This window comes from Pteropus medius, unplaced genomic scaffold, assembly GCF_902729225.1.
Source record: "Pteropus medius unplaced genomic scaffold, Ma_sr-lr_union100, whole genome shotgun sequence".
In the NCBI taxonomy this organism is placed as follows: Eukaryota; Metazoa; Chordata; class Mammalia; order Chiroptera; family Pteropodidae; genus Pteropus; species Pteropus medius.
This window is the reverse complement of record NW_024344197.1, coordinates 295,792-367,374: the sequence shown is the minus strand read 5'-3', so window position 1 is coordinate 367,374 and position 71,583 is coordinate 295,792. Positions and strand designations below refer to the sequence as shown.

The following is a 71,583-nucleotide window of genomic DNA, read 5'->3' as shown; positions in this document are numbered from 1 at the left end:
TCTAGCATTCCCTCTCTCTCTGTCTCTCTGTCTCTGTCTCTCTTTCTCTGTGTCTCTCTGTCTCTCTCTCTTTCTCCCCACTTCCACCCCCAGGCAAACATCCAACTTCAGAACTATCTTAAAACCACTTTTTTTCCTTCACAGGGCCTGGCATAGCACTGATACAGGCTGGTGCTCAGGTCACATTAGTTGATCTGAGCTGAAGGTATTTCTCAAGGAAACCACTGCTCCTGACATCTCTCTGGTTCAGTCCAACAGAATACACTCCTACTGATAGTTTGAGACCCTGAATGGATGAAGAGCATGATTCTTTTTCTTAACATTTGAGTGCTTCTGGATAAGTTTTTCCATGGTATTGCTTGTTGACTACATGTACCTTAAGATTTAAGCTGACACTCAGCAAATCTTTCTCACATTTTGAGACAAAAAAAAAAACCTCTTATCAGGGCATCTGAAGTCAGTGGAGACTCTGGCTTGTCAAACACCAGAGACAAAAATTTCAAAGATGGAAACACAATCTCCATTATGTCACATGCACTTTTTATTATTTTTAAAGCACTGATCATCTCAGAAGATAATATAAGAAAATGGTGTTTTTATTTTAATCTTTGAGATAAAATTAAGTTAAAACTAAGCCTAGGGGAGGATAAATATTGGTTTGAAAAATGGATTTTAGGCATTCATAAAATCCAAATTAATATTTATCAGGCAGGACATATGGAACAAGGTTGGGAGAGACTTATCTCTGCATAAGTTTTTATACTTATTGGCATGTGAAACGTGTATATCTCAATTATGAAAAAATAAAATAAAAATAAATAATAAAATATAATCAACTATATTATATATAAATGAAAAAATGACATTATAAGATTAATGAATTGATTGCTTTGATCTATTAGTATTTATTTTGCTTTTCAAATTTAAAGCCATTAGAAACTAATCTCTTCCACATTGCTGAAAGAGCTCACTGAATCACAAATTCTATACCTTTTTCCTCTTGAACTAAGTAGGTTTTTTAAAAAATCCTATTTTCTACCAAGGCCTCTTTGCTGACTTCCTGGGACACTCCACTGAATGCAGAACTCAATGAGGCCTGATGCCCAAGAGATGGGCCAGAGAGATGGTAACAAGCCAGAAAAAAATAGGAAAAACTTCAGAGTCAGATGGAAGAAACTTAGGAGTGGACAAAGAAATATATTAGACTGGAAAAAGATCAGGCTGGCATTTTCCTACCAAACTGGCTTGCCTATGCAGCAGATCTGGCCCATTGGGCAGAACAATCTTTAAGAGAATCAGAGAAGCCAAAGCAAGTGGAGTACAATTGCTTGGAGGCAGCTAACATGAGCAGAGCATGGATCAGCCTCTCACAGACAAGTATAATTGCAGCCTCCAACCACCACCTGTCTCTTTTACCTGCTTCCTGAAACATCGTATTCCTTCACCTGGGAACTAAGCCTTCTCTACAGGATGAATGATAGAGAGGAAGCATGACCATGGACTGACCTTGGATGGCACCACACTACAGCTTGTGTGGCTGGTATCAGGCCCTTTTAGGAGCAGGACTGAGGGAGCAGAGAAACTAAAGGAGCTGTGGTGAAAGAAAGTCCAAACTGAGACCTGGGGAAAAGGTGAGCTGTGGCTTCCAGGGACCACTCTAGGAACGAAACTCTTGACCTGAGTATGCCCAAGGCTATCAGGAGATGGGACCAAAGGTACCACCTCTATGCTTCACTCAGAAGTTTAAACACATCAGGGATGGTAAGCACATAACTTGGAGACATGGAATCTCAGCTCTGAATGTACATCGATTGTAGAGAAGCAGTGGCTCTCAATCAACTCTTAGGGGGCCTTCTTTCCATCTTGAGGGTCCATGGAGGGAGCTCTGTGGCTGCTGCTGCCCATGGGCACAGTCTGAAGTGACAAGATCTGGAGCCAGCCTTCCTGGATCCAAATCCCTGTGCTTCTGCTTCCTAAACTATGATTATGTCAGTCAGAGCTCAACTGTTCACCAGTGACCAAGTCTGGCTAAGTTCAGCCCAAAGGAAAGGTATTCGATGGGTGTTGGGTCATGGCTAGGAAACCAGGACAAAAGCCAGAATGGCCCCGATATCTATGCCATCTTGTCCCAGAGCTGCTGCTGGAGAGAATCCACTCCCATATCTGCATGCTTTCCTCCACATGCTGTGAGAAAGAGAAGACTGAGACTGAGGGCTACCAAATCCCAAAGCATATTTACTTTAGTGACATTGAATAAGCTACTTTATCTTAGCCTCAGTTTACTGGTTCATAAAATGGGAATATCATTAGTACTTAGCACAAGAGGTTGTGCTGGGGAATCAATAAAATAAGGGAGGGCAGATGCTTAGGCCAGTGCTTGGCCCGTAGTTGGTGCTCAATACATCTCAGCTACTGTTCTCTCCCATTCTTGGGTGGCCCAAACCTTTGTTCAGAAGACACACTTTGTCCAGCCAGAGGTGCCATTTCCCTGCTGGCTCCAAAGGGTCTGCATTGTTACAGGGCAACCTGGCTCGTTCTGACCACTTCTGGGACATGAACAGAATCTGTAGCCACCACTCCCACTGGATCCCTTCCCAGTAGGGTTAGGGACCCCTGCTCTCAGGAAGCCACTCGTACCATCCCTGTCCTTTCCCTCAGGACACCACAAAGGAGACCACACGTTCCTAGGAAAACTTTCGGTTCATTTCATCCCAACAATTGTATTTTAAGTGTATTGATCCCCTGTTGTCAGCAGGAATAGAAAACATGATTTACATCTGCCACTCATAATCTGTCTCTTCACACACATAGGACTGTAAATATCCCCCAGCCTCTCCTCTGCTCCACCACCTGTGACTTCTGCTGACTCTAAGCAGAGTGAGCAAATCTCCTTAGCTGTTTCTCAGAGGTATCATTTCTTAACTTCATAATTCAGTTAGCAGCTTGAAAATCATTCATCCAAAGAGTATACAGTTTAACTTGTGCTCTGCCCCAACACACACACACACACACACACACACACACACACATATTGTCTCCACATTCTTAGCAATTTCCTTCATGTGTCAAACCATTGCCCTCTCTTTCATAGAAGCTGACTCTCAGAAAGCACCAGTCTTCAATGTGTCCTGTAGCTGCCTCGATCAAACTCTCACCACTCCTGCCTGTCTCTTCTCTAATCTCAAACAACAAATTCCAGTGTCTTGGAGATTATTCTACTTCCTTGCATAAGTGTGTGCACGCATGCACACACTTATGCGCACACACACACATACACACACACAATGTGAGGCGCCCACGACCCCCTTCACTCACTGCCTTGTGAAATATTGCTTGTCTTCAGAGTACTAACATATATAGTTTATTTAAGCAGTTTGTGGATTGAATCAGGGTTCATGCAGCGTTTTTTTCGGTAAAAAGAGTCTGTTAGAATTCTGACCACAGCAGTGAAGAGAGTGCTGAATTTTCAGGCTTTCTATAGAAGCAAATCCCATCTACCAAACTCTGACTTTATAAAACTTGTCCCCCAGCCTTTTCCCCTTCTGGACCATTCTTTCATTTTGCAGTGAAAATGAGCTGTCTACACTAAATCCAATAGCATCAACCTCTCACCTCCTTCCCACATACCCATAGCAACACCCCATGCCCTCTCTCCACTCTGGTTTCCCACATTGTCCCAGAATAAAGTTCGACTTTCCTGTCACGACTTACAAAGGCCATCGTTATCTGGCTCATCCCCAGCCCCTCTCACCTCCAGTTCATCCAACAGCACTCGATCCAGCCCTCCTCTGCTCAGGACTGCTACTCCAGCCCTTCAGGCCTGGGCTCGTGTCCCTCCAATGCGCTGGCCTCAATCAAAACACAACTTGAAGCAAGTACTGTGCCCTTCTTAGCTGTCTCTCCAGCTCAGTGCTGATCTAAACAGGATCTCAATAATTATGGATTGAATTAATGTCTGTGAATGAAATAAAAGGATAGGGAAGGGCCTCACTGAACTAAAAGATGTCTTGCTTAACCAAAGCCTGGAGGCTGGGTTCCCAGGAATAGCAGGGCAAGCCCATTTGAGAATTAGTTATTTACAGGACATGGATATTATGAGGAAGGAAGCCAGTAACAAGTGAAATGAATTTGTTATACTGAGAAAATAATGCAAATTGGAATCAGTTTAATCAATTCATTCATCCATTCAGCAAGCATTGACAGAGGGGCCACAGTGTGACTACCACCACACTAGGTCCTAGGGATAAAAGAAAATAAGAAACGGTCTTTGCCCTTGAGGAACTCAGAATTTAGTAGGAGTAGACACATGTTTACAAAAGTTAATAATAACAATAAAAATAAATAACACTAACGACAATAACGACTACCTGTGTTGGGCATCCCTGACATTCTGAATCCTGTTCTAGGCATTTTACAGATATTTGGTCTCATTTTCATCTTCCCAGCACATCACTGAGCTGAGTAGGTGGGGAAAAAGAAAAGGCCTTCAAGTGGGGGCTGCAGCGAGAGCCAAGACTGGGTGCTGGGCAAGGCCGGGTGCCTCTCAGCTTCAGTTGCACCCCCCTCAGGGAGCCTTGTGTCGGCCAGTGTGGCCTTCATGCAGCTGGACCTGGAGCCTAAGCCAATCAATCTTGCAGTGCAGGCAGTCGCACTGGGGCCTCTGCAGAGCCCATAATTAATCTGGCTGGAAACAGAACTTATTTTTACACCTCTTCACATCACTCCCCATAGACCAGGCTTGAGCACAAAGTGAGAAAACATGAGTTGATCACAGCTGTGAAACCATGGTAATTAGTACGAAGTACTAAAACCCTCATTTCTGTGGCTGGAACCCCTGGCTTCCTGACCACAAGTGATTAATAACACAAATACCTATGCCCCAGTCTTCCACCTTAGTGTCCGGGCCCTGCAGCAGATCCCCCGCTTTCCTCCTGCCTAGTGATCTGTCAGCTCAAGCACTGTAATGGCCTTTGGAGTCAGTAAATGGAAGGGCTCTGCTAAAAGCTTTCGCAGCCACGACCAGAGGCCAAATGATCATCAATGGAGTGAAGTACAGTATCTTAAGGCTCACAGCATGGTCCCTGAGACCATAGACTTGAAGTCAGGTCAATTGGGTTCAAATCCCAGCACCTACTTACTGTGTAACCTGGGGCAAGTGATTCATCTCCCTGAGCTTCTGTTTTCTCATCTATGACATGGAAATAACAATACTATGGAACTGTTTCTCAAACTTTCTGAAGTAAAGGACCAGCTTTCAGTTTTTGCTTTTTGTTTTTATCTTTCAAACTTAGACTGATATTTTTATAAAATACAATAAAAATAAAATGTTTGAACAATGATCTCATACTTAGAAGTTGCACCAATGTCGAATTGCTATAAAAATGTTTAAGTACTTATCGTCAATTTCTATACTTATTGTCATGGACAGATCATGGATCGGCCCTGATCTATAGATTACGCTCTGAGAATCACAGTGTCTAGCTCAGAGCAAAAGTGAGCAAGTCTTAGCTGCTACGATTATGAGCCCCCTATACACACCAAGTTTCAGATTCACCATCGCACACACAGTGTTGGTCAACTCCAGAGATACTTCTGGACTTTGTAAAGTTTCATCAAGCAAATACACTGGGAGAGAGAAAAATAGTCTTCTAAGTAATATTTTTATTTGTTTATTCATTTACTCTTCATTGGCAGGGTTCAGACTAAACGTAATTATTGAAATTTATTGGCATTTCTGTTTAGAATTGTTTAAGTTCTACATTTTTAGTAGTCATCTTAAGAGACTCATTTCCTTTCCTGAGGTCCCCTGCATAACAAGGCTGAGTCAGCTCTACGTGGGTTTCTATGGGCCTGTTATGTTGGCCTGATTCTCTCCAGGGATTAAAGCCCCCTGAGGGTTACAGAAATAAACCAGACAGCCTCTATATACGGGCCCCTGGTTTGTTTACTTTCTCAAAGCAGGCTGGGATCCATTAGTGCAAAACCCTGATGGCATCAAACTCAAATTTTTACACATCCTATTGTCTTAAACTTAGCCCAATTAAGCAAATTATGAGCCGTTTAGAGTCAGCCTGCTTTGCATACCTCGTGAAACTGCCCATTTACTAGCCATGGATCCTGAGGCAATAAAGAGCCCCAGCCACTGCAGCTCTTCTTCGTTCTCTGACCCAGAGACGCCTGGCCTTACTGCTGAGTGACATCACCTAGTCACATAAGCCCCCTCTTTGACCTCATCTTCCTAGGAATTTCCTTGCCCTCTTTCCCTCCTGAGTGGTGACCCCTGTACTGTAGCTCCTAGATAGTCTCATGCTGGGAGGGACTTTCCCCCCATGCAAACCTGTTAAAACAGAACCCAAATAAAGCTTGTGTGTGCTGCTGCCATCTCATGGACATTCCTTTTTCCTTGATGAGCTCCTAAATTCCTCAAACCCCACTCACGGAGGGGACTGTCAGGTTTTTTGTTCTTTGAACTTTGACATACAGTGCCCAAGGTAGTGGTATGTAAGGCTGGCCCTGTGCACAGCTGTGGCAGAAGGAAAAATCTGTTGGTTGCACTTTCCTATTGCAAAAGGCTAGAATATGAAGTCAGCAAATCTGCCTTCAAGTTCTTACTCTATCTTACCAGCTATGTCACCATGAGCAGGCTGTGTCCTTTCTGTGCTTTGGCTTCCTTGGAGAAAGGAGGGTTGTAACATCTACCTCACAGATTGTCATGAGAATTAAATGAATTAATGCATATGATGTGTATAACACTGTGGTGGATAAATAGCAAAGATTCGATAAATGGTCACCATCATCAATATTATAACTGTAATTTCTCCTTCTGTAGGCAATGCCTCAACCTCCAGACCTAGCCAGCTCTTCACACTGCCTCCATCCCTAATATACTTCTTCATTTATTTATTCACTCTTTCAACAAACAACTAAGCACATATATGTACCTGGCTGTGCTCTCTGCTAGGGACACAAAGATAAATTTGATTTGGTCAAATGAGAAGCTCACTACTGGTCAAGGAGACAGAGGCCAGCAAACCATGCCAGTGGGGTCTGAGTTGGACAGCACAGAGGAGGTCACTCAGAGAGAAGAGTGACAGCCACTGTTGGGGATAGAGGAATGAGAAGTAGGGAAAAGTAGAGTTGGACCATTCCTGGCCCAGCAACCATCTCAGGCAAAAACACAGAGGTGGGAGCAGATAGTAATTTGATCACCTGCACCATGACTTAAGGGCTGGGGAGAAAAGGGAACCAGTTCAGTTGAGGGAGGGAGGGCATGACAAAGTATCGTATGTCTTTTCCAGGAGCGTCCACTTTATCCTACAGGGCAGAGAGCCATTGATCAATTTTAGGAAGGGAAGAACTTAGAGGTGTATGTGTCGGTTCATGCTGCCATCGTACCTGATAATTGCCTCACAGCTGCTCATTTGTTTGATTGATACCTATAATTATCTTGCTAAACAGAAAATGGGTTTGGGTCAGCTCTGATAACTCCCTTGCCAGTCATTTCTTTTGGCCTTAATTAAGCAGAGAAGCAGGGTGATGAGGGGAGGCTGTATGAGCAGGGTTTTAAAGCCTGTGCTTTAGAGTTAGACTTCTTATCAGATAAATGTCCTTATCGACTTGTACTCATTAAATGCTAGATTTTTTCTTTCAAATATATTACTACATTGGGTTTATAAATTGGTACAGTCCCTTATTTGTCAAAATGAAGATTATGATATATCATGACCTCAATTAAAAGTTTATATATACCTCAGATAAAATAATTTATGCAGTGCCTGACACACAGTAAGTGTTCATTCAATATTAAATACATCTTATTTAAAAATAAATACACATTACTACTAATAAACAAATTCAGCAAAGTTGCAGTATAAAAAAACAAACAAAAGTCATTTACTATATGCTAGTAAAGGACAATGTGAAAGAAAATTAAGAAAACAATTCCATTTACAATAGCATTAAAAAGAAGAAAATACTTAGGAATTCATTTAACGAAGGAGGTAAAAAAAACCTGAACACTGAAAACTGCAAAACCTTGCTGAAAGAAACTAAAGACATAAATAAATAAGACATCTCGTCCAGTATTCATGGACTGGAAAGCTTAATATTGTTAAGAGTCAACACTATCCAAAGCGATCTACAATTCAATGTAATCCCTATCAAAATCGCAAAGATTTTTTTTTTTTGCAGAAAACTACATCCTAAAATTTATATGGAATCTCATGACCTCAAAGAGTCAAAATAATCTTGAAAGAGAAGAACAAGGTTGAAGGACTCACATTTCCTGGTTTCAAATGTTACTACAAACCTGCAGTAGTCAAAACAGTATGGCACTGGCATAAAGACAGACATATAGACCATTGAAGTAGATTTGAGAGGCCGGAGGCCACATATATAGTCAAATGATTTTTGACAGGAGTCCCAAGATTATTAAATGAAGAAAATACACTCTTTTCAACAAATGATACTGGAAATATTGGATATCCACATGCAAAAGAATAACGTTGGATCTTTACCTAACATCTTATACAAAAATTAATTCAAACTGGATAAAAAATCTAAAAGTAAGAGCATTAAAATTATGAAACTCTTAGAAGAAAATGTAGAGAAAAAGATTTATGACATTGGATTTGGCAATGGTTTCTTAGATGTGACATCAAAGGCACAGGTAGTAAAAGAAAAAAAAAACAGACAAACTGGACTATATCAAAATTAAAAATTTTATGCATCAAAGGACACTATCAACACAATGAAAAGGCAATCTACAGATTGTGAGAAAATATTTGCTAATTATATATCTGATAAAAGATTAATATTCATAATATATAAAGAACTCCTACATTTTGCATGGTAGGTATTTTTTCCATTATCTACTTTTAATCTAACTGTGTCTTTATGTTTAAAGTATACCATTTATGAATGACATATAGCGGTCTTGTTTTTTTAAAAAAAAATCCTGATAATCTCTGTCTTTTAATGAGAGTGTTTAATCCGTTCATAATTTTAGTGGGTCGAATAGTGTTCCTACAAAATTCATGTCCACTCAGAACCTCAGAATGAACATTAAGAATTGCTAGTAACCACTAGAAGCTAGGAGAGAGGCCTGGAACAGATTCTTTCTTTCTCAGAGTCCCCAGAAGGAACCAATGCTTTCCAGCACCTTGATTCTGCATTTCTGGCCAACTGGACTGTAAGAAAATAAATTTCTATTGTTTTTAGCCACATAAATTTTGGTAATTTGTTATGCTAGTGCTAGGAAACTAATACATTTATTGAAATCATTGTTACAGCGGAGTTTGTGTCTACAATTTTACTTTTTGCTTCTGTATTTCCTATTTGTTCTTTATTTCTGTTTTCTCTTTACCTGACATTTAGTTTTAATTAGTATAGTCTTTTTTAGTATCCCATTTTTTTCTCTGTTGGCTTTTTTTTTTTAATCTATGTGCCTTTGTTGTATATATTTAAGCAGCTGCTCTAGGGATTAAAATGTGGCTTCTTAATTTATCACAGTCTATCCAGAATTATTATATCACTTCATATATAATAACAATCTTACAACAATATTATTTCAGCAACTCCCCTCTTCTCTTTTGTGCCACCAGTTTCTGCATTTTCCTCTCCCCGAGCCTCCCATTTTCTCTCCCCATTCTTTTTTTTCCACCTTTCCCAGTGCAGATGATCTAATGGTAAGGCCAGGTTTTAGACTCATCTTACAGACTTGAGCATATCAGGTAATGTTGGATGTTTCTATGAAGTAACTTAGAATTTATTGAAGAATTAATCTGGAGGAAGAAAAAAAATGGCATAGATGATAGAGGCCCTGTTCATCCCTCTGGCAACCAAATCAAATTTGTGACAGAAACAAGGAGCAGTAGCAAGGAAAAATCGCCTGGGATCTAGAGGAACAAGCCATACAACTAGGGAGAAATCCAAGAAATCATCCTGCAACGGCAGAAAAGAGGGGCGAGGATGCGGGGCTGCCTGGTCCCAAGCAGCTGAGTGAGACGGAGGCTGTGGCAGTGGCAGCAGCAGAAGGCTCTTAAAGGGGCTGCGACCGCTAGTGGTTTTTTGCGGTGACAGACCTGCTCGCTCTGAGCACCAGTGCCGATTTGGCTGTGCGCAAGGGGAACCAGGGACTTACAGGGAGACATTGTCGGAGTGAGGGCGGAGGTGAGACTTGCTCTGTACAGAAGTGCCGGGCAGTATCCATTGTTCCCTGTTGAGCCCTTCCCACTCCCAGTGCATGGACACAGCACCACCATAGCCCGGATGTCATCAAAATGGATAACAGAGGTCGCTCTGCCCAGAGGATTTCCTGAAACCCTGCCTCCCCCAACTTGTGGCTCCACCCAAGCCACATCCTGGCATAGCCTCAGCGAGTCAGGTGCTCCTTGCTGAACAGCACCTAGACTCACACTGGAGGCAGCTGGCCCCAGTTTCTGGTGTGGCCTTTTGAGGCAACTATAAGCACAGCATCTATGGATTGGTTGCTGAATCTTATCAAGTGGCCCCGGAGAGGTAGAGGCTTGGGCTAAGGTTCGTCTGCAGCTGAACCCCTCTCTGGACTGTGCCACTGACACCTACTTCACAAATCCACACTAATAAGACCGGGAGACTTAGAAGCTTTGTTTAGTACATAAAAATAGACATGGAAAGGCAGCTAAAATGGGAAGACAAAGAAGCAGAAACCATATGCAAGAACAGAACAGAGATCCAGATATAATAGAGTCTAGTAATCTAACAGATGCAGAGTTCAAAACATTGGTTATAAAGATGCTCAATGAACTTTTGGGAAGTGTAGAGAACTTCAACAAAGAGATAAAAAACATAAAACTGGAAATAGAAATTATAAAAGGGAACCAGTCTGAAATGAAGAATATATTATCTGAAATGAGCAGTATATTAAATAGAATAAACAAAGAAATAAACAAAGTGAATAAAGAAGAGGATCGAATGCCCTATCTAAAGAACAGGAAAGCCAATCAGAACACTCAATCAGAATGGCAAGAAAAAAAGATGCCAAGGCTATAAAAATAATTTAAGAAGGATATGGAACACTATTAAGGCTCCACATATTCATCCAATCAGCGTAACTGAAAAAAATCAAGATGTTGAACAGCTGTTTGAAGAAATAATGATGGAAAACTTCACCTGGTGAAGGAAATGGACATAAAATCCCAGGAAGCTCAGAGAATTCCAAAAATCAGGGATCCAAAGAGGCCCACACCAAGACACATCATAATTAAAATGCCAAAGTTAAATACAAAGAAAGAATATTAAAAGCAACAAGAGAAAAACAGATAGTTTACTTATAAGAGAAAACCCGTACGACTGGCAGCTGATTTCTCAAAAGAAACTATGCAGGGCAGAAGGGCTTGGCAAAAAATATTCGACAAGATGAAGACCCAGGATCTACAACCAAGAATAATTTATCCAGCAAAGCTATCATTTAGAATTGAAGGACAGATAAAGAGTTTCCCAGACAAAAATAAGCTAAAGGAATTTATTACCACTAAGCCAGTATTACAGGAAATGATGCAGGAACTTCTTTAAGGGAAAAAAAAAAAACATAAAAACAGGAATAATCAAAAACAAGAATAAAGAATGGTAACAACTACATTCCTATCAATAAGTACGTCAAGTGGAAAAGAATTAAGTGCTCCAACCAAAAGATAGAGTGGCAGAAAGGATAAGAAAACAAGATCCCTACTATGAAAAGAGAGGGGATGGAAAAAGATGCTGCTTTGATGGACCTAGAAGGTATTTAAGTCAGACAGAGAAAGATAAACACTATATGATTTCACTTATATGCGGAATCTAAGAAGTAAAAAGAACTAATCAAAAACAGACTCACAAATACAGTGGACAATTTGGTGTCAGACTGAGGAGAGGGGATTAGGGGGCTGAAAGAATGGGATGAAGGGCTAAAGAAATACAAATTAGGAGCTGATGGATGGTCACGAGGAATGGGAAGCACAGCATAGGGAATGAAATTAGCATTAATACGTTGGCTAGGTGGAGGGGTAGGGGAGGGAGGGTGCATTTGGGGGGATCGTTTTATGAATGTACTGTATACTTGAAACTAAATAAAAAATAGTAATAAATAAATAAGTAAATAATATTTATTAAAAAATAAATAATAAATAAAAAATAGTAATAAAGAATATATATAATCCTAAAAAGAAAAGAATTAATCTGTTTAGAGAAAAATATGCTCATGGCGGCATCACCAGAACTCAAATTGATAGAACTTGGAAGTACTAGATGAAACAGTCATACCTGGAGCACAAGGACAGAAAAGAGTGTAAGTGTAGCCTACTGAGGGGTAAGTGCTGAGAGCTGGAGCTGGAGGCCGACTAGGCCTGATGTTACAGAGCCCCGTGGGCCTCCCCCATAAGAAGCTCGGATTTTATTATCATTGAGATTCTTAAACCCACTAATGGAAATTAAGAGATATGATATGATTACTGTTCAAAAAGATCACTCTGACTGAGCTGTGAGGAGTCTGGCTTGTAGCACAGTAAAAATGGAAGCAGAGAGGCCAGTTAAGAGGCTGTTGCCCTCATCCAGGAAGAGCTAATGGGAAAGACTGATTTCTCTGAATTTCCCTGAAAGTAAATTGTTTTAAAACTCTATTTCTCTGAATCGGTATGTGTTTTTAATAAGGGAGCAGTCTCAGACCATGAGATGAAAGAAATGGCCTGTTTGCACCACAGCTGCAGAGCCAGCTGTCAGATGTAATAAATTGCATTTACCTGAACAGCCAAAGGGAAGTGGCTGGATGGAAGCAGCGATTAGCTACTTAGAAAGGTTTATTCTCTCCACCTTGTGATCCCTCCAGTCGACTTGGGCATGGTTAAAGTGGATGAGAGTAAATATTATGCCTTCTATTGGTTGCCTTGGCAATAGCTCCTTTCAGCTTTTCTAAAGTTGAGTGACTCCCGTTTCAAGTTGGAAAAGCAATCCTTAAAGTGTTTGGCTAAGATGCAAGCTGTTACCAAAGCACTGGGAAAGCTTTAATGATTGTTTGAAGGAAAAACCTGCCTCTTTGAAGATTTGCTGACCTCTTTTTCGAACGGCAAAAAAAGTAGCCCCAGGCATTTTCCCTTCAGGAATACTTTTCAAGGGGGCCTCACTCCCAGGTAGAAGCTGAAGGGCAGAGGGAAGTGTGGAGTGAATGAGTCAGCCTGCCCACTCTGATTAGGGGAAGTAGTAATCTATCTGACAGAAACTGTCCTGCCATTCTCCACTTTCAGACTCTGCTCCCACAGTATACCTATCAACAGAAGCGATCTGTCAGTCTGGATGATCCCCCACCTTATCCCATAGCAGAGGCGTAGGCAATATGCTTCATACCTACCATCAGGAGCGGCCAGAGCTGGTTCCTTGTTGCTTGTAAACATAGGATGTGGTAAAACAGACCAGCACCAGGTACAAATAATTGAGAACCTAGTATTATGCAACACTTATTGTGGAATATGTTGAGATCAAGTGGTTAACAAAATTATGCCTGCTTTCCTAGAGCTTACTTTCCACTGGAGGACCTGTAAAAAGACAGTGACCCAGAAACAAATGATCTTGCACCAGCTCCTATTCTTCATATCACTCCTCCCTGCAGATGGAGTCACCATATCATGCTCTTCTCTGGCTCAGTTGGAGTGGGGTGGAGGTTTCACCTGACTTTCACGTGCCCAAACACTGATGGACCATTGCCTTGAGTAAACTGCCCAGAACCAGAAAGCCACTATCGACCTGATTTTCAGCCTCTCCCTTTACTGTGTCTCCCTGCTGAATTTATTCTCCAGAGTGCCAACAGTAGGCCAGCTTCCCTCCCAGTTTTTCAAGCCCTTTGACCCACCTGGTTGCCACGGGAACTAGTCCAGTGTGTCCACATCCATCCCATCATTACTGTTTCTCTCTGGTTGGGATGAAGTTCAGGCCTCAGCATGCTTCCTACTTGAGCCTACATTAAAATAGTTCTGGCTCTTCAATGTAGTTGATTCACACTAGGCCATCTATTTCTTTTCCCTTTCCCCTGGTTGTCAAAAAAAAATTAATTTGCCTAGGATTTTCTCTCTCAACAATATTTTCTCTCTAAATAAATCTAACCATCATCTCCCAGGCAGTGGATTTCAAATCTAACTGCACATTAGAATCACCTGAGAAATATAAAAAACACTGAAGCTTTTACCCTACCTCAGACTTGTTAATTCAGAAGCAGCCTTACTGAAAGCTCCCCAGGAAATCTAATGTGCAGCAAAGCTTGAGAACCACTTCCCAAGGAGACTGTGTCACAGTTGAGATAAGTGAGGATGAGGACTGGCAGGATACTGGGCCAAGGACAATCCCTGGATTACCAATGTAGATAAGGACAGTCAACGGGCCAAAAATTAGCAGCAAAATCAACTAGAGCCTGGTTTTCCTGACAGGAAACATACACAGCTTTGCTCTGCTACTCATTTCTTTTGGTAAAGATTTGCAGAAATCCAAGTCTGAGAAATAATTGAGTTCTATACTTGCAAGTCCTAGCAGAAAACAGAGCTGGGCCAGGGTCCGCATGGACCAGGAGCTCTAGAAGGAGCATACAGATGCAGAGAAGAGGGAAAGAAAATCTCTCCATCCCTCCCCATGTTCCCCAAACTCCACCAGCCTGGAGAGCAGTGGGTTCCCGGATGTTACAGTGGTTTCATTTTAAATCTGAACTTTAGAGGTGTATGACCTCAGTGATCATGTGGCCCAATCATTCTCAAAACTAGCTGCACATTAAATAATTTTAAAAACCAGAAAAGAGAGAAAAATCTCCAATTTCCACCCCCAGACCAACTGAAATAAAAACTATAGAATGAAGCCCAAGCAACTGTGCTTTTAAAAAGTGCTCAGATGATTCTAATGTGAGAACCCCTTCTCATCCAACCCTCTCAACTAGATGAGAAAACCACAGCCTAGTGGATTAGACAATGAAAGGCATTCAACCAGCTATATGAGCAATCAAATCAGATCCAAATCATGCACAATACACCAAAATGAATTCCAGAAATTTAAATGTAAAAAACTCAATCCTTATAAAATATAGGAAAAAAATGTGAATATTTATCTGTTAAAAAATTATAAAGAAATGCTCAACTGCTTTAATTAGAAAAAGAAATGTGACTTCAAGCCACATTGAAATGTTTCTTTCCATATAATACATAAATAGGATTTTTAAATGATGACCGTTAAATGGTGTGAGTAAAACAGATAATCTCACACTATATTTCCCTTCTTTTGTGAATTGTCAGTTCATGTCTTCTCATACACTGTTGAGGGGGAATATTCATTGTTAAGCCCTTTGAGAGAAATTTGAAAATGGCTATCAAAAACTTTGAAAATATTTTAACAAGAGAATGTTCTATTAGTCAGGCTTCTCCACAGAAATGCAATTGATAAAATGCGTATCTATATCTATATCTAGATAGATATAGATAGAAGTAAAGATTTATTTTAATGAATTGGTCAATGCAATTATGAAGACTGGTAAGTCTAAAATCTATAGGGTGGGCCTGCAGTCTGGGGACCTAGAAAAGAGCCAATGCTATAGTTCAAGTTCAAAGGTCATCAGTCTGGAGATCCAGGAAAGAGCCAGGGGTTGCAGCTCAAGTCCAAAGCCATCTGCAGCAGCAATTATGTAATGAACATAAAGTACCTGGTACCTAGCAAGTGCTTAATAAATCAGAGCTATTTTTATTATCTTCATTCATAGATTCCTTTTTTGGTATTCTGCACTAAGGAAATAACCTAAAATATTAAAAATGTGTTTATTACTATACTATTCATAATTCCTTCTTGCTTGGGGGAAGTCAGTCATTTTTTCTATTTAAGCTTTCAACTGATTGGATGAGGCCCTCCACATTATGAAGGGCAATCTGCTTTAGTCAAAGTCCACCAGTTTAAATGTAAATCTTACGCAAAAACACCCTCACAGAAACATCTAGAATAATGTTTGTCCAAATATCTGGGCACCGTGGTCCAGCCAAGTTCACACATAAAATTAAGCATCAGAAATGTATTTTAGAATTAGACCAATCAGCATTTGAATCCTAATTTTGCCAGGTAATTGCTGTGTGACTCTCTGAGCCTTTCTTTATCTCTCAAATTCAAATAATAATAAAAAATCTTGCAGAATCATAAGAATTAAATTATGTAATGAATAGAAAGTACCTGGCACATAGTAAGTGCTTAATAAATGATAGCCATTTTTAGTGTCTTCACTCATAGATTCCTCTTTCGATGTTCTATACTAAGGAAATAACCTGAAATATGAAAAAAGTGTTTATTGATGTACAACTCATAATACTGAAAAACAGGAAATAATCTAAATGTTCAACCATAGAAGAATGGCTAAGGAAACTATAGTAGGAGAAAATATTAAGCAACCATTAAAACCGATGATTGCAAAGTATTCTCATCACTATAGGAAAATACTCATGTTAAATAAAGCAATGAAAGCAGGAAACAAAAGTCATATATAATGTATGTGCTCAACTATGTGAAAAAGAACAATAAAATATTATTAAAAGAAAACACTCCAAAATATTGTTTTACTATTTCTTTTTCTGTATCTTCCAATTCAACAATGAGCTTTCATGTTTTAATAATTAAACAAAATTAAAATAACTTTGTTTAAAAACATGCAGCTTCATATTTCCCTCAGTGATACTTCTCTTCAGCATAGTGGCAGAATGGTGACCAGGAACACCCTCTCCCCAGCCGAGACCTTCTCACTCCAGCTGGGCCTGAGCTGCTCATGGGCAAACACAGTAGGTGCATCCCAGCCTGGCTACCAGACTTCTTCAGATAGTTTACAGCCAGGTCACCTCATAGAAATGCTCCAAATAATTTTTCATCAGTTGGTTCTCTCATGGAGTCAGGCCACCTACCCTGCAGCCTATATAATGGTAGCTCTATATTCTTGATTTCTTGAGCAAAAGTGAGCACCCGTGGACATTAGGGCTATCTCCAGGTTTCTAGCTTGGAGGTTCAGTTAACAGACAGAAGTTAGATATGCTGAGTCCCTGGCAGAACATGCATCTACAGGGCCCATGCGCTGTATCCACAGTACTTATTTGACCAAGAGAGACATCCAGCTAAAATTACCAATCCCTCCAGGTGACAAAGGATTGACTGACCAGAGATCCAGCATCCAAGAACTGAAATAACTCCTTACATTGCCTCATCTCGTGAACTGCATGTGATTAGCAAAACAATTTACTCACTCCAGAAATCACAGAGTAAGAGAAGATCAGGGAAGGAGAAAAAGAAGAAGGTTGCCTTTTCCCTGCAATGAAATATGCATAACTCAAGCATAAATGAGGATCAAAATTTTGTCAGTGTGGCAAAAAATGCTTGAGATGTAAGATCAGGAAATGATTTGTGCAGCTTATTAATAATTTAATCCTGTTGCAGAAATGTTGCAAAAATCAGACCGGCAAGAAACCAAGCAGCAATCGGAGAGTTGGAGAACTAAGGTTTATTATGCCGGTGGTCCCAGAAGAGCTAGTGCTCTAAAGATCTGGGCTCCGAGCTTAGTGGCAGCTTTGCTTTTATAGAGCTTAGTTGGCATGGGCCGATTGGTTAATTTGTCCTTAGGTGGTTACAGAGCATGAGAGTTGCTATGGGTTACAGGCAGTTACATTTGTCATTTAAACAGAACAAGCGAAAGGGAGGATGAGTCTTTAGTTAATTTCGAGGTCACCCTGCCCTGCGGTCTATGCGGTAAGCATATCTACAGAAGCAGAACAAAGAGCTGATTATAAGGTTAGCCTTTTGAGTGAAAATTCTTCTTCAATCCTGGTCTCTAGAATTATCATCATGAGTGAGCAATACCCTTGCCCACAGGCACAGGCCTAGAGCCAAAGAGATATGTGGGAATGGACAGCATGGCATAACTATGCCTCTGCCTCAGGAGTTTTCACATAAAATGGCACCAGAGTTCTTTCTCTGCTAGCAGACGGTGGCAGCAGAGGCATGTTGCAGCCATGGCCAAGATTAAGGCTCGAGACCTTGGTAGCAAGAAGGAGGAGCTGCTGAAACAGCTGGATGACCTAAAGGTAGAGCTGTCCCAGCTGCGTGTCACCAAAGTGACAGGTGGTGCGGCTTCCAAGCTCTCCAAGATCCAAGTTGTTCGCAAATCCATCACCTGTGTTCTCACCATCATTAACCAAACGCAGAAAGAGAACCTCTGGAAATTCTATAAGGGCAAGAAGTACAAGCCCCTGGATCTGCAGCCCAAGAAAACACGTGCCATGCACCGCAGGCTCAACAGCATGAAGAGAATCTGAAGACCAAGAAGCAGCAGCGAAAGGAGTGGCTATACCCACTGTGGAAATATGTGGTCAAGGCCTGAGCACTGTGGAATCAATAAAGCACAAAGTGGCTGGAAAAAAAAAACAAAAAAAAAGATGGCACCAGAGTGATTGTCAGCAATTGGCTTGTTGGACATGCCCACATGAGGGTGGGGCATGGCAGTGAATGCTTCTCACTCCAGGTGCAAAAGGAAAGCAAACATTTCCCGGGCATTTCTCATCTTCCCTACAGTGTCTTCTTCAACTTTCATATATCTCTTTGTTTATCTTCTCCCCTCCCTTTCCAGCATATTCTTCCCCCCTGGATTGCACTGTGCTGTTTCCTGCTAAGGGCTCAGCTAGATAAGAGGTTAACTAATAAAAATATGTAGTGTGTACAGAGCCCTTGCAGTGATAGTCACTGTAACTAAAGGATTCTTTAGAGAAAAAAAAAATCAAAAAAACTTTTCTCCATTTTGAAAGATTATACTGTTAACATTTTTGTCTAATCCATTTCATTTTTTACTCTGTGTATAACTTTCGAATATAGCTGAGATGACACTGAATGAATGATTATGAAACCTGCTCTACTTTCATTTAACAAGAATTTTCCCCCAAATTACTAGAGACCCACAGGAAGAATCATTTTTTAAGATACATATAGTATTCCACTGAGAAGATGGACCCCAATTTACTTAACTCCTTCTTTATTGCCATACAATAGTCCCCCCCTTATCCATGGTTTTAGTTACCAGTGGTCAACCATGGTCCGAAAATATTACATGAAAAATTTCAGGAATAAACAATTCCTAAGTTTGCAGTTTCCCATCGTTCTAAGTAGCATGATGAAATCTCGTGAGTTCTGCTCCTTCCCACCCAGGATGTGAATCATCCCTTTTCCAATATGTCCACTCTGTAGACGCTTCCCACCCATTAGTCACGTAGTAGCCGTCTTGGTTATCAGGTGGACCATTGTCCTATAGCAGTGCTCGTATTCAAGTCGCCCTTATTTTTACTTAATGATGGCCCCAAAGCACAAGACTAGTGATGGCCCCAAATCATAAAATAGTGAAATTTTATGATTTCTCTTTGGCAGTTCATATATGCCAAAGAGAAATCATAAAATGCTTCCTTTAAGTGAAAAAGTGAGTACAATACAATAAGGTATTCTGAGAGAAACCATGTAGTTGTGGCCAAGTGGTTGAGGCAATGGACTAGATATTTGGAGAGAAACAGAGAGACCTTTTATCACAGGATATGTAATAAATATTCTATTTTCTTATTTGTTATTGTTGTTAATCTCTTACTGTGCATAATTTATAAATGAAACTTTATCATAAATGAGAATATAAAGGAAAAAAACAGTATATATAGAGTTCCGTATTATCTGTGATTTTGGGCGTCCACTGGGGGTCTTGGAATATATCCCCCCCTGTGGATGAGTGGAGACGACCGTAATTCCTCTTAAGGGAGGAATTGTCTGAACTTAGAAACGTGATTTTAAGTACTAGAAGAATAATAGCTAGCATGTATTGAATATTGACTAAATGCTAAATATTATTCTAAATGTTCTATAGTTACTAACTCATTTGGCCCTCACAGCAAATCTTATAGGAAACATATGTACTACTGATTTCATTGCCATTTTGTAAGTAAGGAAACAGGTATAGGGATGGTGAGTAGCTTGCTGAAGCTCCTGGCTAGGAAATGGCAGAGCAGAACATGTGAATCCATGCACTTTGGCTCTTTGGCTCCAGAACTTGGGATCTGAACCATCAAGTTCTGAATAAATGATAAGCAAAGGGCTGAAATCTGAGCTAGAGTCACAGTTCGGAGTTCAGAGATAAGGGCAGAAATGCTCAGCACCAGACAAGGAAAGAAATTTACCGTTGAAGCAGAAGGTGGGTGAAGAGAAAGAATGGAGGGGAGGAGAGAAGAGTCAAAGAATGATGTGGGAAAGACCAAGAGAAGAGCTCCCCCATGGTGGGGAGCTTAAAATAGGACTTTGGAGAGCAGAAATGTCTACACTGGGTTTTCAACAACAGCTTTATTGAGGTATAATTGACAAACTGTACATATTTAAAGTATATTATCTGATTAGTTGAAACCATCATCCCAGTCAAGACAGTGAACAAATCCATTACCCCCAAAGTGTCCTCATATCAGTTTATAATCCCCCAAACCCCCTGTCTACCCAGGCAACCACCGATCTTAGTCACTACAGATTAGTTTGCATTTTCTAGAATTTCATGTAAATGAAATATGTACTATTTTTCTGTCCGGTGTCTTTCACTCAGTGTAATTATTTTAAGGTTCACTCATGTTTTAGTGTGTGTCAACAGTTTACTCCTTTTCATTTCTGAGAAGCATTCCATTGTATCAGTATATCAAATGTGTTTATCCATTCACCTGTTGATGGACATTTAGGTTGCTTCCAGTTTGTGGCTATCACAAATAAAGCTGCTCTGAACAGTCCTGTTTGTCTCAGTATGGAAGAGGCGCTTTCGTTCCCCTAGGATTGGCTGGGTTATATTCTAGGTTTATGTTTAACTTTTTAAGAAGTTATTTTCCAGAATTTTTGTAGCAGAAATGTATGAGATTTCTCATTCCTCCACATCTTTGCTAACACTTGTATCATCAGTCGTTTTAATTTTTAACATTCTAAAGAAACGTAGAAGTATTTCATTGCGCTTTTAATTAGTATTTCTCTGATAACAAATTATATTGAACATCTTTTCATGGACTTATTTATCACACATGTATCTTCCTTGATGAAGTGCCCATTAAAATATTTCCCTGCTTTTCTTATTGAATTTAATTATTCATTTTTGAGTTATTTATATATTTGGACACATTTATATATTGTGTCCATTTATATATTGTATCAGATATGTCATCTGCAGATATTTACTTCGAGTCTGTGGCTTGACTTTTCATTCTTTTAACAGTGTCTTTTGAAGTAAAATTTCTTAAATTCAGTGGAGTCCAATTTATTTATTTATTTATTCTATTATGGACCGTGTTTTTGGTGTCATAGCTAAAAAAGTCTTTTCCTAACTTAAGGTCACAAAGATATTACCTTATCTTTTCTTCTTTTATACTTCTAGGTATTACATTTAGATCTATAATCCATTTTGAGTTCATTTTTGCACACGGGGCAAGTATGGATCACTGATCATATTTTGCATACGGATACCAAACATTTCAGCACCGTTTGCTGAATAACCTTCTTCTGTTGAATCGCCATTGTACTTTTGTCAAAATCATTTGACCATGTATATGTGAGTCTATCTCTGAACTCTATTCTGTTTCATTGTCCCATATAACTATCTTTATACCAATATCAGAATGTCTGGATTACTATATTTTAGAATACATCTTGAAGTATAAGTCTTCAAACTTTGTTCTTATTCTTGAAATTGTTTTGGCTACTCTAGGTCCTTTGCATTTCCATATGCATGTTAGAATCATCTTGTCAATTTCTACCCCAAAAAAAAGCCTCTTGAAATTTTGATTGATAGTGTGTTGTTGAATCCACAGATCAGTTTGGGGAAACTTGGCACTTTAAAAATATTGAATCTTCCAATCCACAAAATTGGTGTCTATCTCTCCAAAAGAATTTGAATTTTTGAAATGTTATTTGGTGTGTGCAAACTTCAGTACCCAGTTCTTCAGTAAAGTCATACAGTTACAACTATATGCTTATAAATGCTTATAAATGGGGTTTATATGTGTATGTGTTTGGAAACTGTTGAAAGGGCTGAGTTTCATGTTTTGATCAACATAGTAAGGGCCAAAGCAACATGTGTGAAACCAAGAACATAGGGCTAGGGAAGGGTGAGTCCCTAAGAATTGGTAGAAATTTGACAGTGGACCTCCACAGGCAGTAAAACTGATGTTATTATGTTATGTTAATATGTTATGGAAAGATATTCCTGAAATTTCGGGGCCCAAAGCACTTCTGGTGATCACAGACTGAAAAGCCCTGCCAGGAAAAAGAAAGGCCCCTCACCCTCCCACCTTAGTTATGGCCCAATCCTACCAGAGGAATAAAGGAAAAAGGTCAGCCTTAGCACTTTAAAAAAATCTGTTCACCAACACCCCCCGCACACACCCATGACGTGAGGCTTGCTATTGGATTGCAATTCATTTTCCTAGCAACTAATGACAAGGGTGCACTCAGCCACCCTATAATCGTTTGAAAGGTCACTATGAGTTAGAGAAGTGTTTTTCGTTCTCTGTATTTCTTCCTTTCCTCATTTTTTTCCTTCTTTTTAAATTTCAGCCCCCTTTCGATAAATTGATAAATGTAAGTCTTTCTTACGTCTCCCTAACCACCCTCCCTCCGAGATTCTGCTATGCCCTCTAGAATGGGCTCCTCTCACTTCTCACTTACCATCCAAAGTTGAGGCATTCGCTTGAAAGATCACCCATCTCTACTTGCCTCTTAACCTTTAGAAAAGACTGTTGACTTCTGAGAGTTGCTAAATCTTTCCCTGTCTGTACTGTTTTATGGGGCCAGTCTCAATCCCACAATTTCTCAATCAGCCAGGGTAAAGTCTGGAACTGTCCTAAGGACAAGGATTCTATTTTATTTTCAGTAGTTCCTTTGCTAGCTAAGAAACTTTCTGCAGCTACAACCTTCCTTGTGTTCATTAGGATTTGAGTAACAGAATGACAAGATGCATCCTCCAGCTGGGACTTGGAATCTAATCTTAACAGAGGAGTGAAGTGAGCATATAAACTACATCCTCCAAAAAGAGAACTATCTTAGCTTATTTTCATGATCCCTTCCTTCTAGGAATGATTTGGTTACTTGCAAAGGGAAAGCATTCTTCTTGCCCTGAGCCTTGTACAGAATAGCATTCCTTTAGAACAAGGGCCCTGGTATTCCCTCAAAGTCCTCCCAGGATCTTGTTCAGGAGGAACTGATAACTAACCTACAGAATCAGGAAGTTGCAGCTTGACTATATTTCCTTTTTATACAAGGATTGCTCTTTGGAGCAGTGGCGAGCCAATCTATTTAGAGCTAACTGTTTAAGAAGCAAAGTGGGAGAAAAGAAAAGAAACTCTAATCAACACATTGTCTAAAGGAAGGAAAATACTTAAGACAGTTTTTTGCTCACCAGAGAATTCAGGTTATTTTAGAATTCTCTCAGATTTAAAATGTGAAGAACTTTTGACAAGTTAGCCAAAAGGATAGCCTGGTGTGACAACACCAAGTGATAATTTAGTCAAAATGGTTGTGGATTTTTTTTTGTTTTGTTTTGTTTTTGTAGGGTTGTTGTTGTTTTCTGCCATTCTGCTTAAAAGCTCATGGTTGTTACTCAAAGGAAACCAGTTCTAAGGAGGTCGCAGTGGCCCTCAAACAGTCCCCACAAGAGCATCCTGGTTTTTTTCTAAGCAATTGTGGCAGTGTGCTATGTTGGACAGTTCTAGGTCTGGAAACAGGTTTATACAGGGAGAGTCTGGCTTGGCTGTGGCCCGGAACAGTCACCCCAGGCATCCTTATCCAATTTATCTGCACAAGGAAGAGGCAAAAGACGTAATTTCCTATTACGCTGTCAGACAGACGGCCTTCTCACTTGGCAAGCAGAGTGCTTAGCCTCATTCTTTCTCTCACTCTAGCTCCGCCTGCAGCCTAAACAGTATCAGCTCAATACTGGGCTGGGCAGAGTGGTTCAGAAGTTGAAAAATAAGACTGGCAACAACAGGCAAGGTGTTCAACTGTGTTTCCTGTCCAGAACCAAGATTGTTTAGACTGGAGTAATTCCATATGTGATGAAGCTACCAAAATATTATAAAATACATTGACAGATGAAGTGATAGTCTATCTGGGTTTTGCTTGAAAATAACCAGGTATGTGGGTGGGAAAGAGGAACAGGGGTGGGGGAGGGGTGAGGTCATAGATGAAACAGTGATCACTAGTTGATACTTGATAAAAGTGAGTGATGGGTATATGAGGGTAATATTCTTATAGGAAGGGTGTGTGGATCATACAAGCTAATGGATGTAAAGTACTGAACATATAATAAGTACTGAATAAATAGTAGCTATTATCCCCACTTTACACTTGAAGGTCAGAAATTAAGTAACTTGCCTGAGGTCACAATTCTAGGAAGCTGTAGAGCTAGGTCTCTACACATCTCTCTCAGTCAAAAGCCTATGCTCTCAGATACTCTCCTATTTAATATATACTGTACCAAGGGCCTAGCAGAGCACTGGCTTGGCACAAACTTCAATTAACCACTAGGCGACACCCACTGTATTAACTACTTTGTATCAGTTACTATATTTAATTATTATAACAGCCCTATGATATAAATACTACTAGTATAGCCATTTTATAAATGAGGGGACTAAAGGCATAGAGGATTTGAGCATTCTGCTCAAGAAAGAGGTCAGTAGGGGTGGAACCAGGAATGGGACCCTGGCACTCTGACTACAGAATCTGCCCTCCTAACTGTGGTGCCCTCTTCACCAAGTCAGTGCTAGCTCTGGGTTAGGCTGTGTGCAGAGCCATTTAAGGGGAGGGTAGATTATGGAGATGGCCCTGGTAGACCTTGGGCTGTCTTCGAAAACTACCAACAAAAACTGAGTTTACAATCAGCACTTATTCCCTTCTCAAAACTTTTCTTACCCCATCACTTAGGCAACTTTCCCTGACATTCTCCTCCTTGGATGTCTCTCCTTCCTCTGCCTTTTTTCAGTTTTCGTGCTTTTCTCCCAGTTGACTCTCCTTTCAAAGTTGCATTTGCTTAATCCTCCCTCCACTAAGAGCCCTGAGTGGACCCGAGCCTGGTTACAAAGTCAAATTTCTTAACGATTCATTCAGCAAGCATTTGAGTCACTGACACAGAACGAGGTGTTAGGGGTTACAGAGATGAAGGACCTGGCTCTCAAGGAGCTCACAGTCTACTGTCTGCAGACAGAGTTATTGAGTGCCTGCCATGTGCCAGGTCCTCTTGCAGGACTTTGGGATGGAGCATACATGAATGTAAAACAGGCAAGTTCCCTTGCATTCAAATTGACGAGTATAAGGTAGAGCTGAAATAAAGAAAGCGGGACATGAGATAGTGGCAGGTAAACTAGTAACTGAAATAAATTTTGATAGGTGCTGTTCCTATGGTGTTCGGAGCAAGAGCAAGGCACTCAGAAATACAAGGAAGTGATACCTGAATTGAATCCTAAAGCACAGGAAACCTTGTAAGGAAGATGCAGAGCCACAGGCAAAGGCCTGGAGTCATGCAACAAGGTGGTACATATGGGTGTTATGTTTGAAACCAAAAGTGTGAGCAAACAAAGATGAGACTTAAGCGAGGTTTTAGAAAGCCTTGTGTGTAGTTCTAAGGGGCCTGGACTTTATCCTGTTGGCCTGTATTTCCTAAACTTGCCTGATAAGAATCACCCAGGATGCTCGTTAAAAACTGTTTTCCAAGTTCTAAGCCAGGCCTGCTGCATCAGTCTTCAGAAGAAAGGCTTTGAATGAGCCCTTTTAACAAGCCCTCGGGTGTTTTTAATGAACAGACAAGTTTGGAAACAGCCCGGAGGTGACGTAGAGCAATGGGAACTACTTCTAGACCAGTTCTTACCTGAATTTGAGTATCCTCATCCCTCCCCTTGGAGAACTCATTGAACCTCCATGGAGTGTCTTTCAGTAGGGGTTGGTATGCTGACCTGGCCTTCGGACTTCCAGACTCGTGAACTAATAAGGCTGTGCATGACCTTTGCTACCAGAAGCATTGCTACAGATTAGTATATTTCTACAGGCAGAAATCAAACAACAGACATGGAAGAAAAGGAATATATTTTGTTTCTCCTTTTCACTGTTTTTTCTTCTCTATTAGAAGAACTTGTGTTTGCAGCATGCACAAGATGTAGGCGTACTGAACACCGCAATGATAAAAGTAGAGAGAGGCTGAATCCTAGAAGATGGGTTACAGTGGTGAATAGAAATTTTTATGGGTCGGAAAATGTAGGATTTTGGCACCTGTATTCAAACATGCTTTGATGAAGAGACAAACAATATCTCCTCCTCCTAGCATTCTCAGGAGTGCTGGCAAAAGCTTCCTCAGAGAGAGCGAGTGGTGAGTGATTTGATAATACAGATTCTATACATGCTACATGTAAGTGGTCTAGGGATTAGGTTTCATAATACCAAGCTAGGGTTGCTAAAGCTTCCCATGATGGAAAAATGCTCTCAATATTCAGTATCTTGGCTTCGAACTGTTCAGAAAAGATTAGTGAGAAATTCTATTGCAATTCATGGTTGATACAGAGAAAAGATGGGAGGAGGAGAGAGGAAAGAGAGAGACAATGCCAAAAAATGAAAACTCATTTTAGCTCTTCTATTAAAGCCAGATGTATTTTAGGCCCTGTTTCTAGGCAACTGCATAATGGTAATATTCTCAAATCCTTTCTTTTTAAAGACCCACAACTGTCAGAGTAAGTAAAGGTCAGAAGGTAATTATAAAATAATAAGGATGACATATGAGAGGCAGGATCACTCCAGCATTACTTGGGAAGCAGTGACATTTTGCATTCATTTTCAGAAACTCTTAAGATCTTCCTTGGGGCACTTAGCTATGGCCCTTTGGCAAGACTGACACAATCAAACTTGATCATGACATTGACATTTAATCTAACCATTCTATCATCACACCTCTCAAATCATCCACTGGGGATTGATGATGCTCCAGTGTGCATAACCTTCCACTGGTTGTTGAGGTAGAATCAATGAAGAATTTTCTAACTGGAAATTGCCTTTAAAGAGCAGTCCAACAGGCTCAATATACAGATAAGGAAACTGAACCCAGAGGCAGGAGGGGAAAACAAGGAGAGAAGGAAACTAAAATCTATGAAGTATGTGGATGTGCCTACTTTAGGTTCTCTGAAGGTGGAGAGGTCTTCTACCTAGTGTTGACTTTGTTATTGTGTGTGTGACCCTGGGACAAAGAAGGAAATTAACATTTACTGAGTTGCTTAAGTACTTTGCTAGGCCCTTTTTTACCATTCAATTTTCACAATAATTATATATAGGGCTTTTAGGTATCATTCCTGTAAGGAAGAAGTCAGGGCTTACAATGGTTGTCTTCCTGGCTCCCCCATTTAATGCGTATTTGACCTCAAAGGTTTAGTCCTCACCTGCAAAATAATGATAATTTTCTGACCACACGCCTTGCAAGGTACTTTATAAGATTAAATGAGGTAGTTTATGTGAACACCTAGCACAGAAAGCCACACATGTATAAGTCAGAGCATCACACTGCTTTCATTAAAACCTTCTAGCGGCTTCCATCCCACAGGAGTAAAGCCAAGTCCTTGCTGTGGCCTACAGGGCCTGCACCATCTGGAGACTCCCCTTTTCCACTCATTGACCTTTCTGACCACTCTCCTAGTCCTCCCTGGCCCGTCTGCTCCGTAGGCCCTGTCTACCCTGAGATGATTTCCACCACAGAGGACACTTTAAAATTGTAGCTCCTTACTCTCCCAGCTCAACACCAATATCCCTCCTTTCTGCTTTATTACTCTCCAAAGCACTTATCACTGTTTAAAATACACTGTATTTTCATGTGTTTTCTATTTTCCCCAACTGAAAAGGAAGCTGTGAGAACAGGGATTTAATTGCTTTAGTGCTTGCTGAATCCCCAGCACTGAGGTATTCGATGAATATTCATTAAATGAATAAATGGATATTATCTTCCTTCCTTCCTTCTTCTTCCAAGTTCACACATCTTATTAGATCGGAAGTCTCTGCTCTTCCAAAACATAAAAAAGACAAGAAAAAAAATTTAGCCAAAAGTAATTATGAAATGTATTAAAGGGCTCTAAGACAACTCTTTGTCACACTATAACTCCTTTCTGAGTTTGGCATATATAAGACTTTATATGTTTACTTTTTTCCCCTCAGTGTTCACATGGTTTGTCCCTCTATCATGAAGGCACCCACGTCCCGCTTTCCAACATTTTAGTATAAGCATCTATTGACTAGTGTGTATCAGGTGCCACGCTCTGGGCAACATAATACACAAGGTGTGTTTATGGCTTAGTAGCAGCAACACCAACAGCCATTCTCAATACACTCTAATATGGTAAATGCAATACACTCTAATATGGTAAATGCAAAAATGAAACTATATCCTGGGGAGGCCTAGAAAGGTGACATTTAGTGCCAGCTAGGAGTCAGGAAAGTCTTCCGAGAGACATATAAAAGAGCATCAAGAGTTAGCCTGGCCCCGAAGGGGCAGGAGGGTGCTCCAGGAATCAGTCTAAGCAAATGCAGAGTTATGAAACTATATGATATTTGCAGGGGACTGCAGGGGTTCTGTGTGACAACAGCATAACATAAGAGGCTCAGGGTCTCTTATGTACTATATGAAGGGGCTTGTACTTCAATTGTGGAATGTGAAATGATCCCCTTTGTTACTAAATTGATCATTCTAATAGAAGGTGGTTTTAATCCAGGCTTATTAAAAGTTTCTTAGGTCTATTAAAGCAAGACCTGGTGAGATCTTGGATGATGCACCTGGCCCTATTCACGTGGTGACCAGAGAGAATACATACCCCTCAGAAACCTATTGAGCCTAGAGCTCACCTTAGAACCAAGCAGACAGCCTAGATGGGCTAGGTGATCTACTGCAATCCACAGACAACCTAGTTTTACCCCAGGTCTGGCCTGCCTCCTAAGACCAGACAATCTCTTAGCAGATGAATCTATTCTGAGGTTCCCTAAAAATCAAATTCACTGAAAGAGACCCATGTTGACATTTCAGAGGTTTCTGAGTATAATGAAAGTCTTAATAAGTAGGGCTCAATTGACCCACTTCACAGGGATTCTTTAAACCAGATATTATTGCAAGGTGGCAGCGTGCTATGGCTGTTTTATTCACCCCATGTATTAAAAACAAAGTAAAACAACTTAAAAATCCTTGTGCAAACGTAACAATTATATTTCACAGACAAATTTGGGTCCTACCTTCTCTTGAAAAAATAATCTGAAAATATCGGCCTGCCAGTTTGGCAACAGCTGGCTGGAATGACACAGCAGCAGCTGCCACCCTCCCGTCCTCCTCTGCCCCCTCGAGGGGACATGATCTCATTTGTCAGACCCTACATGGGACCTTGCAGGTGACCCCCGAGCCTTCAGAAACTGACCCTAAACATTCCTAGATGTCTCCTCCTTCCTCAAAATCTCCAGTCTGGGTTTATCAGGTCACCAAATTGAAAAGCTCTCTCAAGTCCTAACGAGTCCTACTAATAAACTCTCCTGCAAGTTTCTTGGTGCTAGTATTTGGTTGAACGGGAAGACAACTTGGAAAAGGAGGATGTAATAGGCACTACACTACACAAAGGGGAGGACAGAGACAAAGGTAGGGTCAGGTGAGGAGTAGGGGTAGGCAGGCAGCCACGGAGAATCAGAGGACCTGAAGGAGCTGGGTCAACATAAAAAGGAAAGATATAAAAAAGGGCTCAACGGGACAGAGGAGGAGCTAGAATAGAATTAAAGTCTTTGCAGGACCTGTGAGTGCCAAGGGATAGGAAGGGATTCTTCTTTTCAAGCCTCATGGACAAACGTTTAAAAGAAAAACATTAATAGCCATGCCCTTTTAAGTTTTATTACTAATTAGAAGTTAACATGCTTGGGAGTTTTGAATGAGGTGTTAAGTGCAAAGTATGTTAACTTGTTATGAGCTTTTTCCAGTTCAAAATTAATGCCCCTACAAAAAAATAAGACTAATGGAATGTTTCACCCAGATGGTTTGGCTCTTTGATATCTACAAACATTTTGAAAACACTTAAAATATTTTCAACTTTTCTGTGCAGTTGCATTAGGTGATGACTGTTGGCTTACTTATTTCCTGTTTAGTTTTTCCTTTGCTCTCTCTCCAAACAACTTTTGGTTTGGAAGGTTATAGTCCACCCACAAAATTAGACTTATGTCAATAAAAAAGTTGTGTAATAATGGAGACACAAGTGCCAACAGGTGGTTTCATAATCTAATGCCTTGTGATAAGTTCTGTCATCCTGACACTCAGCATGAATTCTGAGCTTGATGATGGCTATTTTGAGGTATGCACATTAAGCACATCAAGATGAGGCTCTGACCTCCAAAGGATGGGGTTTCACTGGGCCTGAGGAAGAGCTCCAAGACTACATGATTACTGCATGAATGTGACCAGCCATAGGCTGAGAACTAGTGCAACAGTTGGACAAATGTTTTAGTCCCAGGTGGAAGAAGATAAAAAACGAAAGTCAGCTTCCTAGGACCACCCTCTCTTTGTCCTCTACAATAAAAGATGCCTCCCTCCATACCCTAAGGTGTGATCACTCATCAGTGCACCCCAGGACACACAAGTAGAAAGAAGCTGGTAGAGGTGGATGCCAAGTAAAAGTATGTCCACTTCACTGCCCCATACATGAATGCTTTGTTTAGTAAATCTGGCAGAATTCTTAAAAGAAATATTTTGGCTCCCTCAAGAGTTCGACTGTCTGGCAAAAGAAATAGATTAAAAAACACTTGAAAGTTTGTCTCCTCATTGCCATGACAAGAATTATAACCCAAGACTTTAACCTCAGAAGCTCCTTTCTGCTTTTGTTTGGTTTAGCAGACTCATTTAATATAATTGTACTTGTTTTTAATCCGAAACTCTAACTTGAGATTTTCTCCTCTGACTCCAGCTATTTTACCCTAAAAACCTTTCAGGGCACAGTGGTGGAAAAGGAGATTTTTTCATAGGAGCTTCATTCAACAAATTCAACCAATACTGAATAAACACCTCATATGTGCCAGATACTCCACAAGGAATTTGGAATATAACAATGCATGAGATTGAAATTAAAAAAAAAAAAAAAAAGATATGGAATTACTTTTGATTCCGTAATTCAAATCTGATCTTAGGTAGACCATATCCCTTGACATCACTATATACACGAGAATCTTATTGGCAATTTCATTTGGTGATATAGGACACAGCTCAAAACTGAGCAAGCAGCCAGAGCATGTACCTCCCCATAACAGAATTATGTTAAATGGAACCCTTCTAGGATTATTACATTTTCCCCAAAGTGTTTTAGCTTCTGTTCAAATAATGGTTTATCTATTGTGCAAGATATATCCAACAATCAAAAAATTAGACTGTACTGTCAAGAAATGTGTAAAAAAATATTTTTTGAGCATGATTTAAAAAAGTATATTTAAACTCTTACGTATGCCTCAATTTAGTGAGTGCAGAGTAAGCTGATCATGGTAGAGTACTTTTATCCCTTTCAAAACAGGTTTCTATACAGCAATTTGTTTTGGAGTATTACAAGGAACTGGGTGGTTTTAAACAATTGATGTTGCTCTAAAAAGTAAACAATTCATATTTCTGTTCCAGCAATAGGTAATTTCCCTTCTTTTAGTTCACTGAAAGTATCACTCCTTTTTTTTTCATTCACTAAAAAGGCAACAAGTTATTTCCGGCCCCCACACACAGCTGTACTCTGGTACTTGCTTCCTCTTGTAGTTATCATAGCCTAGAAATTTTCAACTCATAATCACTCCTTGAGGATTTAACATGTGATTATCAATGGAATTTTCTTCTAACATAAAATATAATAAAGCACTTCCATTCTTAGTGCATTCATCAGATGGGCAGTTAGGCTTTAAATTAATCCTTTTATACACCTGCTTTTAAAAAATAATATTCTAAATGTAAAAGTCAAAGAATCAAGTCTCAGTTTCACTTCATACATCACAAGAATTCTACCTATGCTTTAATACCTAAGGTCTAGATTTTGTCAGGAAGCAACAACCAACAATTGCATAGTGCTTTGAAGTTAAAAGTGTTCACACACATCTTTTAAACAATTATAAAACTTTGTCCAGTGGATATTACTATATGGGTGAGAGAACAGTTTGGTTGAGGTGTGGGTATAATTATCTCCACTTAACAGGTAATTAACCAGAGGCTGACCAGGGTTGTGATACTGCAAGATAGAACATACATGAGGAGGCATCACAGCCAGGCCTCAAGCAGTCATAATTTTTTATAAATTATAAAGAACTCTCAAATATATAGTATGTGTCAAAGCTTTATTTAACTCATTAACAAGGGAACCAACAGAAAGACAAAGTTGGTTCAAAGTACATGAGAAACACACACAGTGAGAAAAAAGAATGCTGTAGTTAAGACTATATAGATATAAAACGGGATAATGCCCTACAAGGCAAGAAAACCATAACTCTTGCACTTGCCATTTCTACCGAACAGAAATCCTTTGCAACTTATCAATCATCTTCTAAGTTTACACCTAACTTTAGAGGGACTGAGTCCTACTCAATAAATAGTAAGTCAAAGTTACCTCCTCTGGAGCAGCAAATTTTTACTATAAAGGGCCAAATAGCAAATATTTCAGGCGTTATAGGCCATTTGGTCTCTCACATGACCACTCAACTCTGCTGCTGTAGCTTGAAAGCAGCCACAGGCAGTAAGTAATGAAGAAACATGACTGTGTTCTCGTAAAACTTTATTTATATAAAGCAGGTGGTAGACTAGCTTTGACCCACAGGACATAACTTGCCAACTCCCCAGACCTAAAACATCAGATGATCCTTAGGTGAGATAATCCTCCAAGCACAACTTTGAAGAGACCCACAATAACCTTTTTATTTCCAAGTTTCATATAATTTTTTAAACAGTCCCTAGGTCTTCAAACAACAAATCCCATGCTTCTCGCCAACCCCACCACCACCACCCCTTCTAAGAGTTTACTTTGCTATCTGAGACGCATTCAGTCTTTGGACTTCAATTAAAAACAAATTAAGACTCCATAAAAGAGAACATTAAAACGAAACTACTAAGAGTGTTTCTCGATATTTCTGTCTTTGGCTTATGGGTTTGAGAAAATATTCTGTGACCTACCTATCCCTTTTCCACTACCTTGAGGAATCTTCATCAGGACCAATGGGAAGCCCTATGCTGAGGAGAAATCACAGAGGGCTATCAGAAATACATAATGCCAGATCCTTTCACGATGACGAAGCACCCTTTTGGAGGCATGGTCATGGCAGTGTCCCATGATTCGAGGGGATGGAGTCCATGTACCACCCATAGGATGTCAGCACTCAGATATCAAGGACCAACAATCTGCAAGATCTAAGACCAGAAGGAGGACCTGCATTCAGCTCACTGAAAAACTTTCATCTAAGATACATTTTTTAAAAATGACAAATTGAACATAGTTTTTTTAAATATAGTAGAAATTACTTGATCTCTCAGGAAAACATTTTTATGTATCCTGACTCCTGTTAGGGTGGAGTTAAGATGTAGGCTCAGAATATAGGCCTATATTGAGCCTATCTCATGTAGTCTTATCCATAACAGATGACTGCCACAGAGCAAAATGTTAAAAGCATATTCCTTACAAGACCAGGTTTTAATTAATTCAAATATGAACTGTAGGTTAAACGCCATGATAAACACTGTAGTTACAAAGTTGAACACAACCCAGTCCTCACTCTTAATAAGCTTAATCTATCAAGGAGAAATGTAGTGAATGCCAACTGTGCTTTATGTAATATCATATAACGCACATGTCGCAAATGCTATAAAGGGCAATCTGAGGCAAAGTACTGGGACAGACGAGAGAGTGATAAAGACTACTGGGGTAAATCAAGCTGAATGTTAATGATTTCAGAAACAGCTAGTAGACAGAGGGAGCCAGAAAGGCACAATGGCTCTGCTTAATTTTATATTATTATCAAGTCTAAAAATTAAATGACAAATAATACATCCAGATAAGATAAACAAATGGGAATCAAAAAGAAAAAGAACTAAGACGTTGATTAGACAATTTATTACTAACACCTTTTGCAGCAGTAATGCCTCTCTGTAAAGATCTTTCCCGTCAACTTCTCTCCTGAGTTGCTTCTGGTAGATTTAAACTATCTCTTAACTCCCAGTTTCTGTTCTGTTACAGCCACATTTATTTGTGTCTGCAAGTGATCATGCCTTCCTCCTTCCAGCTGGTTTTCTAATGTTTCAGTTTCTAGAAACATATAAACAGAAAAAAAATCTGATAAAAATGTTATGTGATGTGTTGACACATTAAAAGAACCCTGTTGTTGCTTAACCAAGATCTTATTTCTATTTTTAAATATTTCTCTAATAGGAGACAAAGTTTATACGTAATGTTTGAATGTCTTTGAATGGTTTACACTTAGAATAAAGTTTCATATACTATTTTTTTTTTTTTTGAAATATACATACAACACGTAATTTCTATATTTTAATTTATAAAGTGGTTATCTTATAAATAAGAGAGCCATCTAACAAATTCTGATCCAAATTGTGGTTTACTATAAAATTTCGGGTACTTTCAGGGAAAACACAATTAAAAGAGTTGTAAAAAGGAAGAAAAAGAAAACATGGGAAAACATAATGAATCTAAGATTTCCTTAGAAAACAATCTTTCAAATGACATGTAATTGTTCTAATAAATGCTGAATGACCACTATAGAAATAACATGGATTACCATCTGATACTTAATAGTCATAAAGAAAACAAGAAAACTGTCCTTTAAGATGAAAATTAGATAATATTTTCACAGTGAAAGTTAGGCAAAAGATTTTGGAAATTCTTAGACTGGTTCACCTAAAAAACTAATCCAGCAGTTATGAATGATTTATGTAATTACAGGTTGATTTTATCTGTGAAAACCATATACAGTATAAAATATTAGCACATAACCAACAATTATATACTTTATCAAAAAAAGATGCTTTTCTTGAAGGCAAAATGACAGAGAAACGTAAATTAAAATTACATAACATTGAAAGGGAGCCCACCATTATTGCCTGATTTAAATCAAGTGTCAAGAAGAAAACTGTTGGAAGTTACAGAATAAAACAAATGAACCATCATCATAATAAAAAAGATATGAAAATCAAAACGCAAGAGTAATCTATCTCCTTAAAAAGTTTAGAAAACTGTTAAAAGGCCAATTTTCAAAGGTAATAATGTGCCACTAAGCTAACCTGAAAATTATGGTTACTGTGGTAGTTTTAAAACATGTCTGCAAATTCTGACACCCCTCGTATCAAATGATGGGCCAGGCTTAGTTCCTCACTTCTAAATGAAAAAGTCAGAAGTGATATTGTGTGACTTCCATGACTAGGTCATTAAAAGGATATGGTTTCTGCCTGACATGCAAGCTTTCTCAGGGTGCTGGCTCTTAGAACCCAGCTACCACATTGTGAGAAAACCCAGGTCACATGGAGAGGGCCGCATGAGGGTGTTCCAGTCAAAAGCTTCTGATAGACCCTCAGTTGACGCCAGCATCAATACGCCAGTACATGACAGAACCATCAGTTTTCAGATAACTGCTGTAACTGGCCTTTAAGTCTTGTAGCTCAGGCCCCAGACACTGTGGAGTGGTGATGACCCATCTCTGCTCTGCACTCTTTGAACTCTTGACCCATAGAAACTGTCTGAGACAATAAAAGATTATTGTTTCAAGCCACTAAATTTTAGGGTAATTTGTTTTTCAGCAACAGATAACTAATACTGTTACCTAGAATGTACACCCTATTAAACATCAAAGAATTTGTTTTTCAAACTTAAAAAAGAATCTTTATACAAACCGATTATAGGATATATCCTCCACTTAAGTTTAGTAGGTTTTATTTAAGTAATAACATTAAACTTCAATCAATATGAACTTTTCTAACTTGAAATCTGAGACAATTAGACTCTAAATTTTAGAGTGTTTAAACTGAATGTCATCATTAAAGTTGTGGAAAAGAGAGTGTAGGTAACCTACGAAAGTATACAGGAGAATATTAATGCTAATTACGAGAACAAATTGTTTTAAAGTAAAGTAAAGCACCCTCCACATAAAAAGCACTTGAGAGCTATTAAATGTCAAATGAATATCAGAAGCCCTAAATTCTCCCCAATCACTTTTTACATATTAATTAGTTTAAAAGTATTCTATTTGGCAAATTGGTCAGTTTAGTTCAAGCAAATTATTTGTGCATTCATATATTTTATCTTTTCCTAATAAAAGGAGAGCTCCCTGAGGGCATTCCTTATCTCATTCATCTCTGCATTCCCCAATGAACATAACACAAAGTTGTAGGTCAAATACTTTAAGTCTTAATAAATATTTGTGCAAATGATCAAACTTTATAGATGTACCTGAAGCTAACTCAAGGGTCTCACAGTTCACTTTTTCTTTTTTCTAATTTGTTCTGCCCTTCCCCACGATTAGGCCAAGCTAGTTGATGTTTTATTATACTTCCGAGAGCATACTTCGTACCCTTTGTTATCATTTACCAATTTATTCAGAGTAAAAATAAAGATACAAATGTTTGCCATGAGTACTGGTCTTCCGCGATGCTCAAGCCATTCCCTCATCTCCGGGACTATGCTCGCTGCCAAGTTTGCTGCACATCATGCAGCTCTGTTCTTGTGGGGGGGAAGGGGATGGCACTCTCGCCCAGCTGTGCAATGCGGAAGACTGTGTTCATTTCCTTCTGCAGCGCAGGACAGAGAACACCTAATCTGTAAGATTTCCATTCTGTTACAGGCAGAGGTTTATATATTAGCATTATTTTTAAAAGTTACAAAGACAAACCATTCTGCCTAAGATAGAAATTATTAAATAAAGATATTTAATTTTTTATTCCTCCAGTTTAGTCAGAACTGAGACCAAACTTCTTTGAGTGTTATATTGCCTGTGCTCACATTTATACTTTTCACTGAATAAAATTATGAAATAATTATTTGTAAGGTAGTAACTTTGAAATTAAGCAGTTCAAAAGAAATTTTTTTTCCATAAGCATTCACATTTAATAACTACTATAAATTAAGATATTCATACTCTGTCAATCTGAACATATAATTTGTATTAACAAAATGTGGTTCCAGTATAGATTTTCTAATTCACTGCATGGTCCTAGATAAGCCATTCTGGATCTGTGCCTTCACCTACATATTATACGGATAATAAAACCTTTTTTAATCTACATTATAGGCAAATAGGCATTAAGATTTATGTGAAAACATTTTGCTAAAGTTGCTAAACAAACATACGGTAAAACATATAATGTTTTATCATATTAACTATTTTCTAATATTTAATTTGCTTTTTATAATTTAACAAAAATAAAGATTGCATACTTTCAGACCTACAAAATTCATTAGCTATACAAGGTGGATTAAGTAGTAAAGCTAGTCATAATAGTAAACCCATTCATATATATTCTCAATTACATTAAGAAATAATAATTATAAAAATAGGTAAAATTTTGTGAAAATATTCCTATTTACTCTGCCTTAGGAGTTCTTGCCCACATCAATGGACTGTCTGACATCGGCCATGGCATCAGGTACTTGAACAGTCATATTGTCCATAAATTTTGTCAGACAGATTTGGCAGCCCAACCGAGATCTGTATAAAAAAAGAGGGAGGTACGGTTTAGTATTAAGTATATAATATTCACAAAATAATGCAGTTGTTTAGTACATTTTCTTATCCAAAGCATTTAGGAATTTATTTACCTTTTAAATTTCCATTAAGTAGAAAAAGATACATTCAGTTCTTAGTTAGAGGGCAAAAAAATGTAAACATGAAAAAAAAGCCTAGTGAGCCAAAACTTCATTTTAGTCCTTAGTTTCTATCACTAACTGTTTCACCAGAACTACTGCTTTTTTGGTGAAAGGGCTGACAAACAATGAAATAATCGAAAGCACAACAGTGGAGAAAAGAACTGAAGTTTTAGCAATGGCAAGAAAATGATTAATCAATTCCCAGATAATTATAACCATGCAGATTTTTTAAAAAGCCACACTTTTAAAATTCTTTAAATAAAAAAAATTTGGAATATAGATGTCATCAATTATCAGATGCCTATCTTCCTTCACATTTTTAACATCTCTAAAATCAAGATACATCTTAAAATAAACTGCATCATAAAATCACTGAAGGTAGCAGTCATATTAGAGCTGCAAACTTGGTTACAATATTCATATAGATGTCTCTTCAAATGAGTTATGAGAAGTTAATACTACATGTATTGAATTTAACTACCAGTCAAAATAAGTCCAAAGAGATTACAAAACAAAAAATTAAGAATACAGAAACACAGCAGCATGTAAATTTGATATTTATAAATATAATTCTATTTTCTATTTTTTTCAGAATTACCAATCTTATTTATATTTTCCTTTTTTAACAGTCATGTATAAATATATGTCTAGGTAATTCAAAATAGCTCTTTCCCTATGCACAAAAAAGGTTAGGTGATAACTTTGTGCCATATTTTGATTAGCAGTGCTTTTTTCTTAGTGGCACATAAAAATAACTGTCAGTCTTACCATCAAATTGTCTTCAATCTGATGGAATGTAATATGAAGATCTTGACTTCATTAACGTATTTATCGAGGATTTACTAAGCATAAAGGCACAGTACTAAATGTTCAGTGGGGGTACAAAAGATAGCAACTTATTTCAATCCTTTTGAACACCTCTTACATGCTGGGCACCAGGGATGCAATAAGGAGAAGAAGCAGTGGGTTAGAGCCTTAGAGCCAAAAAAAGCAGTGGTCCAGAATCCAGCCTGAACATGGTGTGTTCATAGGCAACTTTCTTAACCCCTACCCCACCAATACTACTTTCCTAACCTCATCCTAGGGATGTATAATAAGCAGGTTCCTCAATGGACTGCTGTTAAGAATTAGTTGCTAATATCAGTATTAAGGAGATATGAGACACATTCTCAGACAATGAATATGTGAGCTTATGACAAATGTCACAGAGAGAGAAAGCCAAAAGGTCTAAGGAGAAAGCACTTCTGTCCAGGGGACGTGGTATTTAGATAGGCACTAAACAGTGGTTAGAATTGACTATTTAATAAAAGATAAAGGAGAAAGGCATTTGAGGCAAAAGTAATATGATTTAAGACATGTTTGAGGCAATATGGCTTTTAGCTTGGCTGCTGTGCTAGATGGGCTAGGAAGATGGCCAGGCCACAGACAGCTCTGAACACCAATGAAGGAGTTCAGGTTTTAATTGGAGAGCAATAAGGAACCACTGGGAAGTTTCTGAGTAAGGGAGTAAGTATAATCATGGGAAATATTGATTGATAATAGAAAAAAAAAATCCTCTCCCACCAATGGCTCCTATTTGTTGAATTAGAAACAGCCTTGACAATATTCAAATATGCATTAAGCTCTGTCTGTAACATAGAAAATGAGGCAAGCCAATTTAGACCAATTCATTAGCACTGTGGTGAGCCCTAGAGACAGTTGGTTATTCTTGGTGTCCATATAAAGGTAAGTAGAATAATGCTAGTCTTCAAGAAATTTTTACTTTACTAAGAGAAACAGATAGAAAAAGGTGTCAGTGAAACAGGGCAGATTACAGTAAGTGTAGAAACAGAAGAACAAAAAGTGTTATGGGAACATGAAGAGGGGTGGCACTGAGAGCCTCTGCGGGCTCTATGACCCTAGAAGACAAGGAACTGGCACTCTGTGGCTGTTTTCTCACTCTCTCACTTCTCTACCTCCTTAAGATCTCTGGCTTTAAGGTCTACCCAGTGTATAAAGTATCTTACACCTCTAGAGAAGGAGGCAGACAGCAACTCTTCCTTGACCTCACTATTTGTCCCATGAAATTCTGACACGTGTGCAAACCTTGAAGATATTTTCTCCAGTCCCCCTTGTCATATATACCTGACAATGGAAATATACTAGATGTTCTGTTTACTTTACTTTTAAGGTTTGTTTTCAATTCATAGAAACAGCTTGAAATAGTAAAAAAGAAAAAAAAAAATCCAAGGCTTTGGGGCCAAACATAGATGATTCAATCAGGAATCTGTCATTCTGTAGCTGTGTATCCTTGAGCAAATTTCTAATAATTAAACCTTGTTTTCCTACCTACAAAATAGTAATAATACTGCCTAACAGTTACAGTTAGAAATCATCTTTGTTAAGTGCTTATGCATTATAGTATCTGACATATCAATTTACATGATTATAGTTATAATGTTAACAACTCTTATTTAATAAATGCTTTCTCCACCAGGCACAGCTCTAAAAGCCTCACACAAAAGCCCTATGAAGTAGCTACTATCATCATCCTCATCTTACAAATATAGAAACTGAGGCCTCTGGTAGATTATCCATGGCAACTGGTGGCAGCAAGCAGTAACGATCATCAAATATAGATTCACAGACAATTCCTGAGTATCTCCTTCTACCAACGATTAATTCCACAAATAGTCGGTGATGTCCTATTGTAAATCAGGCACTGGAGATACAATGATAGAATAAGACATGGTCTCTGCTCTAAATAACCAGTACAATAAGTGCCTTATGAGCCCATGTACCAACAATCCATCAATAATAAAGGTTAAGAAAACTCTGTAATAAACATTAAAATGATGTTTTATCTTAAAAGTTAAAGATATTTTTATAGCATTTAACTTTAAAATAAATGTAGGAACTGAAAGACTGAATGTCCTTGTTTCTCTCTTCTTTCTTTGGAACTGCATGGTACCCTAGAAATAGGAGTTTACATGAAATTATTACCTTTGAACAAAATTATTTTCATTCCAAATATGTCAAATTGTTTTATAAATGCTACCTGTGAAAAGCATTAACCTCTTTCCCTACAAAGCATTTCTACTAAGTCTGTATCCTTAAGAATACCAGTTATAAAACGGCATAAAAGCTAGTCTTTGCTCTCTATTATCTTCTTCTAGAACTTCTGAATTTTATTATCAAAGTTCTTGGCTAGTTCACATTTACATTAAGTCTTTTGTATATTTTTACATTTGTGTATCTCTCTCTCTTTTTTTTTTACGCTCAGAAAAGTTACTTATGTATTAGTGGAACAGACAAGGCTCGAATAAATAACACATAAGACATCACAGAGACCCTCCCTGAAACCCATTCAGTTGCTGCTTCCCCTCCGCATGCCCATGGTGGTCTGAGCGGAGCCCTTTCCCAGCTCATAGGGTTAATTTCCTGGCTTTGAAAGTCTTCTCAGACTGAACTCCAGAGGGCACAGGGAGTCTGTTTCATTTGTGAACCCAGTGCCCTGTACAGGATATTCAGTGAGTACTGAACAAAGGTAAATAAGCCTCTTTGGACCTTAAACAACCATTTACTTTGTTCCTCCAACTCTGTGAAAAAACATATCTCTTCTAACTGTAGTTCTCTAATTTCCTTTTTCTTTTCACTTAGAATATTATCTGTTCCATGCACCTATAAATTTTACCTAAATAAAAGGGCAAGCAGTTAGCTATGATTTACCCCTCCCATTAGGAGGGAGACAATTCTCAGAACCAAATCAACAACCATTAAGTGTATTCTGTGTATTAATTATCTCTTATGAAAACAAGATGTTGATAGAGATAGTAGCACCTGAAGATGTGAGGGGGGACAGGCAGATGGCAGCCGTAATCTGCTTTGCTTGGGAGTCTAAGAAGATAATATTTTCCCAGTTGCTCTTCCCAGGGTATCAGTCTTACCTCCATCAAGAGGAACATGAACTACAAAAGGAATAAAATTATTCTTCACCTCTAAATAAATACCAATGACCTAAACATTTTGGTGAGGATAAGACAGTTTGTTTTTAGATAAGGCAGTTTATGTTAAGTGTCTAACTAAATTGTAGTTACATAATATACACAAACTAAAGCTATTATTATTTTTAATTTTTAAAAAATTTATTTTTCACTAGGATCACCAAATTACAATTAAACACCAAAGCCAACCTTACATAAGACCTCATTATCTTGTCCCTTGAAACAGTATATCATCTAGCTACTTTCCCTTACTCCAACCAAGACTAAATAATTTAAAAAAATAAGACATCGTCTGATATCATTTACTTTAGATCACCGGTCCCCAACCTTTTTGGCACTAGGGACTGGTGCTCGTATTAGAATCTAATGCCTGATGATCTGAGGTGGAGCTGAGGCAGTAATGCTAGCACTAGGGAGCAGCTGCAAATACAGATGAAGCTTCAGTGGCTCACCAGCGGCTCATCTCCTGCTGTGCGGCTCAATTCCTAACAGGCCACGGATTAGTACTGGTCTACAGCCTGGGAGTTGGGGATCCCTGCTTTAGATCATACTACTTTTAAGAGTAATCCTATATATTAATTAACAATAATCTAATTTACGTTACTATACACTTAGAAACAGAACTATTCATTTTAACACAATTGCTATTTTATGTAAGTTCCTTTAAAAATTCTGTTTTCCAAAGTAGGTAAAACTTTCCATTATAATTATCAAATGATAATTTCCATTGTTCAAGTATCAAATCTGTCTGTCAATAATGCCATAAAAAGCATTAAATTTAATACTAACTCATTAAATTATGATAAATATTCCTAGCATAAAAATAAACTAAAGATTTATTAGAATTTAGAACTTACACTTCCAAGACCTCCAATTAATTTTTTATTTTTTACTTTTGTAAAAAGGAAAGTTTCATAAGAGCTAAACTTATGCAGAATAGTGAAAACAAAGAGAAATGTCTCATATTTGATATTCAAAATTTGTTACCTATGCCGTGAGAACACTACTACATGCATAAGTCTGGTCTTAAACAGACATGAACCAATAAAACCTTTATCTTCCCAGATTATTAGTACAACTGAAGTGGTCCTAAAATCTTACCTGTCTGTTAGACCATACGCCAAATCAAGCATGTCATTCTCCTCATCAGTAATTGCTTCTAATTTCTCATACATGTGTTTTTCAAAGATGAGGTGACAGGTAGAGCAAGCCAAGGTTCCTTCACATGCACCTACAAAAACAACAGACACTGAACATACTCCCTTCTATATTAAACACAATTCAAAACAGGTTTGAATTAATTTAATTATTTCTGAATTTAGAATCAGCATTAGCATATATAAATAAGATTTCCAAATAATAATGAGAATTAGGGACACCCTCCCCCCCCCACACACACAAATTTGAAATCACTTACACGTATTATTTCAAAAAGATTCTGAAGCTCAACAAAATTTAAAGCCTTATGGCGTGTAAGAGAAATTAGAGAACAACTAAATCTACATCTAAATATATATGAACATATAATATATACATATACATTTATATAATGCACAAATATATATACACACCACTTTATTGGAACAAGTAGCTTACTTTTCTATTTTTTGTACAAATTTGAAACATTTCACAGAAAAAGATTAAATGGATACATTTTACTTAAAATGAGGGAGGCTTCCTCTGCTTAAAAATATATTCATCAAGTTTGAAAACTCCTGCAGTGAAAGGAGAATTAGTGTAGTGAGACCCTGAGGTCACAGGTTCCCGCTCTAGATGGACCTACCACACCCTCTGCTGAGTGCTGGGCAAGCCTCTCAAGGGCTTCAGTTTTCTTCTCATCCATATAATGAGACTGAAGTAGATGATCTCTAACGGCCTGTTGGCTCTAATATTTTAACACTCCGTAGAGAAAAATTACCATTCTCAATGGATTTATTCATTAGTATTCTATAAATATATACTCATCTTGATTTCTATTTTTATCTTATCAATACCCAATGTAGACAAACTCAAAACTAAAATGGCAAATCCCTCTGGAGATACTGTGGGACAAAAATCAGGAAATCCAGCCTCTTTTTGTCTTCAAAATGTAAGTAAAACAAATCTTACAAAATATCCCCAGTGACTTTAATTTTAAAAGCTTTTACTTCCCTTTAGATTTGTTATTAAAAAACAAATCCCAAGGACTGCCAGCCAGGTGTAATGGAAGATGCAGGAAAACAAAACTCAGTCTAGGGCAGGATGAAATGTGTGGGAGCTGCAGAGGCAGCAGACAGAGCATGGAGGACCTCCCACGCCCTAAGGAACTTGAACTTGTTCTATAAACCCATTATCCTCCACCTTGTTTCCTGACACACTGGGTGGGTAACTCATATGCTCAGGTGACCATCTTTCATAGCGGATTGCCACAGAGATGACATTGGCCAGGGGGTTATGGACACTTGTCACTCCACTTCTCTCTCCAAGATCCAGCCCCTAGAGAGATGGTGGTTGTGAACCTCTACTACAGGTTACAGGAAATTGCTAAAGAATTTTGAGCAGGAAAGTGACGTCCATATTTTATTTTGGAGAGCTCTCACTGGTGGCTGTGTGTAAAAAATGAATTTGAGATGAACAAGACAGAAGCAAAAGCCAAGAGATTTCACCAAGAAGGAGGGGGAAAAGAGGGAAGGAAGGGTCAGAGTAGAGAGAGCTAAGGAGAGAGCCCCCTGCTAGAAAGGAAGTCAAAATAAGAATGTCCCAGATGGTAAAGAACCAGAAAAGTACAATGTCAGAAAAGCCCAGGGAAAAAAGAGCGAGCACACAACGTGGTCTCAATCAACTTGGAATACAAAGAAAAGTTCGTGTGCCAATCAATCCCTCCAGAAAAATTTAGGACAATCCTTTTTGTACCACCTGGTCAGATGAAATGAAGAGTTATCATCCATGTTCCAGCTCTTCATATGCTTTAAACTCTCTCTTCCCTAGGAAACTTCAATTCTTTTACCTTCTCTTAAAGATTTTATTTTCACTCTCTAATAGAATTTTTAATTCCCTCGAAGGAACCTTGCCAATTGTTTCCATATCTTGCTTAAGTTGCCAAGTTCAGAGCTAAAGAGAATATATACAGAAAATTAATTTTCAGTTCCTACATGGTAAGATCCCATTACACATTCTAGTTCACATTTATTCTTTAAATAAATGCATTACATTCAGGATCCCTCCTTATTTTATGGTCCCTTTCAAACTTTTCCCACTACGACTTGTCAATAGGTATCATTTTCTTATTCTTTGTACTAAAAGAAACTCGAATATTAACAGAAACTTTAAGAATCACAATGAAATCACCTCAGCCTGTATAAGATGGATAACAATGAACCAGAGAAATAAAATGGTCATATTGTGATACTAGTATAGGAAAAAAATCTGAGGCAAAGATTTACAAGATCTCAGATATATTTCTTTGAAGAAATAGACAATCCTACAAAATAAGACCAAAATAAGATATCTGAGCAGTGTTTTAGTTTTTTTTAATTAAGCTTATGTGTTCTATAAAAAAATATATATATTTTTAGAGAACAGTGAAGATATGTCTCTGAAAAGAGTATTCAGAAAAAAAGATTTTAAAACAAGTCTAAAACTTCGTTTTGTTCTATTTTTATCTCATAAAAAATTACTTTTTCATGATAGCTATTTCCTCCAATTTATTAGTTTCCTGGTCTTGTAGTCAGAGGTAGTCTCCAATTAATAAGTACCTCACTTTTGTCTTTTTGGTATACAGGTCTATGAATTTTAACATATGTATGTTTGTGTTAGCACAACCATAATTCAGGTACAGAACAGTTTCATCACCCCCAAAAATTCCCTTGAGCTGCCCTTTTGGAGTCACACCTTTCCCTACCCCTAACCTCTGGCAACCACTAACCTGTTCTTCATCCAATAGTTTAGTCTTTTCCTGAATGTCATGTAATCGTATAGTATGTAACCTTTTAAGACTGGCTTATTTCACTCAGCATAATGCCTTTGAGATTCATCCAAGTTATCACGGTATCCACAATTCATTCCTGTTTTACTACTGAGAAGTATTCCATTATATGGATGCACCAGTTATTTCTAGTAGGTATATAATGGAATCACATTATAGTTTTCATGTGCATTTCTCCAAAAATTGAAGAGGTTGAATATCTTGGGTTTTTCTCTGGGGGGAGAGGGGACGGGCTTTCCATCATTTTTCAACAAAGTCATTTGGGAGAATGGCATCATCATTCATCTCTTGTACTACTAACAGAAAGTTCTACATGGCATAGAGTTGTGCATATGTACAAGTTCAGGTTCAGTACCCTTGACTATCTATCTTTTTATGTGCTTATTTGTCATCTCTATATTTTCTTTGGTGAAGTTTCTGTTCATGCCTTTTACTCATTTTTAAACTGATTGTTTGTTGTCTTACTGTTCTGTTTTGAGAGTTCCTTACATATTAGGGATACAAGTCCTTTATTGAAGATGTGCTTTGCAAATATTTTTCTCTCACTCTGTAGCTTATCTTTTCATTCTCTTAACAGTATCACTGGTAGAGCAAAAATGTTTGATTTTGATGGAAGTCCAATTTATAATTTTTTTTCTTTCATAGATTGTGCTTTTAGAATCATGTCTAAGAATTCTTTGCCTATCCCCAGGTTCAAAGATTTTCTCCCAAGCTTTCTTTTAAAAGTTTCAGTTTTAAATTTTATATTTAGATCTAAGTCATTTTTGAGTTAAGTTTTATACAAAGCACAAAGTTTAGGTACAGATTTTTTCTCTGTATGGATGTCCAATTCTTCCAACATTATATCCTTTGTTGAAGAGAGTATCCTTTCTTCATTAACTGCCTTTGTACCCTGGCCAAAGCCAAGAAGTGGAAACAACCCAAATATCCATCAGGTGATGAATATATAATAAAAGGTGGTATGTCCATAGAACGAAATATTATTTGGCCATAAAAAAGGAATGAAGTACTGACACATGCTTCAACACAAACCTTAAAAATATTATACTAACTGGAAGCAGCAAGTTATAAAAGATCACGCATAACAATACCATTTATATATAGTATCCAGAATAGGCAAATCTATAGATATAAAAAGTAAGTAAGTGGTTGTTTAGGGGTAGGGAAATGGGGCATTGAGGAGTGATAGTCAAAGGGTACAGGATTTCTATTTGGGGTGATGAAAATGTTTTAAAGCTAATTGTGGTGAGGGAGTGAACAGCAGCAAGATGGCCAAAAAAGATGTCCCTCAATCATATTTCACTCTCAACAACAATTTGGCATCCATCCTCAGACAAAAGTGCCTTTGTAGCAGCCATGGGATCCAGGTAGGAGACTGAAACTCCTGTGCAGTCCAACAATGAGAGTCATTTTGAGAAGACACTGCCAAAGAGGCTGATTTCTCTCTCACCTCATCCAGAGTACTAAGTTGTGAGCTGAACCAGGGTGGCAGAGTGGCTGGAAGATCAGCAGCCAGGGTTTGGAAAATATCGAAGGGACATGGATCTTACTAAACATGTCACTGAAACTATTGGGAGGCCCACTCATGAGTGCTTAGAACGTCTCACCCACAGATTCACTCAGCTGGCCCACAGGCACCCCAGCATTCTGCACATCTACTCACACATCCCCCCACCCAGTGACCAACTCCTTGTCCACGCTCCAAACTATGACAATAGTGAGCTTAGGCAGACAGCTAGTAAGCATGCACAGAAAGCCAGCACAAATCTGTAGGCCTAGGGGAGACTACCCTTAGGAAAGTAAAGGGGAGGTTGTCAGCACAGAGTGTGGCTCTGCAGAAATGAAAGAAGGCATATAAGCTTAAGAATTCCACAACGAGAGGGAGACTGTGTGGAGCAGGTGAATCCACTGAAGGCCTGAGAGAGCCTCAGAATCCCTAGCAGGGCTGAGGAAAGGTATTTCTCTGCTGAAGTCAGTCAGTAAGGATTGCAGGAGGTGACTGCTACTTCAAACGCAAAGCCAGCAACACAAGGCTTCAAGGAACAAGAAAAATAAAAGAAACATGATACCACCAAAAGAACACAATTTTCCAGTAACAGCCCCCAAAGACATGAAGATATGCTATTTACCCAATAAAGAATTCAAAATAACTGTTTTAAAGCTCAGTAAGCTCCAAAAAAATTTAAAAACCAGACAATTAAACGAACTCAGGAAAACAATGCATGAACAAAATAATAAGTTTAACAAAGAGCTAGAAATTGAAAAAGAGAACTAATGAGTAAGATGAAAAAAAAGCAATAGAAACCATCAACATCAGAACAGATCAAGCAGAAGAATCTGTAAATTAGAAGACAGGACCTTTGAAGTTATTCAGTCAGAGACCCCCAAAAGAAAAGTTAAGAAAGCCTACGTGATCTATGATACTAAAATAAACATGCGAATTATTGCAGTCCTGGAAGGAGAACAGAGGGAAAAGGAGGCAAAAAGCTTATTTAAACAAATAATGGCTGACAATTTCCTAAATCTAGAAGAGATTTGGACATCCAAGTTCATGAAGCTCATAGGTTCCTCAAATAAACTCGACCTAAAACTATCAAAAATCAAAGACAAGGGAGAATCTTAAAAGCAGTAAGAAAAAAGAAGCTTGTAATTTATAAGGAAACCCCATTAAGTTGCAACTGGCTATCTCAGGAAAAATCTTACAGGTCAGGAGACAGTGGGATTAACTTTTTGACATGCTGACATTAAAAAAAAAACAAAACTGCCAACCATGAATACTCTTTCCAGCAAAGTTGTCCTTCAGAAATGAGAGATAAAAACTTTCCCAGACAAAAGCAGAAGTTCTTCACCCCTAGACCTACCTTATAAGAAATACTAAAAGGAATTCTTGAAGCTAAAATGAAAAGATACTAATTACTAACATAAAAACATATGAAAACAGACAACACACTGGTAAAGGTAAGTATACAGTCAAATTTAGAATACTCCAGTCCACCGAAAGAACAGAGTTAGATACACTTTTGTCAGACAAAACACTTTAATTCAAAACCTGTAATGTGAGATTAAGAAGGCAATTACAAAATGATAAAGGAGTCAACTCATAAGATATAACAATTTTAAATATATATGCACCCAACATGAGCACCCCAAAATATTAAGCAAATAGTAACAGATCTGAAGAGAAAAATAAACAATACAATATTAGAGGACTTCACTATCCCAATTTCAACAATGGATAGATTATCCAGGCAGAAAACCAACTGGAAAACACCGGACTAATGCTTTTAACCAAATGGACTTAATGAACATATAAAGAATATTCCACCCAAAAGTAGCAAAATACGCATTCTTCTCAACTACTCACTGAACACTGTCCAGGATGTATCATATGTTAGGTCACAAAACAAACCTTAAAATTTTAAGATTAAAATCATACCAAGTATATTTTCCAACAACAATGGTATGAAACTAGCTGGGTCATATACTCCCACTACCAGAATGGGGTACAAAACAGAGAAAGGAGTCTCTAATTTGTAGCATATGTAGTGTGTGTGTGTGCACACATGTGCACGCGCATGTATGCGTGTAGTAGCTAGGTCCGGGAAGTTAACGTGTTCTTAATCAGCACTGCAGATAGAAGTTGCAATGCATTTTCTCATAGAAACCAGGCTGTAAATAATAACTGAGTTAGTTATGAAGGAGTAGGTTCTGTGGGTTGGCCTGAAAATTCTGCCACCATATAGAACATTATTTTCATGGGAAAACTCCAAATGCCCAGTAGTTGAATGGAAAATGGATCTGGAGAAAAAAAATCTATTCATAAAATGGGTAATGTCTGTTGTTTTTTATTCTTATCACATACACAGGGAACTCTATAGAACAAGCAGTAGGAGGCAATTTATTAAAGGAAAAAGGATACAAAAGCAACAACCACTATTGTCTATCTAAAACTGACAGCTGATCAGAATATGAGTACACAAATATAATGACACATGTGGAGAGATGAGGATTCAAAGTATAAAACGTATGCTTATATACAGCCCCAAAGCAATATTGGTGACTGTCAGCTTTTAGTGCTTTATAAATGGTTGGTTATGTAAGAGTATATTAATGGGGAAATATGTGTGTACATATACACATACATAAGTATGTATATATGTATACCTATATGTTTATATATACAGAGATACATGATACACTACACACATGTAAGCGTAAAGTGATTTCATTTCATGAGGGATGTATTCAAAGATTTTGAAAATTAAGTCTCATAATTTGAGTTCTTTTCTCAATGAAACAAAAGATAAAGAGATGGGTTCTTATAGTTCATAACTATGATCCTCATATCATATTTTTGTTTTAAAATATACTTAGGTAGAACGAACATTTGAAGTAAAACTTTTTACATTACTATATCCACCTTTAAAATAATTAAAAATACCACATGCCTTAGCATAGACGATAATCTTACTTAAAGACACATTATAGCCATTCCGATTTGGCCCCTGGTGCCAGCATTTTATCCATCACCCTTACTTGCTCATATAACAATTTTCAAGAACTTACAGATTGTATGCTTTAGTGCTTTTATTCTGCTGGCATTCTGGCTAACGACTGAGTTCTTTCTCCTACGTTAACAATAATACTATCATGACAGGTTTTTGGCTTTCTTCATAGCATTTTGCCACATCTAACTTCTAACTTCCAAAATAACTCATTTTCAAATATATTTTTCAGCATTAGAATGTAATGAATGATTAGCAGAAAGTGTTATAGGCTTTAAAAATAGTATTAAATTATAATCAGTTTAAACTACCAATACTAGAGTTGACAAAACCATATAGACATTCAGATGTCTGTAAATAGCACAGGTTATATACTAACAAAGGATGGCAGAATGGTACCACTTTAGCTGCAGTAACAAATGTAACAAGTCATATTGCCTGCCAACTTGAAATACCAGATTCTTGACAAAAGTTTTGTGTTTCTATAGTACTGATTTTGCTAGAGTAAGAACCTTAATATTAATCTGTACAATTTCAAATTTGTGTTATTTAAAAATTACATTAAGGATAAATAAGGTATGGTTATTGACAAATTTCAAGGTAAATAATAAATAAAACTCTGGCTTGAGTTTTGTTTTGTTTAAAAAAAAAAAGACTGGTACTAAGCTTTTGTACAAATACTCAGAAATTCTTGCCATAAGTTAATTCCCAGAGAAAGTTAGATATTTGCAGACTATTGTTTCTTTCCTTTCATATAATTTGAGTGTTTGTCAATAGTAAAGGACTGTTTCATGTGTCAGTATACATGTGTGTACTAGTATCATATTAAGATCGTTTTGTCAATCGATTATGATACTGACAAGACAGATGACCCACCCCCATACCTAATCCCTTTCCCAAACAAAAAACCTATTGGATAGCTATGTGGAAATATTATAAACTGAAATGTGAAACTACATATAAACATAAAATCTAATTTTCTAAAATAAAGTTTGATCTAGTATAGCCAAAAATACATTGTACCAATAGGGAGTCAATATACACGAAAGGAATAAATATAAATTTACATGGACATTATCAGGATCTCCCAATTTGAATAATTTCCCTCAAAACAGACATACGAAGGATATAACAGAGAAGAAAAAAACGAAGTCTGAGATTATAACTAGGTATATCTGATTAGAGGTGTAACTGCCCCCTAGTGACAGAATATTATAATACACTCTAAAAACAAATCATCCAAAAGATCTACATTAATATAGAAGCTGGAAATAAGAATGCTTAAAATTGATGTTGCTTCCAAAATTTACAATTATTCCTTTTTCCTTCATTTGTTCATTCATTTATTACTTCGCTTTATATACAATAAGGAATAAAACAGGAATGATTTTATCCTTCATTGCAGTCTCTTGAAAGATATGCAAATAAACAAAGAAATATATAATTAACAGATTATGATAAATGCTATGAAAGAAATGAACAGGATGCTGTAATGGAGAATAATGAATTTGGGGTAATAAGAGACACCCTATTTTGGCTTAGGTGGCTGGGCAAAGCCTTGCTAAGGAAGTACGTATAAACTAAGACTAGGCAGATGAAAGTCCTGTGTATAGGATTTTCAAGATGGACATGGGTGGGAGTGGAAGTGTACTAGGCAGCAAAAAAATGTAGTGTACAAAGTCTCAAAATTAAAAATTCTTGATCTCCTTTCATCTTTATTCTAGAAATTGGCTTAGGCTTAACTCTATCTTTTGTGAACCTAGTTTAGCTTATCTCGAGTTTATATTCATATGCCAAAATTCTGGACATGTTAGGATGCTTGATCTTTAAAGCTTCTAAGTCTACATAAGTGCAGAATTCTTATTAAACTACTGAAGACTGGAAATTTTCTGTATTTCTGGTGTACTAAGGATAAAAAGATTGTTTTAGTGGTTATCTTGGTATAAGATAATGGGAAGTCTTTTCTAATGTATAATAAACAGTGAACCTGTATTAATAACTACATTAACGATAACAGTTAATGTTTAAGTAATTGTCTTCACAGCCACTGTAGTTATGAGGCCGCAGGTTTTTTAAGGCTTTTGTAACTGGGGGTAGGAGAATGAGAGTAGGCCAAGTTAAAATACCACATCCTATTGTTCTTAGCAAGGTAGGCACTTACTAAGTACTTTATTTCCAATATCCCATTTCATCTTTAAACCCATGAGGTTAGAGTTATTATAATCCTATTTTACAGAAGAAGAAAACTGAGGCATAAAAATATTAAAGTAGCTTGCTCCAGGCCTCATGGCTAATAAGTAACGGCGTTGGTTTTAGAACCACAATCTGTATAATTCTAGTCTATGCCCCATTATGCTACATACTACTTTTCATTTGTGAAAGAATAATTAAGAGAAACTAAGTTTAGTTAAAAGTATAGCTAAATATGAACTCACGAGGGAGATAAAAATATAAATTTTATAGAATATATACTGTATATAAATTATCAATGAGTTCTTTCACTAAATAAGTCATTCCTAACCATGGTATGTATGTGAATCGTGTGGGGCGTTTTAAAAACTTACCTGCAAAACTTCCCACAGATGATGTCTGCACTTTTAAAAGTCCTACAGATTCTAACTCAATCCCATCAAGAACCACTTCATAAGAATAAAAACTCCTTAAAATTAGTACTATATAAACTATTTAATCACCTAATTCCTGTAACAGTTCACACAGGAAAGATACTTCTTAGAGAAAATGGCACAAAGGAAAAAGCAGAAGTTTAAGAATTAGAGAGACTTAGGTTTGAATCTTAGCCCACTCACTTGCTATAATGTACGACTCAAGGGAAAATTAACTTCTCTAAATGTTAGTTTCTTCACCTATAAAATGGAAATTTTTTTAAAACATCTACCTCTTAGAATTGCTGCAATCATAGATAATGCATGCAGGAATGTAGTAAGTGCTCAACTGGTAGTTGTTATAATTAATCCCAAAATTGCCGAAACAAATATTAGATTTGGAAATTCAACAAAAATAGTGAGTGCCAACCTAGGACAAAGTATACTCTGTGAAGTTACCAAAGTGATAACAGTCTTCCAAGAGCTCATGATCTAATAAAAGAGCGGGACATTCTCTCTAAAAAGGGAAATTGTAAGAAGCATTAACACAGAGAGGTATATTTCATATATCATGAGGAAATGGAGGAAGGAGAATTCTGATGTAGAAACGGTTCTTAAAACTGCAGTATGAACTGTGCCTTAAAAGAAACATATGTTCCTTGGACCTTATTCCAGATCAAAGGTTCGTAAACTTTAACATGCATCAAAATTACACGGAGGGTTTGTGAAAACACACATCGCTAAGCCCTACCCCAGAGTTTCTGATTCAAGAGATCTGGAGTGGGGCCTGAGAACCTGCATTTCCCAAGTGACATTGATGCTACTGGTTAAGAGAAACTTCTTCAAGAACTATCACTCTGGACAGAGAGTGCTTGAGCAAAACTGATAAGTGATATACAGGGTTATCCCTGAGCTGTATAATATGGGCTTTGTGTGAGTAGTTAAGGAATATGGTTAGAAGTCTAGAAGAAACTTAATAAAAACATTGCCTTCTCTAATAAGAGGTAGATAAATTACCCTTCCTAGGAAGGTGATCTAACATTCAGGATTAAGTTAAAACTATTTAATTACCCCTCATGATATGAAATTATCTTTAATCTGTTACCTTTCAATACCACTTGCTATTCCCAGCTTTGCATTACACAGGTAAACATTAAGGTAATGAGGCAACAGTAGATTGGGGGCACAAAGATAATTAAATGTAAAAATATTAGAAACAGTGTCACTCTTATTCTTTATAAATAATAATAAATAAATTAATAAATAAATAATAATAAATAAATGAGACTATAACACTAATACATCTTGAATTTTAATACTTTATTTAGTGTGCTATAGGTTAAAATTATTCAAAAACACAGAGTTGAAACCTATTCAATAGTGTCATTTATAAATTTCGAAGAATCTCCCATACTCACCAAAACCATCAATATCTAGATTATTTTCAACCACAACGTCTAGCAGAGAGTCACCAACTTTTCCTTCGGCTGTTAATGTTTCACCATCGCGGTTTAAAAAGTGGACTGTTACTTTATCTTCTGAGCTGGAAAAGGAAGCAGAGTTATATTATTTTCAGTAATTTCAAAAGATACTTTAAAATAATTGGTTTAAGAATATGTTGCAAGGTTAAAGAAATGGTGTGTGTGGGTGTTTGTGCGCACATGCACATGCAAATATGCTCTTTTATAGTATTTTCTTTTCTTTCCAAAGTTCATTTGGGAAGAAGACACCACAAATCAAGGGTATGTCTATCTGCCTACCTACCAGCAGAGCTCTAGCACTTTAAAGGAAATGGCAACATTGTACAGTTGTCAAAAATGGTATATTACTATACCATTTACAGCATTGTACAGGTAATATACCATTTACAGCATTGTACAGGGAATATAGTCAATGGTATAGTAATAACTATGTACAGTGTCGGCTGGGTACTAGGCTTATCTGGGGAAGGGGGGGGTCACTTCATAAGTTATATAATGCCTAACCACTATGCTGTACACCTGAAACTAATATAATATTGAATGTCAACTGTAACTGAAAAAAAATTTTTTTAATTAAAAAAAGAAATAACAACTACAACACTAGCAAGGCCATGTGTCTCTCTATGTACACCATGTACGTCCTTAGTGGTCATAGTCACAGATTACAGTCATACAAAAACATTCAGCAATCATTATCACTCATGAAGTCTATTTTACTCTCACACAGCTCTAAAAATCAATGTCTCTATGAATGTATCCTGAAAAACTAGACCATGGTTGGGGTGAGCTTTAGAAAAACAAATCATTCTGCTATCAACAAGGCAACTGTCCAGGTGTCTGATAAGTCCTGTTGTTGACAGGCAGCGGTTTGAGTATCTGAACATATTATTTTGGTCTACTTTGTATAGTCAAAAATCAAAGTGACGAGAAAAGGGTGTTTGTTTGAATCTGTAGGAAGATAAATATACCTCCTATGTTCCTCTATAGGATATTATATTATCTATCAGCTAGCTGATCTAAATTTCTTTCCCTTCTCACAAACATCGCACCAAAATTTGGGAAAAGAAATTATACTAGTGACTGGATCCTTATTCTCCACTACTGGTCATTGTAATTTTTACCTCACAATTGAAAAGATGTACTTCAGCATAAAATAATTAGTTGTAATTTTCACTACTGCTAGTAGCTAGTAGTCCGTCAAAGAAAACTTTGTTAATATCAGTAAAATTTACAATTAAATAACTCCAGAGCTATAAATATCTTGAAAATTGTCAAATCAAATTATCTCATTTTACAAACAAGGCAACTAAAGCCCCTCTCAGATAATGGCCTCTCTAATATTTCAACACTGAAAAAAAATTCATTAATTAAAAATTATCAAAAGTGTGTGAAAGTCCCTCAAAGAGCCTTTGCTCTCCAACTTTTCATAGCAAAAAAAAAAAAGCTTTAAAAACAAGTATTTTGAAAATTATTCATGATTTTCAAGGTAGAATGGCTGAGAATGAAGATACTCTGGAGGCAGGGGGACTAATTTGTAAGTTATTAAAAGAGCATAAACTAAGCAAGGATGTAGGAAATATTGACTTAAGAAATATTCAGGAGGTAGAAAGACAAGATTTCATGCTCTGGGAAGTAAATATGATCCTTCCAAATCCACTATCGATTTATCAGCCAACAGCTCAAAAAACTATGTTCTTCACTTGTTACCTTTTATTCACAGTCATCTATTCTGCTCAAACACAGCAGATATTTTAACAAATCTGTCAAAGGTTGCTGTGCTAAAGTTCTTAACAGAATTCTAACAGGGGAATTACAGCTGCTGATGCCTACCCTTTCACCATATAAGGCAGCCAGGGATGGTTGGTCCAAGAATAGGGCCCAGTCCAGGGATCCCGATTTCTATAGCTACCTTAACTCTTTCAAATGACCCTATGAGCTAAAGAATTATCAACTACTATAGTGCTCAAAAAAAAAAAAAAAAGACATGAATTTTAGTTCTACTTTCGCCAGCTACTTAATATGGAATTTTTATTCCCAATTATCTACCCTTACCCCATCTACCTCACAGGATTTTAAGAGTCTAATGAAATAATATATAAAAAGCTCTTTGCAACTTAAATCATTACAAAATATAAAGTATTTTATGAGTGTATTTTGGAGTTAAGGGAGTTTTTTCGACTCTCAATTACTGATAGCTTATCTAAATGTTAAATTTCAAATCAGAACTGCAGTTTCTAGACTGGTGTGTCAATCAACCTTCATATGTTCTATACCTGCAATGTCCAATACAGTAGCTATTAGTTACTGAGTATTTGAAATGTGGCCAGTGCAACTGAAAAACTCTTTGATTTTAACTGTAATCATCTTAAACTTAAATAACCACATGTAGTTAGTGGTGACTGGACTGGGAAGCACAAATCTCAGATATAAGAGTTGGAAAATCTAGTTGTAGCTCCAAAGATGTGATAGGAAGCACAAGGCCATCAAGAGAAACTGTGCCAGTGAAGAGGAAAGCAGGATTATGAGGGAATAAAACAAACATGTTTCCCTTTAAAACAACTCAATAATACCCAAATCCAAACGATAAATTTGAGTAAAATAATTCCGATTTACAAAAGCATTTATGTTCTTTAAATACTAGTTACACAAGTATGTTAATTGCCTGTCCCAATTTTTCAAGAAAGCATCTAGTAGAAAACAAGGCTTCCATTTAGAGGGATGTCAAAAGCAGGAAAATGTAGAGAAAAGAGAAAACAAACAGGGACAAATCCGGCTTGCCTTCTGAGTTAATACAACAAATTTATTGAGCAACCACTAAATAATAAGATTAAGGGGAAAAAAATAGGACTAAGTCCTACACAAAGAAGAATACAAATCTCCCTCCAGTTCTTGCTTCCTACTACATGCAAGCAGTGGATCAGAGCGCAGTTCAGATAATAATCCTGTGAGGCCTTTGCTATTGTTCCCCGCACTTATAAATGGGGAAATTGAGGTTTATAGAGATTGAAGAAGTTAGTAAATGCCAAAGTCCAGTTTAAAACCCAGCTTTGCCTCTCCAATACAGGGGCTTTACCCTATATAAACTGGAAGAGAGCATACAGGGAAGCATGGGCCTGGTTTGAAAATAAATAAATAAGCAAGCATGTAAGTAAGTAAGTAAGTAAAGTAAGTAAGTAAGTAAGTAAGTAAGTAAGTAAATAAATAAATAAATAAAACTTGCTGGCCGGGATCACAATGGAGTGCATCTTATGAAGGTCACCGCAGGTTCCAGGAAAAGGGTAGATCCGAGCCAAACCACATGGACAAACAGCGGCAGCAAAGTGCCCCGCTTTCCTCAGGGCACAAGAGGCCCTCGGAAAGGGAGATCGGGGATCCCAGGTCCCCGTTTCCCACCAAGCGTCGGTGCTTCGGTAAAGTAGCTTTGCGGCTCGACATTAGGGAGACCAGAGCCAGCACCGAGCCTCAGGGAAGGGCCGCGAGGATCGCCGCCGAGGAGGGTCGAGAGGCGGGCGGTCTGGGTGTGTGCGGGAAACGCGAGAGTCCGAGAAAAGCCCGCGGGGCGAGAAACTCGGCCCTGGGATCAGGACAACCCCCGGGCAGGGCACGTACTCCTGGATGAGGGACCCCCTACCCGCACGCGCGCCGGCCCGCGCCTCACCTGCTTCGCGCCCGCGCCGACAAGCTCAGTGTCCGGCCCGGCTCGGCGCTCCCGCCTCGGCCCCGGCTTCCCGGGAGGCCGCCGGCTCCCGCGCGGGCTCCGGCGAGAAGCAGCCACCGACCCGCCGCGCCGCCAAGGGCCGCGGAAGAGGCGCGCAGGAGCCGAGCGCCCCCCGCGGCGGCCATAGCCGGGGTTCGGGTAACAACCGGATGCGACGCAGGCCGCACGGCTACGGCCGCGAGAGGCTACCCGAGCGCGGGCGGGCAGTGGCGCGGGCGCCCGACGCCCGCGGGTCACTGCGAGGGTCCTGCCGGGCTGAGGGCCGAGAGGTTCCGCTCCCTGCGCGCACTGACGGCTCCACGCGCCCTCCCCGTGACCTATAAATCCTTTAGCTCCCCAAGCGCAGCCCCTCCCCCTGCAGGTTCCCACGCCTCCCGGAAGGATTTTTTTAGGGGGCGGAGCTAAACGCTTTGCTTTTCTGCGTTCTGACCGGGTTTTGTTTTAACTGTGATACTTTGTTAATCTACTAGGGTTGCCATGCAGGGACAATGAATTGTGAAAGATAACTGAATGTCGGACAGAAAGGCGCAGTAAAACAACCGCTAGTTAACTAAGCCACTTTCTTCCGTGCCGCCCTGCCCTCTACCTCCCCGTTAAAAACAAAAAACAAACAACAACAAAAAAACGCGGTTGATTTCTGTCATCTTGGAGTTCAAACTAGAGTGAAAGGGAATTCTGGGCGTTATCAAACAAGGACAGTAGGAGAAAACTTCAGCAATTTCAGAATGCCAATAGGCATGATACGCAGAGAGATAATTATGACTATAAAGTTATAAATGACCAAAATGAATAAACGTGGAATACTGGAGAAGGCAGATAATAATCCTAGTTCCATATGGAAAATAAATGAGTACTTGAAACCCACGAGACATAAAAGGAAAATTTTGATGAACTGAGAGTTTTAAAATACTTTTACGAAAACCAGAAGGCTAAATTATTTTAAAATACTTTATTGTGGTGAAAAGAGCACAGGCTTTGAGGTCAGAAATTAATGTTCAAATCCAAGGTCTACTACCACTTTTGAGCTCCAAGACCTTGGATAAATTATTCTCTTAGAGGATCAGAGTTTTCATAACAGTTTCAGGGATAAGATGTTCCATCCCTCAGGGCCATTCTGAGGGTTAGACAAACTAACACACAACGCACAACGGGCATAGTGCGTCACAAACAATGATGGATAACTTCCTGGGTCTGCCTTCCTAAGGTTACTCTTAAAGAGTCTAAAGGCCAAAGTCAAATAGATACAGCAAATATGCTAAGCACAAGAAAAGATACTTGAATGACTATTTAGAACAATAAAGAATAGATCTGAGAAAAGTCTCTCCAGACACTGTATGGTGGGCATTGAATGATGGCAGACAGACAGCAGTCATTCAGCTCCTGCATTTCCTCAATCTGACCATAAATAGAAAGACCGTCAAGTTGGAAAGAATACAACAAACCCTGGCAAGTAATTCAGAAAAGAAGATTGTAAAAGAACAGTTAATTTTTTATAGGCTCAATCTCCAAAGTCAGGTGAATTAATTGTAGGAAGAAAACTCGAAAAAAAAATTGCAGATATTCCCTCTCCTCTCAGCCCACCTATAGCAATCCAGCTTCAAATCGGTTGTGGCACTTATAGCTGAACATGTTAACTTATAGCTTTTTGCTCTGTAGTTGTTTGTACACATAATTTATCTTAGTAGCCCCCACACTACCGGGCACAGGCCCTTGAGCATATCGAATCTTCAATAAGTATTTGTGAATAAATAAATCTCATGTAACTTCCGTTAGTAATCATCAGAATTCATGAAACATGAACATGGAAATTAAAGACAGGGAAAATGGTATTCAGATTTTCAAAGTCAGATAAAGGTTAATTCCAAAGATTATGGACATCAATATTCAGCAGTATTCTAGAGGGGTTCATGAACACAGATAAAAAAGCAATATGGAATTATTAAGGACAAGTTTTACTTATATATTTCTCTGTCTTACAAAACTCTCACCCCTCCATTTTTCACTCCTATTAAAATCCATCCATATTTTGAAACACCTCAAATTATCTTTCCCACAGTTGTTTATTCTTGTAAAACTTGTAGTATCTGTTCTTTCAAGTTGGATAATGTTCATGAAAGTGTTTTTGTAAGCTGTGAAATGTCATAAAAATTCAGATTCATTGTTTATTGAGCACCTACTCTGAGCTTCACGGTACCATGTGCTCCATCACACATGCTTTGTGTAGCTCCTCTAGACTGAAGTTCCCAAGAGCAGGGATGTTCTCTATTCATCTTCATATTCCTAGCCCATAGCATCCATTTAGTAATATCTTTGATAAAAACTGTCTTAGGAACTTTTGCAATTTTATCTCATTACATCACAGCATCTCTGTACCGTAGATATGCCTATAATCAATAAATGCCTTTAATCAACAAATATTTATTGACATTAGGAGTATGTAAATCACTATGCTAGTGCTGAAGACACAGCAGTGAATAAAACAATCCCTGTCCTCTTATTTTTAGATAAGGAAGCTGAGGTACACAGTAGTTGTGACTTTCTTAGAATCCTACTGCTAATAAGTTGCAAACCCAAAGTGTAAATCTAGGTCTTCCTTGTCCCAAGGCAGAAGCACAAGAAATGATCATTTTATTATCTTATTATACAGATGATCCCTGACTTACGATGGTTCAAGTTAAGATTTTTCTACTTTACGATGGTGGGAAAGTGACGTACATTCAATAGAAACTGACTAGGCTAAACTTTGATGGTAGGTTAAGTGCATTTCCAATTTACAATATCTTCGACTTATTTATGGGTTTATCAGGATGTAACCTCATCCTAAGTTGAGAAACATCTGTATTTTATTATCGATTTATATATTATTCATATAATTTTACTATTATATATTATATGATTGATGTATATTTATGTATCATATATTTTTCAACTCTAATTCAATAGTAGATGCCTAAGATTCTACATGATCCACCTACAGGCATAACTGGGAGATATTTAGGTTCAGTTCCACACCACCATCATAAAGTGAATATCGCAATAAAGTGAGTCATAATCTTTTTGTTGGTAGAAGCTCTTGTCTTCAGTTTGTAAAAAACACAACACTTGTAAAGTACAACAAAGTGAAACACAATAAAATGAGGTATGCCTATAATTTAGGGATAAGGTCAGAAATTATTATTATCTAAATTTTTAAAAAGGAGCACAAAATTAAACCTAAGTGCATTTCACCCCAAGAAATCACTCATTCTACCCCCCAGGATTTGTTAATATGGCTGATGATATTGGTGAGTTTCCTAAGGTTAAATTAATTATATAACATGTAAATAAATTACTATTTTTGTATTAATTGATCTTCCTGCCTGCAGTCTTATCTCACTCTAAGGCAATCTCCATGCTGCCTGTAGGCTGATTCTATTAAAATACTGATATGATCATGTTCCTTTCTTTATGAAAATACCTGAATGATGTTCCATCATCATTACGTGATATTCCATTACCATTGGAATGACAATGAAATAGAATTCTATCACCATTTATTAATAGAATAAAACAAACTTCTCAGTTGGACACACAACACCCCTTCAGCTCTTTTCACTGCCCACCCAACATCTATCCTGCCTCATGCCAGCATTGGTTCTGCCTCATGCCTTTCTTCTCTGCAGATTTTGTACTCCACTGCCTGCAGCTGGCTAACACATGGCCAGCCTCCAGAATTCAGTTCGGTCCTTTGCAGGAACGATTCTCTGACAAATGCAACTTTTATGAACCTTACACACTATAAATCCCTCTATTTAGTTTACAATTAAATGTCATATGCAAATAAGAACTTGAATCAAGTGGCTTACTAGGTTTCAAGTCCCATTTATTTAATATTACTTTTCAGGTACTTTTTTAAACTTATTAACATATCCCTCAAATGTTAATAGTTGATTGTCTATTTTGTGATATTAGCCTCTCCTGGTTAACAGTTCACTTGGGGGTGCAAATACTGGTGTTCTAATTGTCATTCTTTCTTCCTTGATTACCTAGACAGGTTTACCCTCATCTTCTCTTCCAATATCCTGAAGAGCCTGTATAGAAAAGGCAAGATAAATACTTATTTCTCTTTATTTATCTGTCATACAGGTTTATTCGTGCTTTGTATTTATTCGAAAGCTGGTTTAAAAAGTTACAATTTTCTAGAAAATGGTATATTTCACCTAAATTTTCTAAATCTATTGGCATAAAAGTATTCCTAGTATTTATTTTTTAAAAAATCTCTAATATTTCTATAACTATATTGCTTTTTATTTTTCTTATATTCTTTCTCGATCTTCTTTCTTTTTCTTTGAGTAATCTTGCCAAAAATTTATTTTATTAGTCGTTTTCAACTTTGGGCATTAATCTGTACTGTATCTTTGCTTTCTAATTTTATTTTCTTATCTTTATAATTTCCTTAATTCTAAGTTCTTTGGATTTACTTTTTCTAACTTCTTGATCTAGATAGTTAGCTCATTAATTTTTAATTTTGTTTCTTAAAAAAAAATTAAATTTCTCTAAGTATTTAAATTCTTTCTAAGTAGTATGTTTGACTGTTTCCAGAGTTTGAAATGCAATATTTTCTTTATTGTTCAGTTTAAATATTTGCAAATTTCCACTCTGTCCTTTGATTGTGAGCCATTTGGAAGTGCATTTTGATTAAGGTTTCAAGACTTTCTTCAACATATGAAATTATTTACTAACAAAAGAATAAATATAATAACAGCCATCATTTATGGAGTGCTTACTCCGTGCTAAGCACTCTTCTAAGTGCTTTACATGTTTTGACTTACTTAAAGGTGGGTATCAGTGTCATTATCATTTTACTGATGAATAAACTGAGAGACAGTTTATGTTTAAATAAAATAAAGTTTGGAGTGTTATCAAAAGAAATTATACTAGGTGGCTTTCAGTATAGTAGTTTTTATAATATACAAACACAGCAGATACAATATATATTATGTATTATATTCTACAAAAAATGGATTTATTCACCTTTAAAGTTGACGGGAAATATAAAATGAAATCTACATGTTTCCATTTCTTTGCATCTAAAAGAAATGCTGTTGGGGTGTGTGTGTGTGTGTGTGTGTGTGTGTGTGTGTATGAGAGAGAGAGAGAGAGAGAGAGAGAGAGAGAGAGAGAGAATTTGACTCAATATCAAAATGGATTTCTTCCAGTTCTGTTTTTCATCTTGTTTGTACCATTTTTACAATATGATTCTGTTCAAGACATTAGATGTGTATTAATTTGTCCTTGGAATTATTAATATGCAGGCCAAACTAAAGCTTAAAAATAAAGAAATTTTAGTTAACAACTTCATGGGAGAGCTCAAGGCCAGTCTTCAGGAATGCAGCATTTGATCTTTCTGGATTAAGATTGAGTAACCAGAGAGCAATTGCCAAATTTCCTTTAACTCAGTTTACATAAAGCTTTGAGTTACAAAAATATATATATATTGTTTTGTTCCAATGTCCATTGTTATTTGCAGTAGTTTCTGAATATTAGTCTATTGCCAAGATTCAGTCTTGGGGTTTGCTTTAAAAATCTGTTTCTATCAAAATTTACTTAAAGTTGTGACCATTTCAACATCTCAACTTTTTTTGAAAACTTCATCTCCATACAAATTAAAATCACTCTGCATACCATTTCCCTACAAGATTATTAAAAATCCAGTGTTTAACAACTCAGTGTTGGTGAAGCTACGTGGAAGCAGGTACTCTGAAATATTTCTAGTTGGTGTGTAAAATAGTCCAACTTCTACAGAGGACAATAAAATAATATTTATAAAAATTACAAATTTATTTACCCTTTAACCCAAGAATCTCACTTCTGGGAATTAATCCTACAGATACAGCTATGGATGATACGAAATGATATGTGTAGTGTTATTTGCAGCATTGTCTCTAATAGCAAAATGCGAGAAATGCCCTTTCAAATGTCTTTCATTAAGAGATTAGTTAAATAAACTATGTAACAGTAGCTCCCCCTTATCTGCAGCATCACTTTCTGTGCTTTCAGTTATCTGTGGTCAACAAAGGTCCAAACATATTAAATCGAAAATTCTAGAAATAAACAATTCGTAAGTTTTAAATTGTGCTATCTGAGTAGTGGGACAAAATCTCACTCGTTCCCACTCTGTCCCATCTGGGACATAAATCATCCCCGCAAAGTGCAAAACTAATGATGCTGACAATTCAGATATGTCAAAGAGAAGCAGTAAAGTACTTCCTTTAAGTGAAAAAGTATGTGTATATAGGGAAAAAAACATAGTATATATAGCATCTGGTAATATCCATGGTTTCAGGCTTCCACTGGGGTCTTGGAACATATCCCCTACTGATATTGATTAACATGCAGCTGAAAAAGAAAGGAAAGGAAAGATCTTTGTGTACTGATACAAGGTAATTTCCAAGATATATTGTTAAGAGAAAAAGGCAAAGTATATAACGGTGATAATAATGTATTATCTTTTCTGTAAGAAAGGGGAAAAATAAGAATATTTATATTCGTATTGCTTAAATGTGATAGATAAACATTGGAAAGATAAATAAGAAAGAAAGAAATGGAGCATGAGGAACAGAGTAGACGCGTGGGGCAGGGCAGGGAGCAAAACTCAGTATATTGACGTGATAGTATTTTGACTTTTGGACAATGTAAATGTACTGCCTACTCAAAACAAAACAAAACAAAATAAATAAAACTTTCAAAAAGAAAAAGATTCCTTTTTCTATTGTTCACAGATTTTTCTAAGCATGTTATACTTTTTGATAATGTTGTATATGAACTCAAGGCATTTAGCAAGGAGGGAGCAAGGGTGGAAATGCAACAGTGTCCTATAAGAGAGAACTTAGAGCAAGCATATGAAAGAGAGCTAGATCTGAAAGATCATAAAATAACAAAATGGCATAATTTTCTAGCTAGAAGGATCTAAATGATACTTAATCATTTTTATAGATTTTTATAGATTAAGAAAACTGAGGCCCAAAAAGTTAAATGACTTGCCATAGTCACTTTGACACACAGAAATCAGAACTAGAATTCCAGGATCCCTGATTAATAATCTCAATGTTTATTTCTTTACATCTTGAGCCCTTCCATTGATTAATGATACTCTTCTAATGAAGTACAAATAAGATATATAAAGTGCTTTAAGCATTTTAACGTACATTAACTACTTTATCTTATTATATTATCATGATAAGGTAGTATAGTGTAATAGTTAAGGTCATGAACTTTGGAGTTAAGACTTTGAATCTCTGCTTCATCACTTACCTGCTGTGTGATATTGGACAAATTACTTAACTTCTCAAGACTGTTTCCTTATCTATAGATTGAGATTATAACAGGCCCCACTTCAAAGGAATGATGTGAAGAATAAATGAAATAATGCACGTTAAGGAATTAGCCTGGCACTTAATATGTGTTCCCTAAATATTATTATTGTTACTGCTTTTATTTTACAGATGAAAAACTAAGGGTCAGGAGAATGGTTGAGTAACTTGCCCAAGGACACATAATTTACAAGTAAGTGGTATATCAAGAATTCAATTTAGGTTTTCTCACTTCAAAATCTCATACTCTTTCCACCCTGTGTAATTCATAGATTCAATGCACTTGGTTTTCCTTTAACAGTTAGAGTTTAACTCATTATAGTAGTTTTTCTACTTTGCCTTGCAATTTGGTCAATATGAACCCTCTTACAGAAAAGAAAAGATAATAGCTCAATGTGTTTGGATAGCAGAAAAGAAAATAATCTCTTGTATTCGATCAGATTTTATTTTGCTGCTGTTAAAGGATCTAACAGATTATAAATAAATGTTAATTATTTTGTGTGTGCTAACATTATATTCCCTGACATCTAATTGGTGATAAAAAAAATATTTTCTTTACATAAAGAAACCAATTTCATCTACATAAGATTAAATATATATAATATAATTTATAAAATTATTTATATGTAAATGATATGATTATATATTTTAATAGTATATGTATTATATAATTATATGCCATTTTTATAAAATTATATAATACAGTTTATATACCATATATAAGTATATAAGTTATAAATAACAATTATATAAATTATCACATAAATGGGATATAATGTATTATTTATATATAAGTATATAATATATAGTTTAGATATAAATGTTTACATGTCTACAAATCATCTTAAAATGGTTGTGCAGCAATTCAATAAAATATCTTTGAATTATAAAAGTATGAAGGAAAATGTAAACTGTTCCAAAGGAGGTACTGTCATCTTAATTAACCTATGTTTAATAGCTTTTCCTTTGGGACTTTGCAAAGCTTTCTCAGTAAACATACATTGTAAAGCATTCTCTGGCTTGGTCTCTGAGTGTGTACTGTATAAAGAATAAAAAATCGACCAGTTTATTGTGTATGTGTAAATAGCCTGGTCATCGGGCTATTTTTAGCCATAGTAACATCTAGTGCAACTTTACATAGAAGACTTAGAGTGTGATTTGTAAGTATGATCTGTAAAATAACTGAGAAAAATTCCAATGTATACCTGTGTAAATAGATTTGTTAACTGAAATATGCTTAAAGAAAAGATAAAATCTGTAAATAAACTGATTCATAAATTTAAAATTTTTTCATTTTTTTAATTGAGATATAATTGACATATAGCATTATATTAGTTTCAGGTGTACGACATAATGATTCTGCATTTGTATGTATTGTGAAATGATCACTGCAATAAGTTTTGTTAACAGCCATCACCACACATAAGTACAAAACTTTTATGTGCCTGTCTATATACTATACTCATATATACATAGAAAAAATATACTTTTATATAATTATAAACAACTTCAATAGGCCATCAACGAGTAAATAAGTAACCGAAGTGTGTATGTCCATACAATAGAGTATAAATTGGGAATTAAAAAAAGGAATGATCTGCTGATAAACACAACAACAGGGATGAATCTTAAGAGAAAGAAGACAGACACAAAAGATTGCTTATTGTGTGAGTCCATGATATTAAGTGTAGAACTGGCAAAATCAATAGGATAGAAATCTGATCAGTGGTTGCCTGGAGTTGGGGATGAGGTAGCACTGACAGCAAGAATTGTGAGGGAACTTTCTGGGGTGATGAAAATATTCTATATACTGATTGTAGTGATGGTTCCTAGAGTGTGAAGACTTACAAGAACGTTAATATAATTTGTGGCCCAACACTTAGACTTTTGCAGTTTGAACTCTGAGGCTGCTGACAGAGTGTGATTCTTCTCCTTAGGCTTGTACCTGCCTGCAGAACAAAGTCTTTCTGTGCTGTTTCATTTCTTTTAATAAGTAACCTAAAGCTTTTGTTCTATAATCCTAAACTGGAATTAGGACTTTGACAACTGCCTAATCATTTATTACCCATTGTTCTTGTCTCACAGCCCCCCTTCCTGACTACTGACACAGCCAAACTTTGAATCTTCTAGTTGCCCCCACCAGTCAGAGACGAATGATGTAAGTTTGTGGTCTTGTTTCCGCTAGTAACTCATCTCTTTGATCATCAGCTCCTTGCACTTCCACCTTTAAAAACCTTGCTCTATCCCCCTACTTCAGAACATGTCTTCATTTCATACCTAGGACTACATCCCTGATTTGCAAATAAAACTCTCTTTCAATTTCACCCAGAATTTTTGTTAACAACTGTATACATTCATTAAAACTCATAGAAGAGTACACTTAAAATGTGAGCATTTTATTGTACATAAATTATGTCTCTGTGAAGTTAATTTAAAAACACATTCCCCTTAAAGTACAGCTTAGGGAATATGGTCGATAATATTGTAATAACCTTGTATGGTGTCAGATGGGTCCTAGATGTATTGGGGTTATATAAATGTCTAATCATTGTGTCGTACAACTGAAACTAATATAATACTGTATGTCAAATGTAATTAAAAATACAAATAAATAAATCTGCTAGCATCTCAAAATGAAACAGAAGATTTTTCTTTTATAGATAGAGTAAGGAAAAGGCAAGCCGAGAAAAGAAGAATTTGTGGCGGAGAAGCTGGGCAAGTAGGAGAACGATCAGTGAGGTCTAACAGGAAAGTGCCCATTGGCTTAGCTGAGAATTGGGCACCTTCTACATTTGTGCTTGCTCAGGCTTGGGGGCAATCAGAGTTCAGGATCCTGTAGGAAAGAGAGAAGCCTGACTAAAGTTTGGCTAACATGCATTTTGTTCCTAATTAAGAGATGTTTATGAGGCAAAGAATGGGAATTTGGACAGTCTGTGTCTGACCTTTCCATAGGTAAACAAGGAGGGCATCTGTGAGTCCTATCTAAGGCATATGTGGAAGGGGGTTCTTTACCATAAGCTGTTTTACAGAACACAAAAAAGAGAATTTCTTAACCTTCACTGTTTACCAGGGTCACAGGGCTCAGGTAAAACTCATTATCAGCTGGGACCATTTATGGACAAATTGGCTGTATCCACTGAAATAAATATCACTTCTGTCATATAAGGTCACGAATATATTTTACTTGACCTGGACTCTATCATGCCTCTGTAATCTGATTTCTAAGGATTTTCGTTCTTACGAATTTATTTTTGCAGGAACTCTAAAATCATTTTATCAAGTAGCATTTTGATATCAAGTATCAAAATGAATGCTACCCTCCAAAAAACCCAACAAAACTATTATGATTCTGATTTGAATTGTATTATATTAATCTAATAGTTTGGGGAGACTCAATGCTTTTTATTATAAGTGGCTTTGTATTTAGAGATTTAATGTTTCTCTATTTGATTATTTCTTGTATTATATACTGAAGTGATATTTTATAGTCTTCTTGTAAGTCCATCATCTTTTTGTAAAATGTATTGTTAGATATTTATAATATTTTTGTTATGATTGTTAAGACATTTTTGCTGATCCTATCTGCTTACTGCTTGTAGAGGAAGAAAGCACCTATTTTTATATGTTATATCCAGCTCCTTATCAAGACTACCTACCAATTCTGGTAGCTTCTTAATATAGTCTCTTGGGTTTTCTAATTGTACAATCATAATAGGATAGATCATATTCTCTCTTTTATCCAATATTTGATGTGATTACTTCTTCTATTTTCACTGTATTAGCTGTCCTAGACAGTAGCCACTAAGCTTATGTGGCTATTTAAATTGAAATTGATTTGAGCTAAAAATTTTTAATCAGTTTCTTAGTCACCTAGTCACATTTCAAGTGCTCAATAGCCACATATGGCTAGTGGCTACTGTATTGGACAGCACTAAATATAAAACATTTTCATCATTGTGGAATGTCGTGTTGAATAATACTGAGGTAGAGCCTTCAAAATAATACTGAATAACAAATGTAATAGAGAGCATTCTTATCTTGTTGCCAATTTTAATGAAAATGATTTAAACATTTTACCATATAGTATAAAGTTTCCTGGCAATTTTTGGAAAATGGTTTTGTCAATTTTAAGTAGTGTGAATGAAAAAGCAGGTTCTCTGGAAAGTACCTTCACAGGGTGATCTCATCATAAATTCCTAACTGAGCAGGTCACACCCCTGGCATATAACTTCTTTTCAAAAAGGCTATCTTTGCATTAAACAAGCCCTGTCTATTATTTTTGTCCATGTGGGTTAACACACCTTTGAAATGGCCCCTTTCAGACCCCTCCTTCTAATAATACCATCACCAAGAAAGTACCAGTAATCTGACCCCCCGCATGACCACTTTCAAGAGTTTAACTATCCTGTAATCCAATCTGCACCTTGCTTTCTCCCACCTTTGTATAATTTCCTACTGTCCCTCCTAAATCTTAAATGCATAAAAGAAACTGCAAGCTGTTATTTTCAGAAGCATATATCTCAGTCTGTTGAGATCTTGTTTCAGGTGTATCCTCTGTTTGGCTCAAATAAATTTTTATAAAAATTCTGTACAGGTTTAAATGTTTTTACATTGACAGTAGTTTCCTTCTATTGCTATCTAAGTTTTATTATTAATACAAAGTCTACTGAATTGTGTCATATGCTTTTTATATTAATTAATAGCATTGTGTGGCTTTTCTAAAGCATTGGTACAATGAATTATGAGTATTAAATCATTCTAGCATTCCTAGAAAATAAAAACCACATCTTCCTGAAAAGAGTTATGCATACTGTTTCCCATTTCTCTCTTCACATTCTCTCTTTAAACCATTAAAGTCAGACTTCCACTTCATCGCTTCCCTGAAAATCCCTGAGTCAAAGTCATCAATGGCTTCCACATGGCTAAATGTTACGGTTCATTTTCACTCCTCTTACTTAATCCATCAGCAGCATTTGTTGTGTCAATTATGCTTACATTCTACAAATGCTTCCTTCTCTTGTCTTCAAGGACACATTTCTTAGTTCTGCTCCCACTCGGTCTCCTTTGCTGGTTTGTCCTCATGTCCCCAACTGTAAATGATGGAGTGCCCCAGGTATCAGTTTTCAAATCTTCTATTTTTCCTCTTTCTGCTCTGGGAGCTCACACAGACTCATGGCTCTAAAATATATTTATATACCTGTATGCTGCTGAAGCATAAATTTATATCTCCAGCCTGTAGATGAAAACAGGGATATATACAAGTTCAGTGACTGAAAGTAACCTAACTGGGCAGGTCATGGTGAATAATCACACCCCGACCTATAATTTCGTTAGTAAAAGGTTTTTAAGCAAGCCCTGGGTCCATTATTCTTGTGCATTTAAGTTAACGCACCTTTGAAATGCCAGAAGTAACCCTCTTTTCCAGACCCCTCAGAATCACCCTCAAGAGAGCACATAATCTTGTTAACTATCCTGTAATCCAATTGTAGAGGTTTCCCTGCCTTGCTTTCTCCCTTGCTCATGTAATCTTCCTTACATTCCCTTCTTAGTTCCAAATGTACAGAAGAAACTGCAAAACTGTCATTGTCTGGAGCATTTGAGATCTTGCTTCCTGCTGTGTTCAGTTTGGCTCAAATAAACTCATTAAAGTTCTCTACAGGTTTGGCCGTTTTTCACCACGACAAGTTTGAATTCCAAAACCAATTTTCAACTACCTACTCAACATCTCCACTTGAATGTCTAATAGGCTTCTCAAATTAACATGCTAAATGGAATTATGATTTCCAAATCAACCTCCACTCCCAAATCTTTCTTTTTCCAAGTTCTTCTTTGCATCAACTAATTGTGACTCTAACCTTGGTTTTCGCATGCTAAAAATCTTACAGTCATCCTTGAGGCCTTGCTCTCTCATCCCATATCTAATCAATCCATCAGCAAATCCTATCAGTTCTATCCTTAGGTTATATTAAAATTAGGCCAATTCTTACCCTCTATCTGCTACTACCCTGGTAGCCAGCCACCATTATTTCTTGCCTAGATTATTGCAATAGCCCCGCATTGTGTT

At 37.3% G+C, this 71,583-nt stretch overlaps 1 protein-coding gene and 1 pseudogene across 3 annotated transcripts; one reads left to right on the top strand and one right to left on the bottom strand.

Annotated features, from left to right (window-relative positions):
* The first annotated feature begins 18,014 nt into the window (after positions 1-18,014).
* Positions 18,015-18,382, top strand: LOC120607117 (60S ribosomal protein L35-like; annotated as a pseudogene).
* Positions 18,383-20,352: 1,970 nt separating this feature from the next.
* FDX1 (ferredoxin 1) lies at positions 20,353-58,468 on the bottom strand. Of its 3 annotated transcripts, none has more exons than XM_039868716.1 (5): positions 58,108-58,468; positions 54,387-54,511; positions 42,998-43,127; positions 37,635-37,755; positions 20,353-28,078 (listed from the first exon to the last, which is right to left on the bottom strand). In XM_039868716.1, exons 1-4 carry the CDS (start codon positions 58,290-58,292, stop codon positions 37,641-37,643), a joined length of 555 nt encoding a protein of 184 aa, XP_039724650.1. In that variant the 5' UTR covers positions 58,293-58,468; the 3' UTR covers positions 20,353-28,078; positions 37,635-37,640. The 3 variants fall into 3 exon arrangements, with proteins under 3 accessions (XP_039724650.1, XP_039724647.1, XP_039724649.1); XM_039868713.1 differs by lacking the exon at positions 20,353-28,078 and adding an exon at positions 32,381-34,349 and having other exon boundaries at positions 58,108-58,466; XM_039868715.1 differs by lacking the exon at positions 20,353-28,078 and adding an exon at positions 34,577-36,882 and having other exon boundaries at positions 58,108-58,467.
* Between the last annotated feature and the right edge of the window lie 13,115 nt (positions 58,469-71,583).

What these genes read in the sequence shown, in the direction of transcription:
- FDX1 (XM_039868716.1), bottom strand. Translation starts at nt 58,292, where the DNA reads ATGGCCGCCGCGGGGGGCGCTCGGCTCCTGCGCGCCTCTTCCGCGGCC. An exon ending in TCGGCGCGGGCGCGAAGCAG is followed by an intron (nt 54,512 to 58,107) that starts GTGAGGCGCGGG and finishes TTCCTTTTCCAG; the next exon opens with CTCAGAAGATAAAGTAACAG. An exon ending in TCTAGATATTGATGGTTTTG is followed by an intron (nt 43,128 to 54,386) that starts GTGAGTATGGGA and finishes TTGTTTTTGTAG; the next exon opens with GTGCATGTGAAGGAACCTTG.